Source organism: Papilio polytes, unplaced genomic scaffold (genome assembly GCF_000836215.1).
Source record: "Papilio polytes unplaced genomic scaffold, Ppol_1.0 DF824047.1, whole genome shotgun sequence".
In the NCBI taxonomy this organism is placed as follows: domain Eukaryota; kingdom Metazoa; phylum Arthropoda; class Insecta; order Lepidoptera; family Papilionidae; genus Papilio; species Papilio polytes.
Window position 1 is genome coordinate 5,710,194 of NW_013525157.1, and position 63,389 is coordinate 5,773,582.

Sequence of the window (63,389 nt, forward strand, 5' to 3'; positions counted from 1 at the left end):
ATGATTTTCGTTATCAGCAATGCATCACCTTCTCGAAATCTGAAATTTTCTTTTGATATTACAAACAGACACTCCAATTTTATTATATGAATAGATGGGAAGTTATTGCTTACGTCGATTTTATACAATTAAAACACAAGATTTTTTTTAATAATTCATTTAATGATATAAACATATAAACTTAAAATTATATACGAAAAAAAGATCATTGAAGTTGTTGCGGCAGTGCAGTGGCAACAAAGCATTTGCTCTCGTATTTATCGTATTCGGAACAAATGCGGCGCGCCGCTTGCCATCAGGAGATTCGTTGCATTTTAAAGAGATTTTGCCTCGTACGAAAAATTCGTGAAAGTGAAACAAATTAAAATGGGCACGGCGAAAAAATTATGAACTGTTATTTTACTGTTTAAAAGTCCAACATAAGTAGACTGTGTAATATATACCTTTTTATGTTTGTGCACACTATCATTACTCGCTAAAAATCCTCTTTGTATCGCATGGTTTGGTGTAAGATAAATCTTATAGAGTTAAGCTTACCTGTACAACAACTTTTCAATTATATTTATAAAAAATGTTTTCTTTTGTGTAGAACGTTTAAAAAAAAATAGGACTGAATTACTGTTTTTTTTTACGTTTATATCATAAGGTGGCAAATAATATACGTTGGACACAATGCATTGATTGTGAACGGACATCGCTTTGTCAAATTACATTTCCACCTGAATGAACAGTCAGCAAGTGTCATGTTACGGGGAAAGGTAAAATATGTATGTTACAAAGAAAAATGTGACACATCAATGTGTGTTTTTATGGACACATATGTAGAAAATATTGGCATCTCTATTCTTTCAAAGATAGTGAAAGGGATGACTGAAATACAATGAAAAATTTACCGGACATGAATGCATGATATATATAAAATTATTATTAAATCGTGATATGTCAGTTTAAAATTTTTCCAAATTAAAAAAAAATAACGATTAACATTGTTATATATACTAATATTATAAAGAGGAAGTAACTCAAAAACTACTGGGCGGATTTCAAAAATTCTACGTTATCAGTGAGTAACAAAGACTAACTATATATGTATTTATATATTTTTTAATTTCATGCGGACGGAGTTGTGAGCAACAGCTAGATGTTTGCATTTTTTACAAATACTATGTACTATCTAGAACATATTTCTATACATATAAACATTCTTAACAGTCGATAAAATGTCAACTTTATCCCATCTATAAACATTTAAGTATCACAATAAAACTTTACAACTGCTAACATTATTATGGATATAAACTGACACTTATCAGGACAATAATTTTAGGGTAAATATGTTAAACCCCTGTTTAATATTTATCTACGCCTATTTCGCCTAAAACGATATTTTGTCGGTGATATATGTTAAAATGCTATATCAAAATCATTTTTTTAATAAATTAAGTAAATCATCAGTTACTGAAATAGTAATATTGTCAGAGAAGACATCGTCAGATATAATAAAACTTGTAATATAAATTTTAGCGAGCAATAATTAATTAAAAATGATTATAGCCGGTTTCCCAGCTACGTTTAACCATTTGTTCATGAAATGTGTCTCCGAACTACTTTACTTTAGTTATACGTTGAAATTCAGGTCAACCTAACATTAATGAATCACTAGGTAATTATAAAAAGAATTGAAAATTCAGAAACCCAGCATTAGACATGTTTGTTATTACAGTTACATAAAGAAGAATCATACGACATACCACTATTTAAAAAACCGTCAATCTGTAAAGGTTGTTTCCAAAATTCATACACCTAAGCAATCTAACTAAGTAATTTTTTGTAAGGTACAGTCAACTGCAAATATTGGGATAAATTAACAAAGCGTCAGAAAAATGTATACGTGTTCAGTTCCAAAAAAATTATGTCCATATGCTTCCGTGCACTAATTCATGTCATTAACGAATACGTTCATAGGTATGTTTAAAACCGAAGTTTATACAAGTTTCTAAAATTTTTAAATTGTGTGCATACTTGTGCAGATGACTGTACATATTCAGAAAGTGGTAGTAGAGTTACTGCTGATTCGCAGAAATCGATTCACAAAACTTTAACTGAATTCGAAGAATAAAAATTGGTAGTATTTTATTATATTTCAACTAAAGATTTTCCTCCCCCGTCTCCCAATGGATTTCAAGTTTGTCGGTCAGCTAGGAACTTTCCACATATAAAATTTCCATTTATTTCGGTCTGTGCAGTTACGTGCACTGACTTCTTATCATATTTGAAGATGTTTATTTGTTTTTGTCAGTTTTTAATCTGTGACCGTTCCCTTTAACTTTAAAAATATCTACAGTCGAGAAGAGCTACTTTATATCAATTTCGAAAAATCTCATTTGACACTTACAATGCTTATTTTGTTAAAAATGTAAAATGTGGTCTAATTTATTAAAATTGTAACGGGGACACGAATTTAATACTCTGACTGTACATAGAAACAAAATTGCCGACACTATAAAGATCCCTATATATGTTCAAAACATTATTTAGTCATTAACATTATAAGTACATCTACGAGTTCAATGACCTCTTTAATTTATTAAGCTGTAAATGAATTCATCATATTCACCAGCTCACTATAAGTCCCTACCGAGGGGCTTGGAGCCTACCCTAATTAAGGGTGACTAGGCCATAGTCAACCACGCTGGCCAAGTGCGGGTTGGTTGACATCGCAAATATCTTTGAATTTCTTCGCCGATATGTGCAGGTTTCCTCACGAAGTTTTCCTTCACTGTAAGAACGGCGGTTTAAATTATGTACATATGAAAATTCGAAAAATCGAAAATCATATTGGTGCACGGCGGGATTCGAACCCACGACCTGTAGATTACAAGTCAAGTCCTTAAATCACTGAGCCACCGACGATCTAAAATAAAATGTAAATGAATAACTTTTATGGATTCTAAGCTTTAAAAGGATGTTAAACTATAAGACTGAATTCTTAGAAGTATTTTTAAAGTAATTACATTGTTACAAAATTATTCTGCTCCTGTTATTATCTGGCTATTCTGGAAATTTTTAAAAAGTGTCTAGTGAAAATTCACTTCTGTTATTGAACAGAATATTGTTAACAATTACACTATAGAGAGAGAGAGAAAAGCTGAGAGAAAAAATGATATGTTAATGGCCATCTAGAACTACAGTAAGACATAACAACAAATAGGCAATGTATATTATCTCTAATCTTACTTGACATAAATTCAAAAGTTAAGATGGATGGATGTTAGAGTTTGTAGCATAAACTTCTGAGGTTCTCGATGAAATTTGGCGTAGAAGCAGAGGATAGTCTGGAAGAACCCAATAGTTACAAACTTTTGTTTTATTTGTAACTATCATTCAATTAAAAAACAAAAGTGAGAGCTTATGTGTTCTTGTAGACTATCCTCTATATTTATACCAAGTTTCATCGAAATCCTTTCAGCCGTTTAGGCTACAAACGATAATAAACATCCATCCATCAATCTTTTGCCTTTATAATATTAGTATGAGTATGATTTCATAAGGACGGAGTCAAGGGTGAAAGCTAGTATTAAATAAAAGCAAGATATATTTATAGCATAACACTTTAAAATTTTCAGGAAGTTAGTCGTAAACTATTTCATCTTCCGTGTTAAGTTTACGAACTACGGTATTAGTGAAATTAGTTTAAACCGCAATTCACTGCTGGAAATATTTCTCTAAAATTATACGGTTAAGTTTATGAAATATGTACCAACTTGATACCTGTAACTACGTATTAAGATGTACAAATTAATTGAATGAATAATTTTCACATGATTTATTTGTTAATTGTGGTTATGAAAACTTGTAGCCAAGTGACCATCAAGTAAATTAAAGGGAAATTTATAGCAGTTGTGGGTAATAAATGTATGTAATATTTCTAGCGATATTAATTTAAACTCTACTATAGATCTCTTCAGGAATGCGCGCGAATATTGCAAACCTTGTCGTGACATTGACAGCTGTCAGAGATGTGACGTTTATGCCGATAATCTAGTGTTGCGCTTATTCTACAGCGCGTTACTAATTTTCTTCTTAACAGTAACAACTTAATGTACAAAGTAAATCTTTGATTTGATTTACCTTACCAAAGTAGTTTGACAATTAAAGATTAAAAAAAAAACATTAAAACTGAAATTGATTAAAATTGCCTTTGTTTTTTATACTATATGTATTGATTATAAAAGTGAGTGTCATAGCGATTGTTTTCCGAGCAATATTTGTATTCTGGCGTTGTATTGGCATCAGCAGTGTGTACGCAATCTATAAACTTTGTGGGTTTATTTGACAAACGTCTTAATCGCGTAGAATTATGTTACAATAATTCTTTTACCTATTTATTTGAATAAAACTTTACTCTGTTCACTATGTGCTTTAGAAACAAAATTATTGGGTTATACTTATTTATTAAAACATATGTCAATATTGTAACCAGTTTATTGTTTTCTCATCCTTATAAGGATAAGGGGGGGATTTTTATCTTTAAAAAGAAAAGCCAATCCCATAGTGCTCTTAGTGATTAGGAAAATAGTTGGCTCAATCGTACAACCGCGTCGGTAGTAGCTCAGCCAGTATCAGTTTATTGTTAAATAAATGAATTTATTTATTCTTGGTTTCATGTTGGAGTCTATATATCATATATGTCTAACGGCGCTAAGTGATTGTTAATTTCTGAACGAGTAAAGTTAAGCAAATCTATGTACCTATCTATCAAATAATAATTTTCAGTGCTGACAACATTTGAAATTGTATTGTATTGTTATTTGAGTTTTTTGAGCGGACAAGCCTGATTAGACGGTCGTGTAGAGTGTGAACGTGTAAAGTCAATTGGTGAATTTCTGTAATTCTTTGCAATCCAGTTAGACAGTGTTGTGTTTTAATTACGCAATTCTGATTTCAGTATCTTCGACATACGCACACCCAGAATGGAGGATAAGTTATCATGTCTTTGATCTACCTTCGGAATTAACTTCTGCAAGTCGTTAGTTTCGTTCGTATTAAACTGAATCTTTGTGTAAATGTAGCTTTAAGCTATACTTCATTCTTTACAATAGAAAATTTTAGAAGGTCTGTTATCTGAAACTTGAAGTAAGTTATTTAAAACAACCATAAAGATAAAGTTAAAGTTACAATTTATTTCAAGTTTTATCTACCTTTATTCTATAGAAATTACTGTCAAATTACACAAAAATATATTAAAACGCCGTTAACCTCTTTTACGACCAAACCAAGTAACAATTTGTTGTGTTATAAACTATACATAACACAACATACATAAATTATTTGAATTGATTTGAAATCAATAAAATCGAGCAACTGTTTCGTCTATTGTAGCGCTGCCGAGATTTGGCAATAATTTCCCTGAAGACTTCAGTATTACCATATAAAGGTATATTAATATGACATTAGATTGTAGATACCGATTTATGTTAGTCTAAAACAGAACTGAATAACCGGCTTTTCCTGCAACTTGGTCCGTGTAAAAAAAATTATTAATAAATAGCTGTACTCCATTTATGACGTAGCTTTCTAATGGCATATTTTTTTTAAAATCGGTCAGTATATTTGAGTTATATCAATACACACAAATCTTTATAGATAAATGGTATTTGGATAATTGATTATAATAATTACGATAATTATCGTTTTTTAGAATTGCTAGAGAAAAATCATGTAATTTATACAAACAACTTTAATAAAAAGGAAACAAAACAGAACACATAATCAGTCAAGATTAATGTCTAACTAACGTTCCATTCTTCATCGTATCTAAATGTAAGGTATCTCAGAAACACAGTCGTAAAGACTTTCTTGTGTCTGTCTGAATAAAGCCGGTGTACCGTGTGCTTTAAACTTAAGTAGTGACTCTGTATGTTTTGACATGTTTATTTTATCAACATATGCACTCTCTCGCAAATATAAAACAGCTATAATTAGGAGCAATCCATACGAACCATTTTATAGCTAATTTTCATCTCTTGCATGTTTATTCTTTATTTTTACTCCTGAAACATGTTTTTTTAGTCCTTTTTTCTACTGGCAACATCTGTAATCGGTAGTACTAAATTTCTTATTTTATAAGCTATGTTAAAAGTGATAAGCAATCCATAGGAACCATTTTATAGCTAATTTTCATCTCTTGCATGTTTATTCTTTATTTTTACTCCTGAAACATGTTTTTTTTTATCCTTTTTTCTACTGGCAACATCTGTAATTGGTAGTACTATATTTCTTATTTTATAAGCTATGTTAAAAGTGATAATTCGCTTCTCTATTCACACAGGATGGTGGATAAATCGAGCACGTAGGTCTCCTAGCGCTTAGTATCACGTTATGAATATTTAATGCAATGTGACACGTCGTAATAAACTCATAAACCTATATTATTCGAATTAATTTAATTCCATTACGAGTGAGTGAATTATACGTAACCTAATTCGACTATTCCGTTTTATGTTTACAATGATCTTTAGTACTTTTGTTTCTTAAGTATGGTTGTTATAAAATTCTTTTAAACGCTTTTAAAATTAAAATATTTAAAAATACACAAAACATCACGGTTGTTGCTGGACAGCTTGAGCTAAAATTTAATAAATGACGAAGGGTCTCTCGAAAAGTTAACAATAATTAAATTCAGATAATTCTACACCTTATTTTAGATTTGTGCTGTACATGTTTACTGTTTAATTCTTGTATAATATATAATTAAATTATGAATCTAAATGATTTCTTCACACAGGCGTTTATGTACAATTTTTAATATTTCCAAACGAACGCAGATGGTGAGTCGCGGTTCATTTGTTTTGTTATTAAAAAGAATTCATTTTTTATAAATGCAGTGTAAAATTAATCAGTCAATATACGAAGATTACGTTCCAAGAATAGCAATCGAAATTACAAGCGAACACTGCAGCTGCGACTCCGTTTGCTCTTTGTTTCACTGTCAAATGTAACACCGTCTAAGTTTGTTCCTTATTTTGATATTTTGTGCACTTTACTATAATGTAAATGGATTTATAATCTATGTTTATAAAGTAACTTAATGAAAATAGATATGTGACATTAAAAGTGGCCGCACACCCTTAACTAAACTATCGCACAAAAAAGCCAATTCAACTGTTTAGTTGCACAACTAACAAATGAGTAGCGTGCACACCTTCATTCAGTTGTGTGATAGTTTGTTTTAGGTACGCACGCTCTAAGCCTACTGTTTGTACTATGTATACCGTGGAATCGACAAGAAGCAAATGGATATCATTATTTATTTACTGTTTGTGATCATTCATTACCTTAATTTATCTATCAGATTGTTATTTTATGCGGTTATATGTTTAGTCAACAATATGAGTTAGCAAATAAAGTATAACTTTTCAAGTTTTTAACTTACTGTGTGTTGCTCTGCACTCAACTACGATTGGATTTCCTTGTTTAATATAAGTTCTTGAATCTTCAAATGTAATAAAATAAATTTCAATTGATTCGTTATTTAAATTATATTCTTTATTAAACAGATTTAAGATAGTAATACGCCAAGTTTGGATTATTTATCAATAAACTCGGGTAGTAATTAATTGGACGTTTTCTAGAAACGCTATTTTATAATAAAAGTATCCCAGATGTACACATGCGATTAAATTGTAAATCGACATCTTTTAGGGATTCATAAAGGAGGTTTTAAAAAGATAAAACAACTAATATTTGTTTCTTCTTTTCAATTATAGTTGATAGTACGTTTTTAGAATGTAAGTCAATTTACTTTGAAGCTAATAAGGCAATCGATGAGCCTCATGTTGCCGGCGAGCCGCGGGCGTGTTTCGAATTGTCAATGTTTACCTGCTCGACCGATTTGCTAAAATTCTTAGAAAACTGAACTGTTTGTATTTCTGTTCCATTTTTACCAGAAAGAGAAAGACAATTAAAAACAAATATTTTGTAATAAATATGTGACAATAAAACTCAGGAATACTCAAATAATTTTTATTTTAACCTTGTTAATAAACTTCTCAAAATAAGGTGGTTTTCAATTTGTATGTATATTTTTTTGTAATAATGATAAGAAATAAAAGAGGAAAAAAGTTAAGTAGAAGAAAAGTCTTAGCTTAAAATGAATTTACTTTTTGTAACCAAAAGCATTTGAACATCTCAAGGAGCACAATCATAGTGCAATTACATTTTATTAAAAATAATATTTTCCGTTGACTTTCCGTGTGTGAGCAATCTTCTTAGACGTGAAGATTCATTTTTTTCTTGTTTGCGTCGGTTTGATACCGTTTAAGTTGCATCGTTCTCTTTGTAGTTGTAACGCAAATTAATAATTAAAAGCAATCTCGTTTGGAAGCACGCCAATGTGAACAAATAAGATGAAAATGCGGAACATCGTCCATGCCTGATTCGCTTGTTAGGACCAAATCGATACGGTTCACGTACTCTCTCGACCCTTGCTTATTTGATTATTACTTTCAACTCAATATTTACAAAATTTATTGGCGATTCAATTCTCGTTTTCGTCCGTGCCGTCTGTGTTTATTTGAAGTTATAGAAATAGCTTCAGTCTATATACAAAACATTTTTGTATATAACTTAATTTATACGGTACCTAAAACTATTTTTAAAAGCCCAGGGTTTTGCACATATACCTTGTTTATTTATTTTATCATGTACATCAAGCTGGAAAAGTTTTTTTACTATCAAAACGGTCTATTTAACGTTCCAAACGAAATAAATACATATTAAAATTAACGTAAAAGCTCAAAGTGTTCGTGTGTGGAAAAAGTTTGCATATTATTTGCATACAAAAGGCGGTCCCGGTTTTATAAAACAATTTATTTACATAATAATTTAGAAAATTCGTCCACCAATGTTACTTCAAAGGTCTGTTATAGCTATTGTAAAATTCAGTGTTAAATTATAGTCGACACAAAAGCGATTTTGTTATTTTTATTTCAGACTAGCTGTTCCGTGCGGCTTCATCCGCATGAATTTATAAAAACCTTATTTTATTGTTTACATTATTCAAATTACCGTTACCATAATAAACTTACATCCTTAATATTGGCAGCTTGTTGTTCGTGGTCCTCTTCCCAGACGAAGGCTTTTTCCAATTTATTTGCCCCTACGTTTAATACCGTGAAAATATATAGCTTAAAACGTGTCATAAATGTAGGGCTTTTTACTAAAGAAATAATAATTCATACAAAAATATGCTTGGGGGCCGACATACTAAAAGTAGTGTGTGTTTACACTATATTTCATTAGTTTTGATTTATCCCACCGACGAATTAACATCGTTAAAAACTACTTTATTATATTGAAATAGCAAAAACAATAAGAATGTTAGAACAATCAAAAATTTAATGAATAAAGGTTTTTAAAACTAATTGAATTGAATGTTAATTTAAATTCTGTTTAAGCGAATGTTCATTTAAATCACTTTAAATGTTCTCTAATTAATTGCTAGTAGTTTGAATGAGGTATTTTAATTAATTCTATTACAATTAAAATATTTCTATATTAAAAGTACAAAGGCTAAACAAAGATCTAAAAATAATGATCGGGTTAAATTGAAATGATATAATAAATTGTGTTCTAAAAATTTATGAATGGAGTTCCCGCTACTGAAATACCAATTGAAAAATCTTTTTCTGTCTTTTAAAGAGATACAACATGTTTATGTGTTCAATATTTATATTTGTTTTGGTTAAGGGAACTTTTAATTTATGGTTTTGTTGTAGTTTGTCTTCCTATTCATTCCTCATCAACTTAATTTCTCGCCGTAATTGTTCTAGGATTTAGTTTTATAGTAAAAAAAGTATTTTGAAATGTGTTAAATATGAGTGAAACTTCATATTAACGATCTGCACAATTATTCAGTCTGTAATAGGACAAATGACAAATTGATCACGTAATTCTCACAGCGCTTGTTTCACGCCATGAATACATTATTGATTTTGTCTCGTAACGACAAACCGGGTAACTAGTCTCAGTTATAGTCATGGTAATCCTATTACCAGCTTATTGCATTACGATGGATAGGTAAATTATTCGAATGACGCATACCTTAGTTGATATCGTCGATGGAAACAGGCGGCTTATTCTTACCCCAATTATGTGTTAAATATTATCATAGAGTTAATTTTATACAATACTAGCTGTTCCCCAGCGGCTTTATCCGCATTAAATTATAAAAACTTTACATTTGTTAAATTCTCAATTGCAAATGTCAATATTGCCGTTACCATAATAACCTTGCTTCCTTAATGTTACTGGTTTGTAATTTCCCACCCGAAGGTTTCTTTTTTCAATTTATTTATACCCTAAGTTTAATGGCGTTAAAATATATAGCCTAAAGCGTAACGCAAGTGTAGAGCTTTTTATTAAAAAAAGAATTATTCAAAAATATGCTGTAATTGCTGACATAGTAAGCAACAAAGAAGTGTGTCTTTTCGCTTTATTATAATAGTATAGATTATATTAGTATAAATTAAATTACAATTAATTAATCAATAAACATTTTATACAGTACTCACAAAATACGTAACCTCAATAAAAACAAATGACACAAGACAGATGTAGCGCAAAAATGATTGTTTTAGATATTCCGTGGAAGGGATAGACAGCGACATTTTCCTTGTTATTTATCGCCTCCATATACTGCACCTTATCTCAGATTGTCTAATAAAATATTTTTTATGATTATCCTCACTCTTACAACAATAGTATGGAAGAAATATTATTTTACGCAAAAAAATCTTTATAACAAAAAAATTATGAACGCATATTACTTAGTTAATAAAAGTCAATCAATGTTATGTTTTTCTTGTTTTCATGTATAGAAAATAAGTTTTATTTATAGCAGACTACTGCTGTATAGATATTCCCTGCTTATAGATTTATTTTTACTAGGAGTGTACAAGTTACTTTACTCCGTGAATTGTTATTATGTAGCCGCATAATACTACTTTATTTTTTCTCGAGTTTGTTATTACTTTTATGAATGTTTACAAACAATCGAATTACTTTTGTAACTTTATTCTGATTCGAGTAAAACTTGTGCTCGTGTATCGTAATGTATTCAGTTTGGCAAGATAAAGGTATTGCCTCTCGGGAAATTATTGCCGAAATCTCACCGCTCTCCTAAAGACAGTTTGTTTGCCTCCTTTGTGCTTTGAATCAATCCCAGTTCAAATTTGCATGTTTTATAAGGCGAAACGTTGTGTTCTAGGTATCTCGAAAATATTCTAATACAGGTATTTGCATATTTTACATTATTAATTTTGATATGCTCTTTTCAAGTTACGTTTCACAAGATTCTTTTAGTCTGACGCCACAGGGCTCTAACTAACTTTGTTTTATGACAAAATGTACATTGCATGCGCAAAAGCAAAGCCAATTATCCAATAACTGTACAAAATAACATAGACCCTTTCAGTTTTGTTCTTAGAGGAAGGACAAAGTTGCTGCTTTATGTATTTACCACCAAATTCTTTGCAATAAAATTGTTCATATACTGGTTATATACTGCTAAGCTTTTTATTCAAGAGGTAATCGAATAGTTGGAACATGATGTACTGGTATATTGCTCGTATTTACTACGTCAAGGCGGATGGCAGTTTACGAAGCCGGCGCACGACGCAGTGTAATTAATTAAGTTAGCAACTCACCAAGTTTGATCGTCCCGTGAAAGCCTGCTAGATGTTTGCCTTTAAAATATTTACTTCAACATTTTTAACACATAAAAAAGCATTTAAGTAAATAATTAGCAGATTTTTTTTATATGTCACCATTCCATTAAGGCATTGATAGGATATGGTTCATAATAACTGAATGGTATGCTTTGAACTCTGGACGGTATGATCGCTAGTTCATATATTAAAAACTGTGCTATTAGCACTTCAGAGATACCTATACCATTATAATAAAGCGTAAACACACACACTTTTTTTTGCCTAAGATGTCAGCAATTACAGCATATTTTTGAAAAACTCTTTTTTTTTTAATAAAATGTCCTACACTTGCGTCACGTTTTAGGCTAGATATTTTAACGCCATTAAAGTTAAGGGGTACATATCTTGGATAAAAACCCTAATGTAGGAAAGAGACCATAAGTTGCTGCCAACATCAAGGGAGCAAGACTGTCATCATGTCATGTCATTTTGACTTTTATAATTGATAATATGACAAATGTAAACAATAAAATAAAATTTTCATAATTTCATGCGGATGGAGTCGCATGGGAACAGCTAGTTTTATAATAACGTCATAAACACGATGTTTATTAATCTGCAATTAAGATGCCTATGTGTCATCAAATAATTAGTAAATGTGTGAGTCATCTTTTCTTATGTTATTCCCCTTATGATGTGGGAATACCACAGTAGTTGTATCTGAACCGCAGAGATATCTGTGCATGAGTAATGTGATAACCGTATCTAGCTTCCGACTCCAATAATTATTTTACGGGACTTTCCTTTTATAGTACATTTGATATTCGTGTTTACTTAAAATGTAAAACATACTTCAACGTATTTCATTTAATAATAGACAGTGTCTGTCTGTTGTAAAAACAAGGTTTACATTCTCTAACCTCTTTCACATACATTATTTTGCTTTATCATTTTTCTAGATTATAGTTTGTCTAAATAAGAGAGATTAGTTTGATAAATGACGCATATGAAGTATCGAATTCAATTTGTATGAAGGCGAATGCCATACTTAATAGACAGGTATCGTAGTGACGAAACAAACTCGCATAACGAACAGTTTTGAACTATCGATATTCGGTTAAAATAATTATCGAACTCAACTCAAATTATTATTTTTTATTGACTAATTTATAGGACAATTCTAGTATTGATTATAGTGTAGAGAATTTAGCGATGACAGAAACAATAGCGAAATCCAATTCGATTACGTATGGCTGTAGTAGTAATAAACATTTATTTACTCTCATTATTTGTTAAGGTCATTGTTGAAAACAGTGTTTTTTTTTTCGTTTTTATCGATTCCAAGTTCTATAAGAGTAAAAATCTAAAATCGATAAGATTCATGACTGATTTTACACAACACATCCCTACTACATTTGAAATGAATTGTCAAACTAATCTAAATTATTTAGACATACTATAATGTATTTATTTAAACCCAATTAAAACGCTATTTAACTTTAATATAAAGTTTACTTATATTTCTAATAAATATGCATAAATTGCCGTTTAATAAGGCCGGCGCTTGATATACATATTCAAGAGTTGCTCTAAAAAGCAGATCATGAAAATTCATGTGCCTTTCCCTTTTATTTGCTTGCAAATTTTTATAGTACATTGTTAAATTGATCTGTGTACTAAAAATGTGTGCAAAACTTTTAAATGACAATGTATGTGTATTTATTTAAATTAACATTAAACCTTAGGTGATTAAAATCGTCGTAATATCGTTGCTGTTAAAGAAATTCTACCCTAAAACATGTTTCTTAAAGGATAGTAAGCAGAATAAAAAAGTTTCTCGCAGAGCTGGTATTCGTAAAGCACTCGGACCGCACAATGACCGGGAACAAACTCCACAACTTGGAGAGCTCGTTATTCATTTTCACTTTTATTTTGTAAATTCGCTTCATACTTTGCCGTCTATCTGAGAATGCTTGCCAATTTAATGTTGTAAATGCAAAAGGTTTATGTTGCACATCTGAGAATCAACCGGATTTTAAAAATAGAACAATCGTGAACAGTCCTTAAGATGATACATTTCATTTTTAATTCCAATTTTTTATTGCTAATTAAATAACACAACCACCTAACATCGTAAAATTAATTCTTGTCTCTTGTTAAAATTACAAATCTGCATTAACAGTATTTCAGTAGATCACTTGATTTTAAAAAAATATTTATGGATTCTATTGATGCTATTTATACTTCACGTATTTTGCCAAATTCATTGAAGTATAAAAGTACCTTCTAATAACCAGTATCTATCCAAAATTAACATTATTAGGGTGAAATTTTAAGTCGATACTTCTAATTCGCTTCGCTTTATAAAATATCCAGATACGGGAATTGATTGTAAGCACAAAGAAGGCAAGCCGTGCAGGCGCGCATTTCGATGATAATTTCCCGAGTGGGCTACCTTGTATGGCCATGAAATTTTTAAACATTAAATAACGTTTAAAGTATTGTTGAAAAATAACTTAAGTAAATAACACAAAAAGTAACAATTTATTAACAAATTTTTACTAAATCTTATAATATTTTAAATTGATTTTTATCGTTTTTTTCATCTATAATAATATTAGTCTTTGAGATTGTAGGTGAAAAATATTTTAGGGACAAAAATAAATGACACCTCCGTGTGGAAATATATGAAATCTTTTATATGCTAATGCAATCCTATTGTTCGGAAATTGAATCTTCAGCTTAAGAATTATTCATGATAGGTGAGAACTGAATTTATATTTGTATATGGAAGTATACAAACATTTTATAAAGAAGTTAACCTTAATATTAGCTTCCGAAATATAGGTAGAAGAATATTTGGAAATTGGTTTGATGTTAAAAAAGGGATTTCGGATACGCTTATTGGTAAATATACTCGTAAATGCGTTAAAACCCTCCAAAAAATCTGAGATAATTAAAATGTGTTTGTATATAAAAGCAATGGAAATGGCCGTTTAGAAGAAATTGGATTTAATTTTTTCCTGCTTTTAAAATAAAATATTTCGTTTAGTTAAGTTCCACTGGGAAGCGACCTTTTATTTGTATTGTGCTTGCTAACTTTTAGGAGCAACTGGCGTGTAAGTTCACGCCACAATAGGATTACCAAGTGACCTAAAAACCTACACCAGGAGGTTAATTCTATTGCGCATTCAAAAATATGTTTTTTTTACTCATAATATGCGCATATTGGATTCAAATATTACAGTATTTTAAATTACTTTAAAAAAATTTCAATGATTTGCTTGTCTCCTAAGTTTCTATATATTGGCTGTTAAGGAGCTATGTTCTGTTAGTTTATTTCGATACTGACCAAGTTTGTAAGTCAATGACACTGGCGTAGTAAAGTTTGGCCATCATACTCGGACTGCTATTAAAGTTGGAACAATCTTGAAAATAGAACAATACTATTTCCATAACAACTATCAAAACATTTACGTTATGTACTTTATCAATAAAAGTTAATAGGGATTTATGTTGATTTCTTACCGCACTCAGAGTGATTATGTGGTCCCAATAGTTATTTTTTATTTAAATGTATGGTAAGGATCACTCAATTGACAAGTCATAGTGGCGTTTATTTTTTTCTACTGAAATAGACATTTGCAAAATATCTTAAAACATTTTATATCCGGATTAAACCGTGTGCTAATTACTCTCTTAGAACTGGCTATCAATAACTTTGATCTAGTATGAAAAATGCAAAATTAAAAAATATAGTTACTGTAATCTTTTTCTTCGTAAGATTTGTTATAATTCTGAATATAAACCATACAAGAACTGGCAGGCTGTTTCTTTAAATGTGGGGTCCAATTGGAAAATAACGTTAGTTATAGAAGTTCGATGGCGAAACTTTTCTCGCGTAACGACCTCCACTTGGAAAGTTTGTGTATAGAAAAATAAAATAGAACTAACGGCTCTCTGCGCATATCGACTTTTGCATTTCAACTTTTAATATAGCCATGGCTGTCGTTTTTGATATTTATTTGGATACTGAAATAAAATGGTTCTTTGCTATTAAAAGCTTTGCATTTTTGTTCCTATAATACGCTCTCGGTGTTTTCTTTACTTTTCCAAACAAACGTTCAGTTTGTTCTAGAAAGTGAATAGTTCAACGATTGCGAAACCTACGTTAAAATTAGATGTAAAAATGATCATAAAACGCAAGGAAAAGTTTCATAAAAAGAAAGATTATAATTGTAAAGATAAATTAGATTTATAAGTGGAAAAATCTTCTCCGATGACTACTGAACATTCTAGCTAAGTTTAAGTAAAAATGTTGGTCTGAAATTATATCTGTTTTTCTCAAATGCTAATTCAGCCGCGGTTACTTGGTGTTTGGATATCCAACGGTATTATAACACTCGTTTGGCCACACCATTCCTCTGCTCGTTTGAAAATTAACAAATGTTTGTGCATAATTCTTAGTTCAATATCTTTCCTGTAATTTCTGCATCAGCTGCCTTATACTGAAACTGATGCCAGAATCTATTTCCCGTGTTGTAATGGCACGATCCTAGAATACTAGTGACCTTATTTGTACTCAGTTAGGTAAGACTAGCGCACTGCATGCGTGCTTTGAATTAAGAAAGCTTACCTGCTCAGCCGTATCCCGCAGTTACATTCGTAACTTGGCGCCTTATTAAGCCCCATTGTATTCTCTACGGAGGAATGTACGAACAAAACAACCTCATTTCTTTTTCTTGATATTAATAAAATTATTTCTTAAAGTCGGAAACCGCAATGGCAAAATCATAATAATTGCAATGTTGTAAATCATTAAAATAATAATTACTAGCTGTTCCCATGCGATTTCTTCAGCATAAAATTATTTTATTGTTTACATGTGTTAAATTGTCAATTGCAAATGTCAAAATTACATTGGCAATCTTGCTTCCTTGATATTGGCAGCAACTTAAGTAGTAAGGGCTTTTTACTTAAAAAAGAATTATTCAAAAATATGCTGTAATTGCTGACATCTTAGGCAACAAAGAAGTGTGTGTTTACGCTTTATTATATTAGTATAGATTTAACTGTACTATTACTACTATTAATTGAAAATTGTTAAAATAAAAAATGGTTTTTCTAATTTTGCTTTATTGCTTTAACTTATACCTATACCTTAAGCACAGACCTTTAATTGCTTACTAATTTAAATTATATCTACTATCTATTACATAGTATCTACACATAAATAGGAATAAATTACTACATTTCAAAAACATTAAATTCTACATACTACTCTTTGCTTATATACACACTAGCTATCGGCCGCAATTTCGACCGTGTAAATTAACAAGGAACTGAGTACTAGTTTAGTCCAGATCTGTTCAATTGTTTAGAATTAAGTGGTAACGAACAACCATATGTACATATTAAGTTACGCGATAACATTAGTAAGATTTGCACATACTATACTTAATAGCAATTTACTATTTTTAGCTTAGTAAAATATCATATACAATATTATATTATACGAGGCGTATGAAATCTTTGTATACAAGAGTAAATGCAAACATTTCATATAATTAAATAATTAATTCTATTACTTTTAAACGTTATTCTTCCCTTTTCTTTAACCTAAGTTGTATACCATTTATGGATTCCGTTATTATTCTGTATTTAAATTGTGGGTCTGTGCCAGGCTCGCCGGGAAGGATTTCGTATCTCCTCAATATATTTGACAGTGTTGCTTTCATAGCCACCCAAGCGTACCGGAAACCTAAACAAAAGAAAGTTGTTAATCACGCTGTTAATAGCCGCGGGCAGTTTTGTCGATGACTCTCCCACCCATGAAAACCGACGGCGTTCCTCGTCTGCCTAGTAACGTTATTTAACGCGTGACGTCATAAGGCGATTAACAAAGCTTCTATGCATGAGCAATAAATGTTTGTATTTAGTAACTATTCAATTCCACTGGCGTGACACTAGTATAAACAATTTGTTGTCGCTCTTTCGTCAAATAAAAAAAAAGATTTAATGATAAATGCAAATAGTTGGGGCACAGTATTGAGTATATTACCAATGCAATTTCTTGGTCCAGCACTAAACGGGATAAACGCGTATTGATGCATGTTGTTTAAGAATCTTTCAGGCTTGAATTTTTCTGGTTCCGGGAAAACTTTAGGATTCGCAAATAGTGCGTCGAAAAATATCAACACGGAAGTTCCTGCTGGAGCGATTCGACCATCTGTAAAAAAGTTTAATTTTTAAATTTTACACTAGTTAATAGCCTTAGTATTACAAGAAGAGTCTTATCAAATGCAATCTAGGTAGACACATTTCATAACATTACATATTTTTGAGCGTTAAGTGTAACTACAGTAGAACCTCGATAATTCAAACCTCGGTAACATAAAAACCTCCATAACTTCAAAAAATAATATGTTCCCTTCCCATCAGATACCAAACCTTCTATAACATAGACCCTTGATAACTTAAAACCTCTATAACTTAAAATATGTTGTGTTTCCCTTGGACTTTAACTTATCAAGGTTCTACTGTATTAATTACCCAACTATAACTATGTAATGCGCAGTACTACCTTTGAAGTGGAGATCACTTTTAAGTTGTCTTCCGATCTTTGTAACAGTGGGCACCGCTCGAATACTCTCTTTGATAACTGCTTCCAGATACTTCATTTCTGTTAAATCGTTATTGGTTGGCTTCTTAGTAATATCATTGTTGAAAACTGACAGTTGTTCTTCATATACCCTTTGCTGGATCTCAGGATATTTTGCTAGGAAATACAGCGTATGACTCATTGTCATCGTTGTAGTATAATGTCCCTGAAATTAAAAGAACAGTTTACTTCTGAATATCAAAGAGGCTTAGGTTAGATAGTTTTTTTTAAAACAAACTTACCGTAAATGCTACAAGAGTGATCTCCTCATTGATCACATCGTCGGGTATGTTGTCTCCGTTAATTGACTTACTAAGGATGAATTTATCCAAAAGACACGCATCGTCTGAGAACTTCTCAACAATTAATTTATCGATGTCAATGTTAACATTTTTGTTGTTATTCTTAGTGTCGTCGATAAACTTTTGTAATATTTTTCGTCTTTCTTTTATTATCTGTGAATTAAATTCAATGTTAATGAAATCGATTTTTGGAGAATGCGTTTCGTTTATTTTACAATTTTTATTTAAAATATTGTTACCTCCGTGCTTTGATTTTTGATCGTCTTGATGATTGCCATCATTTCTTTGTAGTACGGCGATAGTACAAAAAGTGGCCGAATATTTCTCCAGTATGAAAAATAATTGTCCGTGATGAAACTGATAACTCTGTAATAATTAAGAATATTGTAGATTACATATTACAGTTTAAAAGTCTTATCCTATACCTAAGGTTTTTGAACTGAGTTTTATTTGATAAAAATACTTACTGACTACTGGCTTCTAAATAGGGATGTTCGAGGTCATCAAGCATATGGAAATTAACACCCATTAATGAATCTGGAAGAAAATAAAGATATAGAACATCAGCACTCTTCGCTAACTAGTACATTTTACTCCAATGCTTAAATCAATTAACTTACTGCATAATAAATCAAACATATACGGTCTCAAGTAACGGTAAACATCAACACTTGTTCTGCCTGAATACTTGTCAAAGATAGTAAAGAGACTTTCGCAATAATCGTTGACATCGGTTACTCTTTTTTCCAGAGTTTTATAATGAAAACTTGGATTCATCAGTTTTCGTGTGGATCGCCACCTTTCTCCTGTTGGAAAAAAAATATATAAGGTTGAAGTTAAAGAAAGCAGACGTAAATACATTTAGTGGACAAGTAAAAGGTCCAATCACGGCTTAGTGCCTTAGATGATTATAATATATTTTGTAAAATAAAAATGTCATCAATCAACAAGAATATAAAATTACTTAAAACTGTTTAATTGCTTTGTAATATACATTACAGCTACAGGTAATTACACTTAATAGACTTGAACGACCAGAATTACCTTCTGAGGTTGATACTGAATTCCCAAAAAATGGCATCATAGCCACATTCCGTTCTAACGGTTTCGATAATTCCGTAGGGCTACTTACAAGTGTCTAAAACAAAAAATATCATTTGATTGTCTTTAAACATATTTTTGCAACAAATTGTATATTATGATTGAATTGATGGATGGATTGCGTGAAAGGTGACATACGGCCGGTCTCAATAACGCATCCTGGATCGGGAGATCGCTTCAATCGAGAAATAAAACGATCTGCTGGTTGATCACTAACCGGTGTCTCAATAACACCGGATAGCAAACATCAACCGATTTTCAAAATGGATCAGCGGGATCGATGTACTTTGTGAAGTTCCCTCCTGGCGTTCCATTTCAAGCAGATGTCATTATGACTGTGTTGTAAACCTATTGATGAATTTAAGAAAATATGCACATTTTTGGTTTTTGATGTACTAACTAATTATTTATTTGTTGCGTATTTTACGAATAAAACGTGTTTCAACATTTTCCAAGCAAATTTTCATCAACCAATACTCCCTTTTCGGAGTTTTGGTAGCGGTGCGAGATCGTAATCAGAGGAATATATTGTCTGTCAATGTCATTTGACTTCAGTTGTCAATGTTATTTACATCAGCTATTAATTTGAAATTAATATAGCTTCTATTCGTGTTTCTTGATAAACAACTAAATATTCACCATCGAAAGTGTAAGTGCAATGGTATGTATACTTTTATTGAGTTTTTAACATGTTTTTACTTTCTATACTTTTATTCAATAAACTTCCCCGTGAAGACGCTTCAATTCGCGCCTAATTTGTATAAACCCTTTACATAGTAATTTCTTATTATTTCCAGACCTCAAGCAAGCCTCTTACGAAGGAGGACACGAAAACACTGCTTTCGTTCATTGAAAGCAGTAAAATTTAATTGACTTGATGATTGACTAATGCTACCACGAATAAATTGAAAAATGAAGAGTGAAGACGGATAAGCGAAAAATTCAATGTTTGTTGTTGTTTGTTTATTTTAATGTACTACTATTTTTGTAATAATTAAAAACTTTATTTTTGTAACAAATATAAAAACTGTATTCTTGTAATAAATATAAAAGCTTGATTTTCGCAAAGTTTTTTATTTGAAATACTACCATCGCCCTGAATGCATTTCTTCTTCGTCCCAGTCTGAAAGTTGCTTTAACACTTCCAAATCACTTTCACTATCAGCTATCACTATACGACAGCAAGCCAACCATTTTTTAATCTCATAATAAATTAGTAGAATCTTCCGATTTCCATAGATTGTAAAATAAAGATTGAGAGATTTGTCAAAATTCCAAAAACATTTATTGAAACACTACAACTGTCACTTTCAAACAGAGGGCGATCCGAAAAGTGTTAGAAATCAGATTTTTCCCTCCAATAGATTAGTCATGTTTTTAGATCGAATTTCTATCGTTCGGTCGTTTATTGAGACAGTATTTCAAAAGATTAGGGTACGGATTGGGATTTTCGATTGAAAAAATTGCATATTGAGACCGGCCGATAATCAAGAAGGTAGTGATGATTGAGATGACGGTTGATACAGTTATTTGGAGTACGAAAACCCGGTGCGCCGACCCTAGGGGTAGGATAAGGTACATAGGTGAGATAATGATCATGTATAAATTAATTTAATAGGCGTTAAGTTTACATAAGCACATTAACTGACTTACCCCAACATCATCGGGTTCAGAGAGAAGCACCCATTCTTCACTCCCCACAGTTAAACGGAAATTAGATTTTCCGTGTTTTTTCCACATGTCGAATAACCTGTTTGCTGCCTCTGAAAATGTCATAGAATTGAGAGAATCTAATTTGATCAAAATAATTAAATAATGATCATTTAGACAGTATCCTGTAGATGTAGTGTTAAAGACACATATTTATTTCAGGACTTTTCGCAATTAATTACCACTAAATTGTTAAATAGAATTGCATATTAACATGCAATGAATTTTAAACTGTTTTTCAGTAACCTATGGCTAGGCAGGTTTTTAGATTATGAGGAATTTTATAAAATCATCATTAACTCCTCTGAGTTAACGTCTAGCGAACCGCAAATTCAATGATTTCAGTTATTTTGATATAATGTTTGTAGTGTTTATCCAGCGTTGCAACATCATGGGTTCTGTGGCCACTAAATATAGTATGATAAAGTGGTGGTAAAAAATATATCTCATTTGCAATTTGATTTCGTGCCACAGATTTCCTTTCGACATTTAACCACATTTTAATGTTCAATAAAAAGATAGCAGATAACGGGAGTACATAATTTCTAACAAGCAGTCGTCGAACGATAATTTATGGTTTCATTAGCAAATTAGCAGAATCAGACAAAGCATTTATCTAATCTTACCTAATCCTTTATGAAAGAACACTAGACGCTTGTATTAACAATAATCAATCAGTACATATATCTAACATATATCAAGATTTACTTTGGAAAAGTTATATATTTTATTCATAATTACAGATAAGAATAAATAATTAGAATTATTTCTGGTTGAACATTAATGCCCGCTGCTTATGCTTATACGTTAACTTTGAACGTAAAGAATTTTGTGTCAACAAACTCTGCGACTAGACCTGTAAAATTAATTTTAAACAACATTTGTTGGGCTACAGAATACTCTGAGTTTAATACTCTGTGTAAAAATAAATTCAACAGAATTTATTTCAAATAGTGATAATAGGCTATTAGTTGTTACACTTTTTCAAAATTACCAAGATTCTAAAATAAAAAGTGGTGAAAATATCGCGATAACCGAATACTGTTCAACAAATATTTAAAACTAGCTGTTGATCGAGACTTCACCCTCGTGAAATTAAAAAAAATAATAAAAAAACACAGCCTATGTTTTTTCAATACATACAAAATATTTTTTTTATAATATTAGTATAGATGTAATTAATCGAAAGTAGTGAAGAATTGCAACTTAATACCTGAGATTAGGCTTTGAATACTTAACTATTAAAGTTATTTATTTACGATGTTTTCGAATTTTTTAATAAGGTGTATTGTTTTTATAAGATTACTAGCTATATCTATTATTAATTTGAATTGTAAATTAGGCTTACCATCAGCATCAAATCCAAGTTCTAAGACGTTGCCAATGAGCGGCAAAGGTGGGCTGCCAGGAAACTTACTCAGGTGTTTCCATCTTTGACTGTTCTTTTTCATTACATCGTGAAAAATAATCAACACGAAAACTATCACAACGAGAGATACAACGACAATCATTTTATTGCCACAGATAATAAAATGTTAAAAATTAAACGTAGTGAATACGTTTATCTCAATCACTGTCTTCGTTGAGCGGTAATGATTTATTATGATTAGAACTATAGAACTTTCAATTTATAATTTGCCACTATCAATTCTGTTATCGATTATGTCAGTCAATCGAACGTAGATTTTTAGAATCCTCTTACATCACTTAGGTTATTAAAAATTGTAACAGAAAAAAATCTCTTCAAATTTAAAAAAAAAAATAGTTAACTTTATTTAGGTTTTAGAGAAAATTACTGTTAGCAATAAAATTGCAAATATTAAAGAGGCACTACCAATCAATGTAGAGATGGAATCACGACTGATTTGACTGTATGAAAGCGCTCGATTTATAAAGGTATTTCAAGCTTAGGTTTCCTGCAAGTTGGAAAATCTACCGACTGTCTACGTCATTCTATACGATTGCGTTTAGCTGGAATTGTTTAGTGTTATAGGTAAGATGGTACGTTAAGTTTTAGAAGTTAAAGGGTTTAAAAATTTGGATTATCTTGTACTTAAAGACATATAAAAAAGTAGTAAGCTAGTATTTTAAATACGAGTATAGTGTCTTGAGTCTGTGTGTGTTTTTTAATAAATAGTAAACATTAATAATAGATCGTTTACTTAAGTATATCCATGTGTAAAAGACAAAAATCACGAAATTAAAGTGACATAATAAAACATTTGTTTCCATAATTCACGTTAACAAATAGTACCAACTATATACCGATTCGGATAGTATTCGTAAGTAATAAATGCAAATTTTCGAATAAATTTATTATTAAATAAAGCAATAAAACGTTCACAGGTAATTTTTCTGTGAAGGAGGAAAAGAACGTCTCTTGTACACTGTTCTCCAGCCGTCAGTTAAATGCAATGTTGTTTTTATATTGCATTAATGAAATATTGTTGCGAGATAATTACACTAATCACATATGTCGTAATTACAAATATCCTAACAACCAAACGATTGCATTAAGATATTACGGAAAAAGAAACAAATGAACAACGTACGTGAAGATTCATGTTTAAAATGGTCGCTATTATTCCAAATGAATGCTTATTAATATGTACAATTGTAATGAAATTAATCTAAGGAGACTGTACACGTTTTATTAGTTTATAAGTGTTTTAATGACGTCATTTTCGGGCAATTCCTTAACTCATATGACGCTTTTATCAATTACAATACACAAGTACTTCCACGTTTACTTCGAAATTCATGAAATTAGTATGGCTTTAATATTCTAAAGGGATCTTATTGTCAGTCCTACCAAATTGTAAATTGTCTGATAACAATTTAACGTGTAAAATATGTGGTGAAAATATCGGTTTTCGTTGATGTCATTTTTAATATATCTTAGCCTCTATCAGTCGGTGGTGGGACATGCCCTAAATTTCATGTTTGTAGATAAGAAATAAGCGTTATTTAAGTAGGATAGAAATGCAAAAATGGTATCAACCCTTTAAACGTCATTTTAAGAGGACTGTCACGTGGCAGTCGTAATCAATGGCTACGTTAATTGTAGACGTGCGTGATTGAAATGCGTGATTATTCATGTCGCCAATCTAGTTTCGTTACTGCACTTTCCTTGATTGCCATTATGATGGGCGAATTGTTTCAAATGTAATATGGATATAGGATTGTTTCCTATACTGTTCCATATATAAATTCATAGTTATTTAATATATCTCTCGATTTACATTAAACGCATTGTTGTACAACATTTCAGAGAGCATATACTCGTATACATGCAATAATTTATACATTCTTTGCCCATGTACAAATGTATTACATAAATACTTTTAAATTGTCCTTTTAAAATTTTAAGAATCTTCATTTTTTACATGATCGTAACATCTTATTGGCCAAATAGACCAAGCTACTAATTGTACACGTGTTTTAAGTTAAGATTAGGCGTGTAAATTTTTATATTTGGAAAGATTTTGCTATTTCAAAAACTCTTAAGTGATCTCGACCGACAAACCCCAAGGGCACTTAAGGTACGAACTTAATACTTTTTGATTCGATTCTAAGCTAAGGTAAAGTTATATACAAAAACATTTAAAATTAAATATACATTTATGGTCAATTTCTTACTTTACTTAAGTTTCAACACGTGACATACAACCAGGGTGAGATCTACTAAATAAATGTTCAGAGAAAAGAGCAGAGAGTGAAAATGTTCATATTATTTCGTAGCTTTTTATTACTGACCTATATTTTATCTATTTACAAATGATTCCAAACAGCGTTTCGAGACCATCTGCAATTAGTGGAGATTTTCTGTAAGAGCACTCCTTAACTATGTTCCGGTTTGCGTCCAAACTAATCAAGTTGGCGTTAGCACGTCGAGAGTTCCTAACACTCATTAATTTCTTTGAAGTCTCAACTCCGTGCCGCAACTTCGCTGCTGCTTTTTCGCTGTCAATTATAAAAAAAATTACCTTCTAATCTTTAGAGAATTAAAAATGACTTCAATTTTTATTCATTAATATTTTATAATTTACTACAATACAATTACTTCAAGTTTACTAGTACCAAAACATTTTAAAACACATTAAACTTTGAATTTTAATCGTTATTTATGAATCTTGTTCATATCCCGTTCATCTTAAAATTTCCAATTATATTTTGAAAGTATCTTTACCAATAAGGAAAGACTCATATGAAATACATACCATGTTATACCAGTCTGGGAAAACCCAAGATAAAGTCTCATGATCTGATTCATCTCTTTGAAGCCACGAAAATTAAACCAAAAAGCGCATTGCGTTAGTTTGCAGTTATTGTTAACGTTGCTGCTTTTTTGTGGGCTCTTAGTATTGGTGAAGATTTTTCCTTGACGTGTGTGTTTATTTGTTGTTTAGATCAAGGTCAAGATTACGTCCTTTATGGTTTATATATACTTATTTTATTAATGTATTGGCTATATGTCAACAGTTTCTGAAATCGGATGGTAAATTAAAGTTAATACAAGATTAAATTGTCTTTCTTTTTTTCGTTTCTTAGAATATTATCGCTAATACATTTTAATGTTAGTATTTTATTATGTTCATTTGTAAAACAATTAATTCAAATCATTGTCGCTTACACACAAGAAATATTTAAATAACATTCTAACAATTAGTTCTTTTACCCTGTTACTGAAATGTTACTTCAACCTTCGAGCAATAATGAAATGATGTAAAGTTTAGACAAAATTATCCTATGATAACAATGATAATACCATCACATATTGTTTGAGTACCCTCGACGTGTCGACTTCTATCCTTGAACGAAGCTAAGAGAACATGTGAGCAATAAAGTTTGATATAATTAAGACGTGAATATACCGCGGCGCACAATCCATTAACGAGCACCGTATCTCACCTGCATCCAAAATACCGCTCCACGTAACACTATTTACCTCCGCAACTGTAAGTAATATTTGTTTATACTAATTAAGTTTCATGTATAAAATATTTACCCCGCGTACAGATTCACATTTACACATTTTTCCTTAAGTTTAATTACGGTTTCGCATACTTTTACTGTAAACAAAATGATCGTTCGTTAAGAATATAGAAGGTGAAATTGGAAGTAGGACTTGTATTTGGTATCTGTGCCACATGATCAGAGGAACCGCGGAGAATGCAAACGATGCATAAACAGTAATAAAAGTCAATTCTAGTGTATCTCCATTGTATTACTACAATATTACCTTACCCCTCATTCTCTTTGAAAATCAATCGATACGTATAATAAAATTGGAGTGTCTGTTTATAATATCAAAATAAAAATTCCTGATTTCGGGACGATGGTGTATTTGTGTGTGTTTGTGTGCGTTGCTGATAACGAGAATCGCATTTTAAAAAAATGTTTGTCTGTCCGCAAGCCGCTTTATTTCCAGGCACTCTCTGAAACGGCTGGGCCGATTTCGACCGGACTTTCACTGCATGGTAGCTGACATAGACGGACATATTATAGGCTACTTTATTTTAAATTCCGCTCTGTCAAATTGGCGTAACGGGTGGTCCAGATTTGCGCTAACGAAGTTTGTGGGTTACAGCTCGTAATAAATAAGATAGCAATAGCCCGTACTTGTATCGCGCCATTTAACTCACGGTATAATTCAATTCAGTATGTATTAAATGTGTTAAAGGCGACAGTCACATGTCGCGGCACATTGGTACGATTTACAAACAGTGTTGATTAGCGTTCCGGAAATACGATAATAAGCAATGCCTACAGCACGTTTACAACTTTAACAATGTACACAGCGGTTATCACACTCTTATACTATTAAATAAATGATTCAATTGATAACAAAAGTAAGTCAAAAGAAAAGAACGCATAATTAAAAGACAAACATCAAATTCAATAGTCTTTATTATTGCACTGTATCAACCTGTCTCATTTTTGTTATTTAATAACATGTAGGTAATTTCATTTTTATAAAACTACTTTAATCCAATCTGATAAGATTAAACCAAACTAAGAGGATGTTACTCCAAATAAAATGTATCTTATCAAATTCATGTTGGGGATTTGAGTTGTACAAGTTATTTCTTATCTGGCTTAATATATTTTCTATCATGCGTGTCTAAACTGTTTCGCTTAATTAGAAACGCACCTAAAATTTCTATTATCAATAGGTAAAAGATTAAATTAATCCTTATTCTTATTAGCAGAATGTTATTAATTACATTTTCTTATAACATTAAATTTAAGACTCGTCGGATACATTTTACAATATTAGTTGATTGCGAGGATTTGAACCCTAGACAATGTGATCGGCGTCGGTAGATACCCTTAACAATTATGCTATTGGCTCTAACCGTTTATCTTCATTGTGAATAAACAAGCGCTAGAAAATGATACCATTTGAAAACAGATTACACATATTTATAAAGATAACCGACTCGGCAAAACTGCATGTTTCCTTGTAAATAGTGTATCGTAAAAAAACTTGGTATCTAATTAATTTCATACTATGATTATCCTCTATATCTACATTAAATAGGTTCAAATGTCAGGGTTTTTGTAAGGAAATGAATAACCACTAGTCTAGCCTACAGGAAAAAACACATGCAAGGTAAAAAACAAAAATATTGCTCTAGATTAATCTATGATTTGTATCACCATCGTTATTTCTCTTCGAAATCGACAATAAGTTAGTTTATTTTTTGTTTAATAATTACATAAGAATAGAATCTAGAATAGTCTTTTCTTGTATCAATTTAATGTGTTAATTTACATGTTTAAATTTCAAACTATTTATATCCGAACTGAATCCAAATATTAAACATATCAACAATGTTACGTCAAGTTTGATTAAACTTTGTTCCATTTAATTAATGTGTTATAACTCTTGCGACCTTGTCTCTGGGTTTTGGCGAAGCATTCTAATTAATATCGTAGTTAACCCTTGCCGTTGGATTAAATCAACTGTAACAATAACATTGTTAACATTACATTGCACGAATGTACTGTTTAGAACTGCCTGATTAATTAAATAAAACAACCCACTGCGGACCTACTTGTATATTATAGTCGAAGACATTTATTACCTACCCACTTCGGTGAATGTCGTTGGACACATTGCATTTAGATCGAAAACAGTCGTATTAACATAGATGTACACTTAATGACTGCATGTGCAGTCCATTGTACAGCAAATTGTCATCATAAGAATGAATATGCGATTCAACGTGGGAATCGAATTTAATTCTTTGATTGTACATTTTCATACTCGGAGTAACTATACCATTTATAAACTGTAGATTACAATAAAGTTGCTCCCCTTTTTATAATTCAATTATATTTGGAACCAATAAAATAGTAAAATGCGTCCTATTAAATCTGTCGTTTTAAATTGAATAAAAAGGAAACTTTGGCTGTACCTCGTAAAACAAAGTACAAAGTCTTTCTGTTATCATTTTAGTTTGTCGATACATAAAATATAACATCATACATTGGACAAGCACGTGACTAAGAGTGTTTGTTATGATTGTAATTTCAAACAGGTTTTATGTATATGCGACGAGGACATCCCTCTTATGAATGATCTCAGATTAACATCATTTTAACGCGATAGTAATGCCCAACAATCATTATATTATGGTATTCCTAGAGCTAGCAAGGAAAAAATATCTAGTTTACTATAGTTGCGTATGTCATCCCGCGGTAAAACGAAGTCATGTCAACAACAATCGTGTTGTTATTAGATTGTTTGTAATTTTCCTAATTTATGTTTATCCTTGACTCAAGATTTAAAATGTTGTTGTTTAATATTAATAAAAACAAATTTCAAATTAAAAAAGTACTTTTTAGTATAACATACAAATCATAATAATTTCGCAACTTTTATAAATAACAGTCTAAAATTTTTATTTCTTGTCAAATTGCAAATTTATGAAATACACAATTTTTCGGTGACATGTAATTTAGAGGTAACATTTTCGGTGCGATGTTGTATTCTTATCATAACGTATACGTGGAAGTATACATCATATTAATTAAGTCAGTGTGCAAGCTACGAGAACAAGGAAACAGCATAGATGGGAAACAAACACGAGCTTAACTGTTCCGTCGGGGTAGATTCCTTTTTAATTAAACGACTTTTACATCATTTTCTAATCGACAACCTCCTTTTAAATCATAAAAAATAATTTAGTTTTAAACTGAATACGTAGAACTGGATTATTAAAAAAATATGTAAAATGTAATAACTTGGTATAAATAATTCATTGTATTTATATAATGTCCTAACGAGTGATTAGTATTTCTTTATTAGGATTAAGAGATTTAGGCCCTGTCCCACCACTGCCTGATAGAGGCTCAGATAGCTTAAAATAACGTCACTGTTAGATAAGGTAACAAAATGCGATATTTCCATCAAACATTTTACACATTCGATTGTTATCTGACAATTTACAATTTGGTGGGACAGGGCCAAAAAAATTCTGGTGATCGCCCTTTAGCATCAACTAACGTTATTTATATGTGTATGTTAATGAATGTAAAATATTATAAGCTAATGAAAGCTCTGAAGTTTTAATCTTGTTATACATTTCAAGTTAGTTATAATGTCTTTGCTCAACTATACACAAGGCGACTGTTTGTTGTACGGATTACTCGCTGTATAAAGCAATTGCTACAAGTGTAATCTAAAGCGAACGTCCTAAGTCCGTCTGCACATACTAGTATACGCTAGAAACGCGTAATAGACAAGGAGCACAACTTAAGCTCCATAGTCAACAAATGTAAGCTTCTTTCGAACAGAATTGGCCAGTAATCATATCGATATATTTTCTATAGATTTATTTCTAATATAAAACCTTATTCCATATCCCGACTTCATTCCCTGTCACTTAAACAGGTTATGTGATTAAGGTTGAAGGCACAGTATGTATTAATAGAAGTATAAGTGGAATTCTGCGATTACAATATAAGGAAAAAATATATATCTTATGACCTGATTGTCAGATAAAATTGTGTATTTCTTGTCGTTATAACTGTTGATATCGAGTCAATTTGTTCATTTTTTAAACTAAATTGTTATTCATTTTGGTTGTGATAGTGATTAAATTGTTTTTTTTTTTTTAATTAGGATATAGGAAATATTAGGATATTTATATTATTTGTTCATCTTACATTTGCTTAACATTCAAATAACTTTTGTAGAGTGCCAGAAATATAAAACTCACATAGGAATATACATCGCTTAGGTTATAATTAGCGTGGTCAGGCGTGGACTGAAGAGGACAGGGTAGAACTGAAGAAGACAGGGATGGACTCGCAAACAAAGTGAAAGAGATGTTAATTTAATGTGCAGCGGTGTCACTCGACGCAGACTATGGCGCAGACTTTCAAAGGACGAGGGCGGCCACGGATTCTCTATTATGTAAATTTCGCCGTAATTTCCTCGTCGACGGTCACACTTTGTAACAGTACCCAGCGCCCTACTTGTTAGTGCTTACCTGAACTAACGGTCATCGTATAGTTGTATGATATAATACATTTTGCAATTTCGTCTAAAACATTTTACCTTGATTCCTAAAAATACACTCTCCGATAACATACTTTCACTTTTAATTGCAAAATTGTCGTGTGGAAGCCAAACTGTCTTCACGCGTTCTATTGTTTATTTAAAAATAGAGACGAAGTTAGTTACAAACTGAAGATGTGGAATTTAACTTTAGCCGTCTCAAATTTCACGTTTATCCATCTGCGAATTTCTTTAAGAAGGGGTACAAAGTTCACAGTTTTTGTGCACACATTCATATTTACTCGACCAATTCGTAGCATTAGGCTCCAATTTGTAGGGTATTATCCTATTTGTTGTCCAATTTCAATAGTTGAATTTAATAATTTGCCTGTTGAATCTCAGCGGAATGAATTCGTGCACCAGTATTTCACATTGGGTTGTATTATTCTGGGTTTTTTTACGTTGGGTTATCTCAGACGTCAGCGTTTATGCAATTTAGAATCAAAACATAAATCATAAAATAAGCAAATATCACACCTCATCACACAAAATCCCTTTATTGTTGTCCATGTCTATTGTGACTGGAGGAGGGAGTACAGATGCCAGTAGTTGGCACATTTGCATGCAAGTTACTAGAAGTTGCCGGTGACAGTTATGGTAAACGTATGATATGCCAGTAACTGGCATGCAAGTGATAATAACTAAAACGATAATTGGTTTTGTGTCAGCTACGGGCGTCCTAGTTAAAGGGGAGGACGTCGAGGGAGATGATGCTTGATGCTGCCACGTCTCATTCTGTTTCGTGAACTGGCATGCAAGCTACCGAGGAGCAGTGAAAAAGCAATCAGTTATTTTTGAATTACCTACAACCACAACTTTCAATATCGCATTGATCAAATATTCACGATTTGATAGAATGTATGTTTTTAACCGACTAGTATTTGCCAATTCCTACTATTATTTATTATTAAATTTGTCAATAAAGGAAGAACTGAATAGTATACGAATATAAAATGTTAGCAATTATACTTACTAGCAAGTAAGATATACAAGAGAGAAACATAACGAGTACTAATCCCTAGATGAGCCACGGATTCTGTAGAAACATCTGTGACAACGAAACAAAAACGAGATGAGAAAGGTTTGAAAAGTCGTATTGTGGCAAGTTGGGAGGCGCTGCGGGGCGCGAGGTGCGGGGGATGCGAGCCATTGTGTTGTCGACGCTCGCTTCTCATACTCATGCTCTATTGCAACTTAAATGGAACGTTGACCTCAAGACCTTATTGATCTCCAAATGAACAAATCGTTCATTTAGGGATCTATTGTTTTATAGCAACTACTATTTTGTAAAGATCAAGTAAAAGACTTCAGCAAAAATATTGGTTGTATTACGAGAACACAAGATGATAGAACAAAACTGATTACTAGACCCTTCGTTCGTTCTACCACTGCTAAAGATATACTCATGTACATATTGTTATTGGCGGAGATGCAATCGTGTAATAGAACAGGTTGTTGACTGTAACCCGTAATCTGGTGAGTGTTTTATGTCCGGACAAAATACGGTATCGCAAAGTGGGGTTATTGAATTCTCATCGCGTCCCCGATGAGCTAGCGTACGTGTTACGCGACCAACTGTTCAAAGCTTCTGGAAAAAGTAAAAATAAATGTACCAGCATGAGCGGACCGAGCGGGCTCTATTATGCACTACGGATGCATTGTACTTTTATTTAACTCGAAATTGAAAGCGTTTAGGAAATACGAATTAGTCGTTGTAAGATTATAGAATGAAAAATCATTTTTTCTTTATTTCAAAAGCTATTTATTGTGCAAACAGCAAGCTTAAAGGGGAGCAAAGAGATAAGCAAACAATTTACAACCGGGAAGGGTTATCGAGCAATTTATTCACTACCTTCAGTTACGTTGGCATTTTTCTGTCATAACAAAACAATTTACACTGATTCTATAATAATAATATGACAAACTTAATCGAATTCTATCTGATACTATGTCTTATCAGAATCACAAAAGTGTTATCAAATGTTATATCATATCCGATAAATATTTCCTGACGATTTTGAGCGTACGGAAATGAGAAATTGTTGTAGAGCGGGAATAAAAATGTATCCATTAATTTATTAATGCAAATTCAAACTGAAGTTTAGCCGTTAGCTTAGTTATCTCTGACCGCAAAAGTTGACCTTGAGCTTATCATTACGCAATTGAAAGTTTTACTTAAAGTTATAAAAGGCTGCCGTAAATCATGATAATTTAGTTCAAGCGATTCGATTTATTAAGGCGTAAAATAATTAAATACCATTGTCTCAATTAGTAATATTTTAATAGTTATTTTGTAAAAATTACGATGAAGTATGTTTTTCTTAAATATTTAGCTAAAATAGGAATTAAAAATTTTCTCAGTTTGCCGTTGAATGGTAAAAGTATACCGATAAATTGTACTTATCTATACAATTATATAAGTACCGTCATAATGTGGGTTTTCCGAATGAACCTTTGTCTGTAATCGAAACACTAAGCCGGAGTGATTTAAGATTATTGTGTGGGATAATGGCGTTCATTTACGTTACTACGTAGCTCAGGTGCGGAAGCCATTTTTTTTAATCGGGAATTTATGTGTATTGTAATTTTTGATAGCTACGGAATCGAACTTATTAAGAAGTCTAATTATTCTGCAGTTCATATTTAAATGTGTCTTTAAATTAATTTTAATAACCAAAAAAGCCTAACTGACTATACTTCTAGAAGTAAACGAATAAAATAATACATATCTGTTTGAAAATCCGTTCAGCCGATTCACATAATTGATAAAAGATTACCTTCTTAGAACCCGGGCCAACGGTTTAACATACTTAGTATAGTATATCTATACTAATATTATAAAGAGGAAAGATTTGTACTTTTGTATTCATTGAAACAACTCAAAAATTACTGGGCCGATTTTCAATTTTTCACCGTTAAAAAGGTAATTTATTTTTGAGTAACTTAGGTTATTTTTTATTATTTTTTAATTGCTCGTGGATGTAGTCGCGAGCAACAACCAGTCATGAATACTTTGAACACTATTACATTAGCTTACTACTAACTTCTGATATTTAGTGGGTAGTTAATTTACATAATTAGATGAATAGTTAATATGAAATGAGCATGATTGTATCGATGGACACATAGTAAAGAGATTATCAATATAGTGTATGGATGTGGCGATGAGTCGGATTCGGAGTGCATTAGTGTCAATTGAGTGGGCCACTATAGGTTGCCGCTTCATCGGGTCGTACGCTCTGCCGCTCTCCTACACGTTTTGTCAATGTAATCAAATTAACAGCAGATTAAAGCATGTTCAATTTTTATGACAAAAACAATTGTTTCATTTTATTATGAAACGAAAAATCTTGAAGCTTGTACTTCAAGATTTTTCGTTTCAAATAGTTCTTATGCGATTGCGCAATCGATCTTTAATCGATTGATGCGTAGCTTCTAATATGGAGACAGTTCAACACGAATGTCGATTTTATCGGATCGCAAATCAAATTAAAATATGTTGTAAACATTTAAAAATACATGAAACGTAATTTAAATATTGATAAGCTCTATATTTCCTTCATATATGTATTCATGTTACTATGTTTAGTAGATTTTTTACTTTAGTTTGTTAACTTAAGTTTTTTATGGCTTCGCTGACAAGTTTTTTTTTATTAAAAAAAAAAAAAACAAACATATCGAAGCTACGTTCTATAAAGTCAGGCACTCGCAGCGATAACGAGATTTCCGTGCAAATAGAAACCCGTGTGCAAGTACTAATGGACCGGGCCGTAGTCTGTTTATTGATTGAGTTGTACTTATCGGCTAGATTCCGACGTACTTAATATCATTACCTTTTGTACATGCTTTGCGAGGCGATTAGTAATTACTTAAGCGATGCCTTAGTAAATATTAAACTACGTGGATTGTACCAGTTTGTTATATTAAGTTTTCTCATTTTACAATACAGCCTACAAATTGTGATTTGTAGGTTTTACTGAAAATTCTGAACAATTTTTAAAATGTCCTGCAGTAGGAGGTTTGTCATGAAGGAAAAAAAAATATTTTAATATTTATGATTCAGATATGTTTTAACCAAAATTAATAAATGACCTACATATATTCTAGTTAATATTGAAATTGAATGGAATTTAAAAAAAAAAATAAGTTACTACTTTTAATTAAGCGACCGATTAAAAGCTTTTACAGCAGTCAATAACAGTTGCTTTTACAAAAGATAAAAGCCCCTCGCAGTTTTAAAGTATGCAATGTCCGTACAGTTTACTGCTCCGTATGGTTTATGTGTAATACAAAAGCTTTTTTAACTTCTTCTACATGAATGTAACCACCGTAGACTATCAATTGAATATTTTTGCCTGTAATTTTTATACAATATTTTGATAGTTTTTTTAATCATTATTTCATTTTAATGATTTGAAAATTTAGGTAATGAATTTGAATCATCACATTATATACTAAAATTGACTGAATCATTTTCTATTTTATTAGCATTTGTATGAGATTTCTTCTCAGCGCAATTAAAAAAACTTAGTAAGAAGTCTTTATGTTCTTCCAGACAGTGTTCTTTATGTATACATAATTTTGTTTTGATCTAAGCAGCCGTTCCGGAGGTATCTTCTAACAAACAACCATCCATCTTTACAAACTTTTGCATTTACAATAATACTAGCCGTTCCCGTGCGGTTTTAACTGCATGAAATTATAAAAACTTTATTTTATTGTTTACATTTGTCAAATTCTCAATTGCAAATGTCGGAATTACCGTTACCATAATAACCTTACCTCCTTAATGTTGGCAGCTTGTTGTTTATAGTCTCTTTCTCATATGAAGATTTTTTCCAATTTATTTACCCGCTAAGTTTAATAACGTGAAACATATAGCCTAAAGAATACGAAACGTCGTAAGTGTAGGGCTTTTATTTTAACATCTAAAATTATAAATGAAGAACAATAACGCAGTTTCAAAGTAGTTGAGAGAAAACAAGGATATACTCGTAAAAGAGATGAACATTTTCGATTCGAATGTTAAACACGTAAACAAGACGTAACAGTTTCCAAACCGCTCCACTTAGATCGTATAATGTTATTGGTATGTTCTTCGAGATTAGCTTTTATTTTCAAGATAATGGAAAATATCCTTAAGTTTAAGAAACCTTATAAGAATGAACGATAAAATAATTAAGGTCAGTAAAAAACATATTAATTGATCTAGATTATTTATTCACGCTAAGTTATTTAAAAGGTGTGGCAACAATAGGTGCCCTGTTTATATTTTTTTTTCTTGTCAAAAGTTATGTAAGCATGAATGATTACAAAAAAAAGTCGGCTACGATACGTCGCTCGTGAACTATCACAATTTAGTTTGACTTATCCACTGGGCCAGATAAACTTATCGGTCTTTAACTGAATTTAAATGACGTTTGTCACTGTTCTTTTTACCTTATCGCATGGATGTATTACTAGAACAGGATTGGGCTATTGTCGAAAGATTGAAGCCCAGCAAAACCTCAATAACTGTCCGTTTTATCCCTCTCTGGCGATGGGGACTATGTTAAATTATAATTTAAGGATAATAATTATAAAAATCTTGTATTTGTTGTCTTACGTCGGCAGATTACTGTTTCAGATGGATTTAAACGTATTAGTGTTATCATTAATGTATTTTTTAAAAACAATACAAAATAAATAATTCTACATCAGACATTGCTAAATAAAAGTCTTGTGAAGTTTATAAATCAAACCTAACTGTTAAGAATGAGTGTGAAGTTATTTGTTCTTGAACTAGAATTGGATAGTCATGCATGGTCACTGTAATTCTTCCCTAACAAATTATGTTAAAAACTATTACCTGTGAAAATGTAACGCACAATCAACATAATACTCGTCCCGCAAGCCTACGCGACACAAATACTTCCCATTTTAACTAAGATTCTTAAAAATTATTACAAAATCGAAAAAGACATTAACGTCCGAGTAACGTCCGAGTCATGTGGGGTTGTCAGTTCAGGTGTCCGAATTTCAAACAAATAATAGAAAACCTGTACGCCAATCGCTAATTTTTTGCCTTAACAAAGTTTTTCATGTAGCAAAAAATAATATTGTTTTAACATGTCGGTAATAAATTATTATTAATATTTAGAAATATTTTAAAGTAAACTTTTTACTTCATTACATTACATCAATCGCCTATTTTTCTACAAACAACGAAATGATTGAAATCTGGCAACTCTAGGTTACTGTTAGAAAGGTACACAGCGGACACTTATAGCCCTCTCACTCGGGTTCAATTCTATTTTGCATGCTACAAGATTCTTACGCCCTCAGAATAAGGTTTTATTTTCTTTATTTTAACTGCAAGATGTTCAGATAGAGCTCATTCCTGTTATAGTATTACTTTCATGCTTTATCGTAATAAGATTCATTTATGTTCTAGAACAACTCCAGAAGTTGAAATTTAGAAAGGATTTATGTTAATCTATACTAATATTATACTCGTAAAGAGGAAAGATTTGAATTTTCATATATTTTTGAATGTATTGTATAACTCTAATCTACTGGGCCTATTTTAAAAATTCATCGTTATAAAGGTAATTTATCTATGAGTACATATGCTAATAATATTTTTTTTATTTCACGCGGGCGAAGTCACGAACAACAGCTAGTTTTGTATATCCGGTATCCTGTCGATAATTATTGTTTACTGTGTTTGTAATTGAAGATTACTGGGAAAAGATTACCACAATATTTAAGGATAATTTCAAATATTATCTTATATGTAAATATCAATAATTGTCAGATATAAAATCAATACATTAACAGATAAAAGTTATCTATCATTTACTACTACGTCGGATCAAATTAAATACGCTTTATTACGAAATAGATTGTCTTATATGTTTAAATGTTTTCTATATAAATGTAGAGAAACGAATACTATGAAATTTGTATAACAAAAAGACATATCAGACTTACATAAAGAATAAATACGAATAAAAAATCTCCAAAGCAAAAAAGTCAAAGCAAGATCGTATACGACAAAATCCCCCGCTAATGATCGTATTAAAAACCTACGTACCTCAAAATACCCAGAATTTAACAATATCAACACACATTAACAAATTTTAGTGAATAACATTGAAGTAAAATATTAATTAATCACTTACTTAAATTTAGCAATAAGACAATTACAGTTTCATTGAAATATTGCTTGGAAAAGGTTTGAAGCTCCGACAATTTTGATTGTTATTGGGAATGTAATCCTTATTAAACAGGGCGCAATTACATTAAGCTTTTTTAAGTCAGAACCTGAAACCGTTACTTTATCTAGCTTATTGTTTGCCCGCTCATAAACTCTAATAACAATCCCAATATAAAAAAAAATCAAACGTTGCCAGTACTCAAAATTATGACTAGATACCTGCAGATGCTTTAAAAACAAAAATTATGTTGATAACAACTTTCCAGGTTATGTTTGTTAAGATAAATAAATGAGAAAAAAAATATACGATAAGCAAAATAATTATGAGTGAAAAAGAAGTAACTTATGAGAAAAATTATTTTCACATGTGTCATATAAATATGACTTTACATTAGTATTTCAGATTCACAAAATACAGTTTTGTTTGTACTAAATTGTTTGTACTTCAAGGCACAAAAAATTCTCGATACCCGTTTGATTATGACAAGGGTAACTTCAATAGAAAGTAAAAATAAGGGCATACAGCCTGCCATACGCTGATTGCTTGAAGCTGTCGATATCGATTACTGGAAGCATTTCGTGTATGTCGTCTTTATAAGACCCAATATAACATCGTGTAGGCTTTTATTTTATTTTCACTAGTAAGAGAGAAATCTTACAAATGTTTGCAATTTTAATAACCTAAAAATAAGTAATAAAACTTTAACAATTACTTACCAAACACTGGTATCTAATTAAGTAAGCAGCATGATGCTGTTCTGTAGTTTTCGATTCAGTTAAGTTGGTAACAAAAGTTTCTCCGCAGGTAGGCGGAGCAACAAACTATCAAATTACCGAAGCAAACTTTGTAATCGAGCTTTCAATTTTATTAGCAAAGTTTATCATCAGACTTTCTGTGATCTATGTAGCTGTAATAAGAAAATGTATATTCTGTTTAAAACAAAAACATACAGTTATAATTTGTTTCTAGACTTAAATATTACTTTTTAATTTTTTCCACTGAGTCCACTTTTAAAAATTAATAAAAGAACGGTGTAAGAACTTTTTAAATCGACCTAGTAGTTTTTGGCTTATTGCAATACATACAAAAACACAAATCTTTCCTCTTTATTATATTAGTATAGATTATTCAAGCGATTATAAATTTAAGGACTTCATTGATATAAATAAAGTAGCTACTAGATATAAGAAGTATATGAAGATATTATTGAGAAACCAATAACCTAATGGTTAACGATCCTCAACAAACTTCCGGTTGAAATGAAATGTGGAGAAACTGTAAAGATCAATTCAGTCAATTTCATAGCTCATTAAATTGTATCGTATTACTAAACGAGTAATTTTATCTTTTAACAAAATATCAGTTGTAATGCTAATAAAGAGTTTTGAGTAAACTATTAAAAAGTTAGACATTTTTAATTTTACGCAATAGTTAACAACTCTTATAAATGTATTACAAAGTTGAATATTTTTGGACGCAAATGTTAGTAAAAGGTAGTTTAAAGTTGATCATACTAATCCTATTAAATAGATTAACATATTATTATCATTATCTGATATTACGATAATGTTAGTGCAGAGTTCAAAGCCAATGTTGTATAGTTAGTTACACGAGATGCATACCATTAAATTTAATTAAGTAATTAGTTATACGTTTATAACGAATCACTTTATCCATCAAACACGAGAGTTAACATTCAGCCAAATCGGTTTAAACTTTTAATAAGCTATGTTTTTGGACATATGTATATAGTTTACAAAAATCAATTTTATATAAAACCTAAGCTAATAACCAAAAAAACTTTATTAACCCAAAACAGTTTTGTACAATTAGTGGGTAGTAGTGGGTAATAGTGTTTCAGGAGGCAGGGCCTTCTTTTAACGAGTAGGTCTTCAGTTTTTTGGTAAAATAAAAGGGTGCAAGCCAGCGAGAACACTGAGATGGTCAACCATTCCCATGGACATCCGCCAACACCAGAGGAACTATAGATACGTTGCCGGACCGTACGGATACTACAGATGCGAAGTTCGGAAACGTATTTCAAAAATTTATAGAACCAAAAACACTAACGAACGTTTTTAACCAACGTAATAAATCCGGGAAATGGCCATTAATCAACTACATAAATATACAGCTTTATCATTTTCACTGAAGTATTTAATCCTTGTTCACTTAACTTAATAAATCGCACAATTCTTGCAATTTTGGTCGGACAATATTTACAGACGCAGTTACGTTTAAGTTATGAGTTTACCTTTCAAATATGTTTGTTCTGAAAACGATGTATTCTTATAAGAAAATCGTTATAATCTCCAATTATTAATTGAAAGTATTACGTAGTACAAATATAGTTAGTAAAAAGGGAAAGTCCAAATTATTTACCGTTGCATCACGTAGCTAATAAAAACTATGTAGTGGTTTTCACTTGGGCTGAAATAAATGGTTCAAATAACATTTTTATCGTGGGGCGTGTAGATGAGAGAAGTAATTTCTTCTGAGATGAGGGTCGAGATGGAAGGCGATGTAATAGACATACATTGTGCCTCTCTACAGAGGATGATTGACGCGTGACGCTTGCGTCATTTCCAACAATAAATATGATGAATTGAGAAATCATTTATTTTCCTTAAAATAAAAATATGTAATTACAATTGTTATGTTATCTGGCAAAAGTTTTTGATAAAAATCTTTAATTTTTGTAACTGACTTAGGACTGAACATTTTAAGACTTGAAATAATTGAAATAGAAATACAGTTTCACCTTTACTTTACCCGAAATAAAAGTTGTTTTTGTAAGGTACAAACAAAATCGACTTCCCGGAATTATCTCACAATTTAATTGGAATGAAAAGTTGAAATTGAAACTTTTAGTTTCCGAGAACGTTACTCTACTTTTAAAATATTGAAAATATAAGAAAATGTGAATTTTCTTTTATAAACTCTAATATGGCTACAGTCCAAGTCGACTACTCTTCAATATGCAAATCACCTATACATATATGTCGATTATAACGATAGTAAATAGTATTATTTTAGAAATTGAAATAGACAACTAAGAAAAATCTTACATTTTCTTGTAAGGACTTGACGAGTAACTTTACTTTTTTGTTATTCGATTCAAAAAATGGCGGAAAGATGTGGTCAAAATAATATCGAAATATACGAAAATTATTCCATAATATGAATGATTTTAAAATAATACATGTCAGGAGTGTGCGGTTGTTCATTAATAATAATTGGTCGGAATAATTAACGTGCCCTCAAATCGGAGGAGCAGCATGCGTGTTTGCGGTTACATCCTGTCCGGATGATGTTTTTGAACATTCATACATGAATTGGTAAATTGGCCAAATATGTTGGACACAGAAAGCAAAACTCCATAACCAGACTAATAATAATTTTTAAACATGGCATTATTTGGGGAGCCCTATGCCCACCAGAGGGTTATGTTTGAAAAGGAGGAATTTAAAAAAATAAAGAGAAAAAAAAGAAGAAATAAGGTTTGTATAATAGATGTATAATACATAGAACACCCACAATTTGAAAATAAAAATCATCTTTGGAATTATCCAATTAAGAATTATTATTAGTCTGGTTATGGAGTTTTGCTTTCTGTGTCCAACATATTTGGCCAATCTGATTAAAAAGCTTATTTGCTCACTTGCAAAACTTGTCTAAAGTTCTAGTCGCAAAATATCTTAGAGAAACAGAGCCGGATATGAATTTCATAAATACACCCCGGCTGGAACAAACTGCATCATTAGCTTGCAAGTTTGAAGCTTAAAGACAACAAAACATGTTACATATTATGATAAATACCAACGTTGTTTCTAGCACAGTTATGATGATGTATTATTTATTATTAAAAGGAAATCTCTATCTTACTAATATTACAAATGCGAAAATTGAGATGAATGGACATTTGTTAGAGTTTGTAGCCTAAACTGCTCAACATATCTCGACAAAGTTTGGTTTAAATGTAGAGTATAGTCTGTTACAATATATAAACTAATTACTTTTAACTATTTTTTAAATCCACGACGATTCGCAGTAGAAAGCTAGTATAAAACAATTGTCTATCGAAGATTTACAACTAATTCTTTAGTATTAAGTTCAAATAAAATCTTCAGTGAATTAAAAACTGTATCGAGGAAGTTTTATCACAAAGTTTGCTAATGGAATTGCACTCCAGATCACGAGGAGTTTTACTTCACAAAGTTTATATTTGCAGCTATGTCTCGCGGAGGCCGGAATCAATACAACACTTTGTTGCCATTTATATACTGAAGAATATAATTTAAAACATTTATTGAAGTCTTTAATTCAAAAAGATATTGATTAGAGTACAGTTTACATAACGTACATATTAGTTCAGACTATAAGTAGTCAGGTCACGGTAAGGGTGATAAAAAAATTGTTTATGAAATATGTTTTGTTTTTTTTTAAGTAATAAACGAACAATTCGCGGACCTCATAATTACTAAAATTTACTTTATACTACCTTGTAATAGCTTTTTAAATGTCGTTTCAAACATTTTATTTCATACACACTTCATTTTTAATATAATTTTTATTAGAACATACAAGGATATGAAGAGCAATAAAAGGAAGCAGCACGAAGGCTTCACAGTCGCGCAACGTCATTTTCAGAATAAATCAAAACTAAAATGGGACATATCTCCAACATATTAAATTCCAACACGAAGCCAAAAACACATTTTGTTTTCCACGCTTTAAATTAATTCTTAAAAATAAAATAAAAAAATCATTGGTAATATCAATTAATACACTTGTTTTCATAATTAATTTTACTTCGACGCGTCATCCGCGTTGAATTAAAAAAAAACTTTCTGAAGAAATTAATAATTTCATCCTGTAAGCATATACCAAATTTTATTCAGATTTATGCAGCTGTTCTAGAGACACCTTCATACAAACATCCATCCAACTAGAAAATACTTTTTTATTATTAGAAATAAATACTTTATTAAAATTATGCGTTTCCATTGTCTAAAAGTTGTATGAAAACATAATATTATACAAATGTTACGACTATGAGATTTTACGTTAAAGGTTTCAAATAATTTATAAGTTTTTGTAAATATCAACAGATTTGAGAAAGTCAATAACACAACTGCATATTAAATCTCACACCGGCTAGGCCTGCTTATGACAGCTCAATTAACTGTTAATCTACTTGATAGAAGATATACCATAATGCAAATCGGATTACGTCAGTTTCCTAATTAAACAAGGAATAAAATATCTACTACGAATAAACCGAAATTAAGAAAATCTGTTAATAATTTTATGAAAAGAATTTTATTCAAAAAAGTAATATTTACGGTGTAGCTAAGAAACTAATTTTCCTATATTAAACCTAATAAAAATAATTTTAAGTGCTCAAAACTTCTCTTGCGTCGTTCGTCGTCATTCTATTAATGTTCATCGAAATCTGTTGTAACGTATAAGGACAAATATATCTTGATAACGTGATGTTTTTATTCAGATAAAACATGTATTGATGTGATCTAGAACGCTGTCCACAAACTAAATGCACAATACTTTTTATATTGTGTTGGAGAATAGCACTTAAAGTAAAAAGGAACATTTCCTCACAAAAAGCAACACGTGTAGAGTGGCTAATAATTCTACCTGCGTCTCCCGGGACCTCCGTCTGTCCTACTTCTTATTGCTTACAATTATTTAACTTTTCAAACGATGGACAAAATGGTATCTTTATATTTTAATGTTTAACTAAAAACTGTAAACGAGATATTATTTTAAAAGATTTTTTTTTAAGAATAAGAATAGAATAACATTATCTTTATTGCTCTCTAATGTTAATTACATAAATCAGTGTTGCCTTGTCTACTTAACTAGGATTCCTGTTTTTAAGTAGCCAAGGACTTCCCTTACAAAGTTATACATTTTTGGTAAGAGACAAAACAAGAAGGAAAATTTATTTTAAAAGATTGTTTGACTTCTTACATAAATGGATAAAATAACCATAAAGCCTTAAAAACGAACATAATAACTGTTAACAGTTTACCTTTTACTCTGATATTTAAGTTTGGTGTAATATTCGTAGAATTTCTGTAAACAAGACATTTTCAAGTATAAAGATGTAAAATTAGTTGAAAAGTTATTTCAAGTTGTAACAGTATTGCGTTTTTACGATATAGAACCACCGGACCCGAAACTTCTTAGTTTACTCGAAGCTTAAAGTTACATGTATTACAAATTTATTATGGTAAAGTTTCGCATTGATTGATATTCTAATAAAAGAATATATTATTAAATTTAAGATTTTATAGACGGCATATTATATGTGTGTGTGTCTGTAGTCACTGTTAGCTAGGTAAGACTCTTTTTGAAGTATCGCTAATAACTGTCAGATCTGGCAGTGGTGGTCTCGTAAATGAAAATGATACATTACGTCGTTAAAGTTACGTAACACCATGTAAGTCACTTTTTAGCTATGGTATTTTGACATTTTGTTGCCATTTACTAAAGAATAGGAACACGTATCGTTTCAGACTATCAGAAACACGTGTTCTACATTAAACATAACTATAATTTAGTATACACAAACAGTATATTAGTATAGTATCTTTAAAAAATTATACAGTTTTTTCTCTCTCCCAAAAAGTTGTTATTTTTGACATACGTGGTGTTAGAACTTCAACGACGATTACTCGTATACACTGACATGTAATATTATGTAACAATGTCTACCAATGCTGGTGTGATGTCAGTCGACACTGTAATGGGGATATCCAACGTATAAGCACACCAACCGGTCTTAGTCATAATGTAATTTCACCTGTTCACAGCAATCTTTAACTGAAATGCCGTATTAACAATATAACGGTTCTAGACCGTATTGAAGCGTTCCATTTACGATGAGAACTTAACATTGATGATTAAAAACGCAAATGTATGCGATTGCTAAATATGTTCAGTACCACTGTTTAACAAATGTTACTTTTCTAAATACTAAAGGTGCAGTCACGGAAATCCACGGTATTCTAATTCAGGAGAAATTGTTTCATTCATTGCAACGAGAGGAATTTCGTCGAAAAACAATTAGATAGCAATAAGTGGAACAAACGAAGGGATTATAATAAAAAGAAACTATCAGTGTATCACTAACCGACTTTTTTCGTACAGATACATTTATGAGCTGCATTGTATTGGTTTTTGCGCCACATCTCATTTTAATATGTTCAAATGGTTATAGCTTTTAAGATGGATTCAATGAATTCATAAAAAGTAGGTTCCCGAATTTTTTTTAATACTTGATTTTCCAACAGAATATCTATATGTATTTAACTTTTATAAAAAGGAAAAGGTCAAAGTAAACAGTCTATTTCAATTCCATGTCGTAATAGGTTACTCAAAGTTCTTTTTTAACAAAATTTACATAATACTGGAAACGAGGAGCTAATTTAACACATTTTACATTTTGTAAATTAGATTCTACTGCTGCGTCCTTTTCTCTGGGAAATGTTTTAAAAATTTGAAACATGTAGATAATTTTAATTATTAAACTTTATTATAAAATTTTCACGTATATAATTTTTAGATTTTTTAACATTTGAACAAAAATTATTAATGCAATTTACTTTTTTATTAGATTAATAAATAAATAAAAATATTTCAACATTCAATTGAAGTAATTTGGAAGACAATTTGCGTGGTTTTCATAATTTCCCTCGAGATGTTTGGCCATTTATTGTAACTGAACTTTATTTTAACTAATGAGTATGTATATTTCAGTAAAAATTAAACTTTCAAAATTTCAAGATTTTTATTTAGATTCTTTTATTATTAATATTGTAAATTGAGGTCAAGTGTAGTCGTCTCATTTCATAAAGGGCTAGTCCAACATAGATGTCGAAATATGCCAATGGAATCTAATTATTTAACAAAGTAAATAGTGTAATATCACAATGTAAATGATCCCTTTATAGTGGTGCACTGAATGACGACGCCATGTTACTCTAATTGGAGGTGTCGCCATAATGAATGTCCGGTCCGCCGTACACCAGATTGTTGAACTAAACTGCGGTCATTGATCTGATAGATAAGTTACTATTATTAGCAAAACCACGTTTTTTTTATATTCTACAATTTTATGAAAATTTAGAATAGAGTAACAAAGCATACTTCATACTAATATTATAATGTGAAAGTATATACGTAGAGGATAGTCTGGAAGAACATATAGGCTAATCATTTTTGTTTTATTTAATTCCATGCCGACGGAGTCGCGGGAAAGCTAGTATATAAATAACTTCTTAGTGTTCATATGAAGCTGTTTCTGTTTTAGTAACGATCTGTTGTTCAATCAGTTTAAGAATTATCACGTTACTTAACATTAAGTCGACAATAATGATTCATACGATGTGTTTGCACTGCCGTTTACGGACAATAAATCCACTTAGTTCTCAGTTGTTAAGGAAAATCAATAAACTTGTTATAATTATTCATTCTAAAATTTTTACATTTGCATTTAGAATCAAAACTACGTTTCTGTTGGAATCTAGATGAACGTGAATTATATGAAACGTGACTTAATTAAGTAGACATTTTAAAGCATACGCATAATAAATAAAGAGCAGTTTATTATGTACACGTTTGGCCATCTTTGTCCTCTATCATATATACTATGTTTATTCATTGACGATGTCTCAATAAAATATTGTGCTTTATGTTTTGTACGTTTAATCTTGTGATCAATGGAGTTTTAGTGTTGAGACCCACAAACAGAGAAAAAGCAGATGCACTAATGGCCTTTGAGAAAGAGGTAAGCTTGTATTTTGAAGTATTAGTGACGTAGAATTTTTGAACTACCGCCGGGCATAAACCGTTCATGTGGAGGTCATAAACATAATGTAAAGGAAATTGGAAAGTGACTATTCACTAAAAAAAAATTAAACATTACCCTTCAATAGAAAGTATAATATGGATTAATAAATTGTAAAGAATGTGCCAGCTCTAGTACATTTATAAGTTGGCTTCCGTAGCAATGATACACACGACAAAGAACTCGATCAAAATTGCAAAATTCAAAAGGCATTTAATTACAGTGACTGAAAAGAACATTTCATTGTGGAGCTTGGCTGCATTTGTCGAAGACTGTTCCACATTTGTTCCTTTTTGTGACAAACAGAAAGGCGTCAGTGCGGCGCAGCGCGGTGTAGTGTTTCATCTCGCTGCAGGCGACGCGCTTTTCAATATTCGACGGAAAATTCAAGCATTCTATTCGTACCTTTCTCGGTTCATTATACTAATATTTTAACATGACATGGACAAACAATATAACGAACCTGGCCTCGATAAAGAGGTATTACTTTTACTAGACTAGTCTGTCTTTTGAGACTGATTCCTCTAAGCAGATTGTATACTTAGAAAAATTAGCGCAACAATTTCTTAAAACATGATATGCAACTCTTAGATAAGCTGAAATCCAAAAAATCCAATCCAAAAACCCGTCGATAGATCCGTTGATCCATTTTTATCGTATGATGTACGTTGTAGATTAAATCGCCAGAGTTAGAAAACCCAATTAAAGTTGTTCGAAATCCTTTACGACATGCAGTACAAACATAGTTAAACTTGCATCTGTATCTCACCATTGCACTAATCCAAAACCCAATGCATTCCACTTTACGTATCCAGTGAATCGTTTAACTGGAGCACACTCTTGTTCTAACTAACACACTTTCGACAAAATCGTAGTCTCCCACAAACGTGCAACAAGATATGAATTACTATAAACGACAACTGAGAGAGCAAGTTACCTAAGTAAATTAGTAAGTAATAAGATGAAATTTAAGTCCGGTAACGCAACGATTCCTCTGGTATTGTGGATATCAATGAGGGTCGATCGCCTCGGTATACCCACCCTTTTGCTTCTTTCTCGTATAAATAAAGAGCGTACGAGGAATATAATTGTAAACTAATTGTAATCGCCGATGTTATTGGTGAAAAATTCTTAATGATTCCAGTCTTCAAAATCACTCAAGCAGATTCTTTTATAAGAGACGTAAACAATAAATTCCTATTAAGAAAAAAATGTTTTCATTGGTATTTTTTCTTGAAGTTAATAATGAGAACATCATTAAATGATCAAGATGTAGATAAGGTGAATAATCTGAGTCTGAAAACTTTCGAGATAGGAATAAGGAGGATCTAAATTACATTATTCATTACAGTAACAACTAGACTACTCGTTAATTAACAAAGTTGTAATGAAAGCCTTGAATGGAAATCGGATCTAGGGATTTTAAACTTAAATGTTATAATTCTACCAGTAACAAGTAACTTTAAAACATACTAGCTTACGCCCGCGACTCCGTCTACGTGAAAATAAAAAAGAACAAATGTGAGTAGCCAATGTGTTTTTCCAGACTATCCTCTACATCTCCAAATATCAATTCCAAATTTCATAGAAATCCGTTCAATCGTTTAGGCTACAAACTCTAACAAACATCCATCCTTCTAATTTTTCGCTTTTATAATATTAGTAAGATGAATAGAATGATATTTTGAAATATCAATTGCGAGAGAAATTAAAACGTAGCTACTAATATTATATTTATCTATTTCATTTTTATATTAACCAAAAATACTTATTTGATTATCCTGACAGATTAGTTATATAAAATTATCAAAACTATCAATCATTGTTATACATGTAATATAGTAGGCGTGTATTTATTTGGCTACGTGTTAATATGACAAATAGTTGCATTAATCAAGTAGATGTCATCATTACGAGCGATCTGCAATGCAGCCTGATCAAATAGTAGCAAAGTTAGAACATATTTGTCATCACAAATGTATGAAGTTAGCTTCCTCAATATTGTCATCAAACGGGGGGCGTTTTGCACTTTATATGTTATGGATATAATTCATTTTAGCGCCAAAAGTAAATAGATACTGATATAAATTTGTAACCAATATTCTAATCAGCTCGTTAAAATAACTGGATTGTATATTATGTACCTGTAGTTGCTTATTCGAGTAGCATGATGCGATATGCTCGTTCGTGTTCCAATTTCTAAACAAATATCTAATTGCGATAAACGTATTTAACTTGACAAATCGGTACAATATTGCTAGCTATTGTAAATCTAACGATAGATACACCCCATGAGGATAATTATCTTCGTGGAATCGCGTTGTAAGCGAACTGGAAAATCCAGTATGATGAATTACGTTACGTACAAAAAGTCACTAACCTAACCTGGTTAAAGCCTGGTTTTTGTGTTCTAATAAGATTAAAAATAGAACATTGATAAAAAAAAACTTATTTACACTTAAAAAGCAAGACTTTGTTCTAGTTTTTTATTTGCTTGCCAACATAATGTTTCTGATTTGTCAGTATTGTTTAAGATAAAAAATGTATTAAAACGCATATTGTAAATTAGATATTATATATCTAAACTTCAATTGCATCATATTTACGATTCATATTTACGTTTCTTAATTAATACATGGTTAAACATTAAGTTCATACACAGAAAATAAACATTTAAAAAAAGAATGATAGTGTAAATGGAATGTAAAGAATCGAAGAATTAATTAAAGCGCTTCTCAGAGATAGTTCATTGTTGAACACAGATTTGTCACCGACTTTCACATTTGTTCTTTTTGACAAATCGGACGCTTCGATGCGGTGTTGCGGTACGTAGGCAATACTTCATTTTGCTCGAGGCGCCGCTTGTTTCAATATTCAGTACAAATTCAATGTCTCGGCATTGTTTATACCTTCTCGGTGATACGTACCATTTAATGATACAAAATTTTACATAAGTTAATGATTTTATCTTCATTGAATTTTTTTTTTAAAGAGACAACATTAGTTAGTCGCCAGATACACGGCAGTAAATCCACAAACCCACTGTATATTTTTTATAAATATACGTCAATGCTGCATGATTTAATTTACCTTTCCTTCTCCGTCCGTATCAAACACCGTGTTAGTATAGATTGTTTCAGATATGGATTAAATTCGGAATATGGTTCTCAAACTAAAATATAGCAAGATTTTAGATTTATACTGTTTTTTAATATCATGTTTTAAAGGTCTAAATTAAATTTGTAAAAGCTAACGATCCAACTTCAAACAAATCTTACATCTAATATAATATGGAGATTATTGAGATGTCAACAATCCTCGATTCAGACAGTCCTTTGATGTAAATTCCTGTTTGTTGAATGAGACCGAAATTAACTGACTTGATTACATTGGCAGAGGACGTTTAATTCTTTAAAAATTTCATTTTTCTTTTATTAATTTTACTCTTGAAATATATCTACTTGCCAATTTAATTATAAGAAAAAGGAAAAATACTTATTATTTACAAACAATTTAATTTAAACTAGCTATAACTTTACATGGTTTGTTTTTGTCTTTTGAAATTTTCATAACCGTGATTTAATTCACGTAGAAGTAAAAATGAATTCATCAAAACATTATTAAGTTTACTAAATACTCTTATACAAAATACGTAATTTCCCGAGGGACAGTGGAGGCGTCTTAGTAAATTAACTTGCCTAAACATTATGCAATGAAATACGTCTTTCGGCTACGACACCTGGATACTTAGAATAAATTGTAAGCACGATCAACGTACAATTTATTTTTATTTATATTGCTTTTAATAATTTATCACAGACAAGTAACGTTTACCGTATATCAATATGCACTAAAGATAATCGAATCCGGGTATTTTTTTAACCATAAATCTCGTAACATAAGAATGTTAACTTAATGAAATAAATTGTGTTTAATAGACAAATAAATACTCTTATAGCATACTAAACCGCGTAAACACTGCAATCGCGTAAACAATCGGAACTCCATTCTTTCTGACTATCTTCAGTAGTCTGTGTCCTTTGATATCTTCACCAAATTATACAGGGTGTCCGACTTGACAATAGAAAGACTTGTACAATAGACTACCGCAGATTCCTTGATCAAAAATAGGACGAATGAAGCCAACTTAGGCCATCATCATCGTCATCACCAGCTCACTATCCGTCCCCACCGAGGGGCTCGGAGCCTACCCTTTCGGGTTTACTTTAGTAAGGGGTGACAAGGCCATAGTCAACCACGCTCGCCCAGTGCGGGTGGGTTGACTTCACACATATCTTGGAATTTCTTCGCCAATATGTGTAGGTTTCATCACGATGTTTTCCGTCACCGTAAGAACGTCAAGTAAATTATGTACGTATGAAAATTCGAAAAATCGAAATTCACATTGGTACATGGCAGGATTCGAACCCAAGACCTGTAGATTACAAGCCAAGTGCTTAAACCACTGAGCCACCGACGCTCACTTAAGTGAAATCGTCATATTTTCGATCAAAGAATTTGTGGTAGTCCATTGTACATATATTTCAGGGCATCCTGTATTATGTTAAAGATAAGATTAGTACCTTACTTAAGAAATATAAGATATCATTAATTTTCCAACAAAACAAATGTAGGTTAGTGTGAAAGGCTTATTTTAATTTCCTTTCTGTAGTCACGTGTAATTCATTTTTCAGAAAATTTACATAATACTGAAAAAGAGGAGGTAAATTAACTCACTTTGCATTTCGCAAATTAGACTGCGTTGTTCTCTCCTTTACGTCTGAAATGCCAGTAAAAATATGTCTTTTACACACTTAAAAATTTATTCGACTCTATTAAAATTAATTCAAACAATAAATTGAAAGTACCAAGATATAGTAAAATCACTATCCAAAACTATAATTAGTGAAATTTATGTTACGTTTCTAAAACCAGGCTTATTTTCTAGCTAATTATAAAAATATCTAAAAATTTTAGTCATAATTTGTTACAATTTTTTTTTGTGAAAATATGTAATAAGTTCTTACGAATCTTAATCTTCAATTAGCGCAACTCACAGATCTTGTATTAGTGGGGTTGGTAGAAAAACTGAACGTCTTCAAACTAATGATCGGCTAAGATTAGGGAGAGATCAATTATAGATTGCAATTTAATAAGAGCTTAACCCAATTTATATACGCCACAACACGTTATATATACTTCCATACATATTTCTGAGTACGACTTAATATCTATACTATTATAATAAAGCGTACACACACTTCTTTGTTGCCTACGATGTCAGCAATTACAACATATTTTTGAATAATTCTTCTTTTAATAAAAATCCCTACACGTACGTCACGCTTTAGGCTAAATATTTTCACGACGTTAAACTTAGGGGGTAAATATTTTGGATAAAAACCCTAATGTGGGAAAGAGACCATAAGTTGTTGCCAACATCTAGGAAGCAAGGTTGCCAAGGTTTGTCAAGTCATGTCAATTTGACATTTGCTTTTGATAATTTGACAAATGTAAACAATAAAATATTTTTTATAACTTCATGCGGATGAAGTCGCTCGGGAACAGCTAGTCGGTTACTAAAAATAAAAGCAAAACTCTTTCAATTTTTTTTTTAATCGAAAGAAATATTTTAATGTTTATGGGTTTAGTACTAATAAATAAGTACTTACATTTTATTATATTGGTAAGCCTGGAATAAACAGAAAATGTTTGACATTTACGCTTTATTGGCCTTTTACTTACAATAAACTTTTTAAATGTACCACTTAAGTAAAAAGATTATTTTTACAGAAGATAAATAGCTTAAAGTAATATTCTAGATTACAATAATACAACAGCTTTTATAACAATGATTTCTACAAAATGAACGACGATTTTAGCTCTGTCATGGTAATTACGCTGTACAATAAATTGCCTTTGAATCTTCGTAAGCTATATTTCACTTTAACATCTAAGAACATGTTTTTTTAACAGGCTATTTAATTTTATGGTTCTATCCTGTCCCATTATATCTTACGATATTATGATCGAGGGAATAACATCAAATTTGAATCTTTTCTAAGTTAAATCTCTAAGAATTATACGCAAATTTACATTAATTGTATTGCTTATACAAAAAAGATGTTTTTTATTCGTATTGTTTGTTCTTAAACTTAATGAGAATCCAGGAATATGCAAAAATATACTTAAAGTCAAATGACAAATATGACAACGCAATGCACAATGTTACAAATTACTGTCTGTCTGAAATAATATCAGAAGTTTATGTTCTAAAAATAGTGAAAAGTAAAAAAAAAATTGTTTGTTTCGTTCTTTTTCATTTGTTCTTTGACGGTTTATTTATTTAGATTGAAATTCAAAAATTAGACAGACGGAAGATTGGATGCCGGGAAGAGTTATGGAAGCAAGTTATACAAATTATTTTGCAGTCGTTACAAATCTTATTAGAATAATGTTTGTAGATTAAATACATAATCAGCTTCATTTTAAGTGCTAAATATAAATAAAAGGTATTACAACATTTACTGTAAGATGAGACCGAATTTTGTAATTCGTCCTTTCCAGTCCAATTATTTTAGTCGATACTTAATTGTTCTGTTCTACAATTAAATCAAGACCGCGACGTTGTGCAAGCTCGCTAAATTTAAATCCCAGAGAGAAATCGCAGAGTAGACGAGGCTATTTAATTATTTCCGATTTTCACGATAAATGCCTGAAATATACTACAATTTTGTTAACTATTTTCATCTAAAATTCGGGAAACCTAAATTGTAAATAGATCTAACAATTACATTTGTATCTCTATGAAATGCAACGCCGAAAGTTACATCATTATTATTTATTCCAGAACTCATTTGTTTTTTATTAATCTTCGAATTAAGAAATACTGTAATTGAGATCTTTGAAATCCTTTGAAATCTTACTAATATTGTAAATGCGAAACCTTATATAAATAGATGAATGTTTGTTTGAGTTTGTAGCCTAAACTACTGAACTGATTACGACGAAGTTTGGCATAGATGTAGATGATAGTCTGGAAGAAAATATAGGCTATTTATTTTTGTTTTTTTTTTTAGATTATTATTTTATTAAAAGACTTAGTAGTGGGCGAAAGCTAGTTTCATAACAACCAGAACTAACAAATTCCAAAGTACGAAATTGGATCAGACTACTTAACTTTTAAATTGTATATATATTTAAGTATGATCATGATACAAGTAAACAGTATGTTTTGCAAGTTAAAGTTTACGTTGGTATCACGTTTAAAGTTTTGCAGTAGTATCGTATATTCCAATAGTTTTTTCGAAGACGTTACCTGACCCAAAAGTTTGTAACTTGAAAGTAATGAGTCCCTTTCTTGCCTTAAATAAATGTTACATTTATTACCAACTTAAGTTTTCAGTGTACATTAAAAAAAAATAGTATTATTTCATAAGTTAATATACTCTTACATGATTGATAAATGTTATTGAAGCAATTATGTCGCATTTGCTTGGAATAAAAATACTTTTTCAATGTCTTTGACGACAAAATTTCGGACCACAACGATTTTGATAATGCGCTGATAAATTATTTAGCGTACTTACCCACTTTCATTTAACGTCTAGTTATAATAGCACTCTATATTTACCAGTTTATCTTTGCTTTTATTTAAATCCTTTGTACTCTTATGTAACTGGCAACTTCACTTGTCACTGTACTACACTAGTTATGTATTCTTTAAATACATAAAATAATTTTATGTAAGCTTGTTATTATATTCAGATTGCACTCGGAATTACGTAAGTAAACAGTAATTGCATTTGCTTTTATTGACATATTTTTATATATTATTCCATATTTCAATTACTAAATTAGCTGCGAGTATCGCTATGATAGAGTAAAATTAAAATTTAAGATAGTATCAGCAAAGATATGGGTCGTGTTGGTAAAAAACATAATGGAGGTCCAACATTCGGGACGACAGCAATTGATTGACATCTGTCTCGGGGGTTTTTGTTTATTGTATATTCATTAGAAATCTCCTTAATCCATGGATAAAGAAGAGTAAGCTTAGTGGATAAAATAAACTGACTAGTCTTCTATCTTACCAAATACAAATAAGTCCCTCGTTTAGTTCAACTTTGGATCAAATATACAAAATATAAAATCGTACATTGCAAATATGAGCAAAACATCGAAATAAAGCCTTGTGTCTATTTGACCATTTTTTTTTAAATCATATAATACTTTCATACTAATATTATAAATGCGAAAGTTTAGATGGATGGAAGAATGAGTTACGATTTATGAGTTTATTTTTATGACTTTGTAGCCTAAACGGCTGAATGGATTTCAATCAAACTTGGTATAGATGTAGAGGATAGTTTTGAAGAACACATACATACGCTACTCACTTTTGTTGTCTAGTTGTCTGTGTATTTTTTTTTTGCCAAAAATGTAATGACCACAGCCGAGTATTACTTAGTACTTTAATGGCAATTTGAATAACCAGATTGTCTACCGAACTTTACCTTTGACATAACTTTAATATGGAAAATCCAGTGAGTTCGAACATAGAGTAACTTTCCAAGGATATCCTTTGAGTGGCGTTATGTAAATCTCAAGAGGTAGTTGAAAGTCACCGGATAACCTTTATTAGTGTTTGTGTTTGTAAATCTTATTAACTATGTAGAACAAACGTTAGCACCGATATTGGAAATTCCAAATTTTAAATTTGCATATGCAAACTCCGCGTATCGACTATTTGTAACTAGCGAGACATTAAACTCAAAACAAAGAACCGAAATATAGATCAGGGTAAAACATCATGATGCTTGTTCTAAAGGAAAAAAATAAATCTTATAATCTAAAATTTTTCATTTGTCACTTGATTAATTTCACTACAAATTCGTATTTGACTGATTACTCTATCCACAATATAGTTTTAGCAATTATATAATAAAAATTGGAACAGTGGTAGCGTCCGCGGGAGCATTAGCATGGTCATAAGTCGCTCTACCGCTGCCGCGACGCAGAAAACAGACGTGAAGTTAAATAATTATGCGTTTCATTTTATGTGTCTGAAGCTCAAATGCAAGTCCATTTCCCTTGACATCCTCTTCTAATGAGTGGATTTAATTTTATAAATAAACGGATATTTATTCACTGTGATTATTATTACCAGGTGTGTGCAGCGCCGCAACCGCAACATAACCGCAGATATGTTACACACCGTTTGCGTTTGTTACATGTGACAGACCGCAATGTTACACTTTAATTCATACACAAATCAAATGCTAAACAATTACCTGCTACTAACCGCATTATAAACACTTAATAAAAAGGTAAATTTTGTTATTTTAGACATATAATCCCTACTATATTATTAAAAGAAATGCATTTTACATGTTTTGTAGTTTTTAATAACACGCATTCGGAGCATTCGCCCGCGCTGTTGCATTCGTGAAGAGCAAACATTTAAACAAACAGAATTGCTATCTTTTTCGCGAAGTTTTTATTACTAGTTTCAGCCATTTATTAAATGTTTTATTTTATTTTAGTTCAAATAGTCTGTTTTAATCAATGATTAAAAATGATAAGGTCATGGGTTCTAAGTCTTTTTCTAAGGCCTAAGATAAAAAAAAAATATTTCGACGTTAATTATAGGATTTGTTATAATTTCATCAAGTTCAATAACAAGTATAATTTGGCATAACAAATAAATACTTTAAATAATAATTTGATACACGTTTTTAAAACAGTAAGTTTAGCTATAAGTGAATTAAAGTTAGATTTTAGATGTTGGCACAATGTTAGCCAATGTATTGTCAGGCACGCAAATCAGTGTTAACACGCACGGCCCCCGGCGGACCAGCGGGCCGGCCGCGGTGCGCGTCGCTTTGATTTACGCGGCCGTTCGTCACAACGCCGCCGCTAATAAACACAGTTGAATAAATTACACCAATATTGCATTGTTGCTTTGTTATTTACTGTCGACTGTCAAACTTCAAATTTATTTGCTCAATATGTCCTAACCCCGGTCAAACATTGGAGAGCTAAACGCTCATAGCTTATGACAATCTGATTCAATCGATGGCTACGATATGGAGTTTTAAAAGATTAAAATATACGTTGTAAAAACTACAGCCCCAGTCTAAAAATTCTTCGTATTTTTCTCTAGGTGCTATTTTTTGGCAGTTTGTCATACATTACAATTTCTTCAATAATTCTTAATAGGGTTTTAAACTTTCTTTGATTAGAATTCATTCCTTGATTAGGATATTTTTCATTACACTGGATTTCTTAAATCTAGTGCTTAAAGAGTAAACGGATCATTAAAAAAAGTACAAAGCTTGAGTAAACTCGAAGGAAAATCATTCCTGATCCTTTTATACGATGTAGTGCATCTTTCGTTTACTTTAGTACTTCTGTGCATCGAGATTATGTCTGTATTAACGTAGATGATCTAAAGTGGCCTACGTGACCAGAATCATGAAGTTAAGGTGGAAATCCAGATTCACAAATATTGTTTAGCGTTTCACGATATAATAATTTGTTGAATACACAAAAAACTGAATAGAGAAATAACTAGCGCGAATTTGTAAACTCAATGTCAACAAATACGCCTTTTTCATTAGCATTTGTTGAATAAATATTTTTCCATAAACTAACAATCATAGTTATAGTAATACAAATGCGAGCGTTTAGATGGATGGATGTTTGTTAGCATTTGTAGTCTTAACGGCTGAACTGATTTCGATGAAATTTGCTATAAATGCAGAGGATAGTCTGAAAGAATAGGCTACTTGGTTTGTTTTTTTTTTAATACCACGCGGACAGAGTCGCGGGCGAAAGCTAGTATATTATAACACCTTCTGTATTAGTAGCCATGAAGTATGTATTTATAGATGATAGACGTATTTACCTTAACAGCTCAGATATCTTAATAAGTAAATCAGCCTCCTTTACACCTAAAGTTGGCTCTTGGAAATTTAATATGGGAAATGTTGAGATGTTTACAAACTAAGAGTAAGTTTGTCAGGCGATCCTCCGCGTACCTTTATGTAAATCACAGGTAATTGGTAGACGTCTCTCGAGAACTTTTAGTAAGATCTGTGGAAGCATTTAGTAACGACGTATATTCTATAAGAAGGAATCTAGAGCATACGAAACATAATATTCGGTGGTTTTTGTTATTAAACAAGTTTTATATCTAAACTTTACTTAATTATTTACCAAAATTTAGTTAGATTTAATTGTTGAGATTATTTATTTTGAAATTTACCTGCTTTAGTAAATACTGTAATTAAATCTGTACTAACAATATTTTAATATAGAGAATTTTAAAACATTTTTTACTGTGTAATTCACAAAGTATCATTAAAGTGACCGCTCTGAAAATTGTCACATAAAGCCAATAAAAGCTTTTCATTTTGATGATAATTATGCTAAAGGACACACGAATCTGATAATTCGATACCAATGTACACGTGAAAATTGGACATTCTGCATATTTTACTGTTTTACATAAGTCGGGAAACATGTATAATTTAAATGTGACATACAAAATACTGCATTTGCTTGGCTTTCAATATACCATATACAGTGTTGACGTTAGGGTATTGTGCGGTTAGGCGACCGCCCTGGGCGCTGTACAGAAAAGGGCGACATAAGTTTAAAATTACAGCCTCAACCGAGTTTACTCCAAAAGTGATAAAAATGTGATGCAGTAGAAATCTAGCCCAGGGCCTTGGTAGAACTGAAATCGTTACTGAACACAGTGTTACAAAAAAGTTAGTGCCACTGACGTAAGTCGCTTAAAACTTGCCTAAATTGAATTACCTGTCATATGGAATGATTAATACGTTTCAAAGTTACTTTTTCACCTGTCTCAAACTGACTTACAGCACCATTGGTAAAAAAAATCTTACTTAGTTCTCTTTTATAACTATTTACTTTTCTTGGTAAACAAATGAACAACAAAAAAAATAAATGTGTAAAATGCGTTTGTAAAATTATATTTGAATTGTAATGTTGTGTTTTTGTATAAATAAATAAATGAAATTGTTATCAATAAAATTTTTAAATCACATATTATGCAGGAAATATATCGACTTGCATATATATTAAAGATTTGAAAAATTAAATTCAGTTACACATAAAATAAACACATTTGATATGTAACTAAATATATTATCTCATATAATGGTGTGTCCAATGTCCATTTTTCCGGTGAAATTTCTATTGTGTTTCTTTTGGCAGATAACAATATCAACGTATTCGCAAGAATAAATCTAAAAGTGAATAGATGTAGGACACTTGTGTAGACAAGAAGTGCTGCTGAGATACGTCCATATTATCACAAAGGAAAACATAAAGCCTACTAGAATGGGTAATATATTCTTTTATGTGAACTCTGCGCACTTTGCGTCTGCCACTGAAACACCTGCTTTTATACATCCGTTTTCTTAGAAAATAATATGTTGAATGCTACAAAAATCTTTATAATAATAACAATCTAGCCTTTTATTCTACGATAAGGTATAGTTTCGTAAATAGACAAACTTCTTTACTTAAGAGTATTAAAAAATGTTTTTGGAATTTTGTCCAAGGTCAACACAGAGTTGGTGAATTTTAACCTATTTTAGGTCGATCATGAAATTTAAAGGAATAATGCAATAATAATAAATGTTTTCTATAGATACATTTATTTATTCAATTCAAGAATAAAGATAATCATGTTTATTTGACTTTCATTTATGATTCCAATACATTAAAATTAAAAATAAAACATTTACTTGCATTGACGATGTAATAACTGTTAGTTGATTTTATATTTTCTTTTAAAAAGAGCTTTTTAAATCTTTTATCTCAAAGTCCTTTGAATTCCCCATTTTGTGGGAACAATTATGTATCTCACGCGTATGTAAATTGCGCATTATTTCAAATAAACACTCCTAGAATGTAATTAATTAGGTCGTACGTACAAACAACGTCCTTACATTTGCTTAGAAAGATAACATTACGAATAGTGTTGAATACAAAAGATTTAGGTACGTGTAGATTGTATATAAGTAATATGTTCTTACACTTAAACGAATTATTGTCTTGGTTTAGGGAAATATTTATAACAAAATGTCCAAAACTTTTTGCTACATCTTTACTTTTCCTCTTAATATCATTTGAAAAGTTGATTTCGTTCATTTTCATTTTAAGTTTTGAATTACTGATAAATAAATACATGTCGGTTAATTATAAAACGTTAACGTTAATTACCTCACTACAACTCCGGCAATAACTTCAAAAAAACAAAACGCACATTTATTTTATTTTAAAATGAAAATCGCTGGTACTTAAGTGTTGTCGATTTTATATATTGAAAGTAAAATGTTACGTTCAACTCGTACATAGCCCCGGGAGTATTTAAGTCAAATCGAGAGACCGTACCAATTTTGAGCCTAACGGTTTACGACCAATTATAGTTAATTCCTTTTAGATTTACTGTAGATCGAAAATCGAAGCCAAATTGTTCCCGATACGGATACACAGTTTTTATGTTGACAAGTGTGTCGTATAAAATTAACAGTTTTAATTATTTTAAACGAATCGAACCGGTGTTGTGTGCTTTATTGCAACCATTTTGTAAATATATGATAACCAATTGAAAATGTATTTAATAATTACAGTAATGTAAAGTAGGTCGAAATAAGTGCCTTGAAGTGATAGCTTTAAAAAAGTTTCAACTGAAACAAATAATTCATTAATTTACCTTTTACTATTGTTTCGTTTTGAAATTATGCCTTTTTTATACCTGCGTTGAAACATTAACACGTACTGAATCTACTTTGTCTATAATACCTTTATAATTTATTTAACAAGAAAGAAAACAAACAAGAAATTTCTCGAGAATGTAAAAAGTTTTTAAAAATACGCTTCCCACGGGATACCGCCGTAGTCTGGAGCTGTCTTATAACAAGAAACAAGGTGGAAAATATAAAAGCAAACGCCTTACATGCTAATTTCATTATTGTACTTTATAATTAAAATTATAATAATATCAAAATGTTAAAGTATATTTTGGATATTTTAGGACAACTTGAAAACCTTCCCTTTGTTAAGCTAATGTTAGTCTTCTTAATATAATGTAAAGTTCTTCCCTTAATTTACACTTAACAAAATTACGAGAACCGAAAATTAACAACAATATTATTAAATACAATTTCATTTTTAAAATTCAGGTAACCTTTTAGACGTAATATTCAATTGACATTAATTTGAAAAATAAATACGTTTAGTTTGAAGGCAAAAATATGGTAATGTTACCAAACAACTGGCTGCCAGAATTCGATATAACAAGGTGCGGAAGTTACACGAAGTACGTAAAATTTTTCCAACACAACACAGGTAATTCTGAATAGTTTCACGACGCTCTTTCCTTCTCGTACCTGAAACGAAACTTTTCAGTGAGTACTAACGAAATCCTTGTTTGACTCACATAATATTTTGTGGATTTTCAATTCATGTCCTAACTCTAGTCATTATAAAAACTAGTAGGTAAAAATCTTAATAAATATTTTGTGCGATTGACGCGTATGAGCACATATTCGTCTGATTATTTATTTACTCAGTTGGTTTTATTTTAAATGTAGATATACTTGTAAAAGGTTTTACTCAATTCCTTGTACTAATAATGACTAATCTGTATCTATACTAATATTATAAATAAGATTTGTATCTATTGAAATAACTCAAAAACTACTGGGTCGATTTCAAAAAGCTATGTTATCAGTAAGTATCATAGACCATAGATTTTTTTTAATATCACGCGGGTGAAGTGACGAGTAACAGTTAGTGTATAATAAAGTTGTTTTATATAGTGAATTTAGTTTTATAATCATAGCCGAGTAAACTATTTATGCTATATTAGTGGCCATTAAACTATCCCCTAAACCTTGTAACCTAAGCTATGGGCGTGTAGGTAAGAGCGTGCATTAACCGCAACATCTCCACAAGCATGTACGTCCAGCGCTCGTTGATGTTCAAACCGCAGCCTTCCTTGCCTATTAATATTCACAGGTCTATTCCCTGCTTGCATGTACAGTCGCCTTCGTTCACGGTATTGTAGTTACAAAAAAGCTACGCTGTGGATACAATTTTCGTGCACTGTACCCCTAACTATTTTATAGAATGGAATACGCTTTGTTACTACATCTTTGAACTTTTTTGAGCGCCTAATATATAAAATATTTATTTATTTATGAGAAAAAAAGAAAAAACGGTAAATTTCGTTTCACTCTAGCAATATTAGGATTGATTACATTTCGTAACATCCTAACAAACAAGAGTTCTTATTGCTTTGATATGGAATTTACAAATTTAATGTTGAGACGTTTACAAACAAGAAATAACTACATTATGAAGTCTCATGTAAATCTCAGGTAGTCTTGTAGTTAGTAATCGCCAGGGAACCTTTGTTACGTTGTTGGCAAATCTTATTAGTGTTTAGTAAATCTGATCAAGAATACTAACAAGATCGCCACTAATGTTGTACAAAATGAAATATTATTTCGATGAATATAGACTATTTAAAATGTATATTAAATGCAAATGAATAAATTTGCAGAAGTAGTATATTCAGTATTAATTAAGTAAAGAATTTCTATCATCTGTTTCCAACTAGAGCTTTTACAGATAAAATAATATTTATTACATATTTTAAATACATTAAAGTCCAATTTTAATAGTTTTTTAATTATCCAAATACGATGCTTCTAATTGACGTAAATTAAGGTAAGGTTAATTAATTCGTTGTGGAATAAGCAAGGTGTATAGCTGAGGTAAACGTCGACAATTAAATAACTAGCTGGCACGAGCTGGACAGCACATTTGTCGACGTAACAGCTTCAATTACCGACAAATACCACCTATATTAATTCAACGGTAAGGTGCAGCAACTATTAACAAATTAACAGTTATAAATTATTACAAAATAAAAGATGATCTTAGCGTTATTGTAGACAGAGGCAGCAATATTGTTTAATAAACCATCTAGGCACTATAATTTGTCATGACCTTAAATTGTTTTAGACTGTACTTTTTACGGCACTATATTTACAATTAATCGGTGATTCCACATTTATAGCAGAGTACTCGATGCAATGTAATTAACAAAAAAAAACTTTAAATACGTGTAAATAATTTTAACTTGCATATCTATTGCAATTACGTGAATTTTACTATTAATTTATATAGCAACTAGCTTTCGCCCGCGATTCCAT

General features: G+C 31.0%; 1 protein-coding gene across 1 annotated transcript; it reads right to left on the reverse strand.

Moving 5' to 3' along the window:
- Positions 1–16,885: 16,885 nt before the first annotated feature.
- LOC106100489 (cytochrome P450 4c3-like) lies at positions 16,886–23,274 on the reverse strand. Its single transcript, XM_013279354.1, has 10 exons — positions 22,834–23,274; positions 21,429–21,538; positions 19,719–19,812; positions 19,295–19,480; positions 19,142–19,211; positions 18,914–19,040; positions 18,615–18,827; positions 18,295–18,538; positions 17,773–17,940; positions 16,886–17,472 (listed from the first exon to the last, which is right to left on the reverse strand). Exons 1-10 carry the CDS (start codon positions 22,994–22,996, stop codon positions 17,309–17,311), a joined length of 1,539 nt encoding a protein of 512 aa, XP_013134808.1. The 5' UTR covers positions 22,997–23,274; the 3' UTR covers positions 16,886–17,308.
- Between the last annotated feature and the right edge of the window lie 40,115 nt (positions 23,275–63,389).

What these genes read in the sequence shown, in the direction of transcription:
- LOC106100489 (XM_013279354.1), bottom strand. Translation starts at nt 22,996, where the DNA reads ATGATTGTCGTTGTATCTCTCGTTGTGATAGTTTTCGTGTTGATTATT. An exon ending in CTGAACCCGATGATGTTGGG is followed by an intron (nt 19,813 to 21,428) that starts GTAAGTCAGTTA and finishes TTTTTGTTTTAG; the next exon opens with ACACTTGTAAGTAGCCCTAC. An exon ending in AAGTGATCTCCACTTCAAAG is followed by an intron (nt 17,941 to 18,294) that starts GTAGTACTGCGC and finishes ACTTTTTTACAG; the next exon opens with ATGGTCGAATCGCTCCAGCA.